The sequence below is a fragment of the Camellia sinensis genome, chromosome 6, assembly GCF_055761805.1.
Source record: "Camellia sinensis isolate YWXY chromosome 6, ASM5576180v1, whole genome shotgun sequence".
Lineage (NCBI taxonomy): Eukaryota > Viridiplantae > Streptophyta > Magnoliopsida > Ericales > Theaceae > Camellia > Camellia sinensis.
Window position 1 is genome coordinate 157,390,454 of NC_138966.1, and position 72,089 is coordinate 157,462,542.

Here is a 72,089-nt window from a genome sequence, read left to right on the forward strand (position 1 = left end):
TGCTCCTTGCTCTGACACCTCCCTTCCGCTTTCGCTCTCAACTTTAAACTCTTCTATAGGGTGCTCGCTCCCCATCCTCCATCCTGCCCCCACTCTCACTCCCAATCCCAATCCCAATCCTGCATCTTTTAGTAAAAGTCAGAGCTCCTTTCCAAAGATATTAAAGTTCAACATTAAAGTTCACATTGAAGAAAGTAACTAATGTATACAATCTGTAGTGCAACCAAAGATATTAAAGTTCAACATGAATCTCTTTTCCTGTATCACCCATTCATGATATTTAGATGTTTGTGAAGGAAATAGAGTAATAAATTTTAAAAAATAATCACACCAACTGATCCACATCACAAGTATGTGCAGACGAAAACAATTATTCATATTGGGGCAGATCAATGACATAGATTATAATGCTGGGTTTAGAAACCGTAGAAAAACATGATTAAACCAACTACAAATGTAAGTAAAGTGAAAAGCAACTAAACAGAACTCACAGGCCAACAATCTCAAGATCAAGAAAAGAAGGGCAGACTGACAATGATGCACAAAGTGATGCATTATCCATTCTTTCAATATTGTAAAGGTGTAACCTCCTCAAAAGAGCCCTAACAAGAAGAGAAAGAGATTCAAAATTAATAAATAAATAGAGACAATCTGTCTCTATCTGTAGTGTGTGCATGACTGTGCACATGAGATGATGAGACTATCACTGGAAATTGGCAGGCAACCCAATAAATAAATATATACACCAAATTCTACTTAGAACCATACCCAGGAGCACCACTGTCCCCACTCAAAAAACTCAAGCAGGACCTTGTGAGAATAGATGACTCCTTTCCTTGTCTCGATCTCTTATCATTCCAGGAAAAGCCTGATGCATCCGTAAAATTCCTGATGTTGTATACAAAAGGTTGAGAAGAACCAGGTGACACAATTGGTCCAGGTGCGATATCAAGCTTTAGAGACCTGCATTTAGAAAAAAATAGAAGTAACTATACATTAGAAGAAATAGGCAGAAAATTATGTGGGACACATTCCAACAAGTAATATACAAGAAATGACTGAGGAGCATATCAATCACAAGAATTTAAAAGTAATCTTCCCTCCAATTTGCGGTGGCTTGATTGCAAGTTTGTTCAATACTTGTGTATTTACATCTAAAGCTTTAGCACAAGTTAACAATTTCCAGCCTAATAGAGTTAATTGGCTAGCTGGAATTTTTACAGCCCTACCTTATTAAGACTGTCCAGGGATTAAGCATGATAGAGTTCAGAGTCCCAGCCACAAATTGGAATGAATCATGGTCAGCAGCACTATTTAGTTCAAGCCTAGTTGCCACTTGTTAGGCCTACATATGATTCCTTACCACTAAGCATGTAAGGGTGCAAATCAGGTGGGTTAGGTAGAGCTAAACACCTGCCCAGGCCCAACCCAAGTTTTTTTTTTTTTTTTGGTAAAAGGGCCAACCCAAGTTGTGCTGAGAGCAGCCCGTAGCCCAAGGTCTTCAATCAAGGTGGAATACAAGCCAATTCATGTATAAAAAAATAATTAATTGTATATCTACAAACATTCAATTCACTCTCTCTTGAACATTTTATCAAGCATAACATGTGCAATATTGGTATACCCAGTACAAAACACCAAAAACACAAACACAAACACACATCAAAGGGAAATGAACATACAGGTGTGTTGCCAACAGCAACACCATACTTAGTGGCAGCATTGACATCAACATTGTTGTATCCAACAGCCATGTTACTGAAAGCCTTGCCACCTGCTCTGCTCAATGCAGAGAACAATGTCTCCCCCCACCAGCAGCACCTAGTAGTGATAAGGGAGTGAATTAATATTTGGTGATTTACAAAAAGCATGCCCTTCATTGAAAACTTATTTCAAAACAAGTTTCTGGGAAATATGATTTGAAAAAATTTGACTTTAGTAGACAACTCTTCATACAAGTATTTTGAGTAAGAACTTGGAAGTGATTTTGAATCGATTTTAATTGCAATTATACTAATTATTTTTTAGCTTTTACAGAATGCCTATTGGGGGAAAAAGAACAAAAAATCACATTGGATTTGGAATTTTCTTTTCCTTTGTTCATTTTCTCAACAACCAAACACAACAGTGAAAGCAAATTAACTAATATGAACGAGAAAATCTAGGGCAAGAGGCCGAGAACAGACCTATAATTAGGAGGAAAGTGAGGCCAGCGATAGGGATTCCGGCGAGAAACAGGCGAGGTATGATGATCGAAGTAATCTGTCTATTCCAACACTGTATCATTGGATGAAACCAACATACGACTTCCATAGCCTTCAGAAGCAAACGACGTGGAATTGCAAGAGTACCTGATCTTCTCAGCCATTGGACACTCCTCGAAGAAGAATACACCAACTCTCCTCATCTCGTTCAGCAATTGGATCGGAAGACCATGGTTCATCACGTGAAACGCACCCCAATCTTTGCAGGCTCGATCCAGCTCCGCTTGAATGTCGGCCCTGGTGGTGCTGAGGTCAATTGCCGGAATGCAAGATCGAGAGAGAGAGCAAGAAACAATTAGTCTGTGAAGGGCTAGGAAAGATACAAGGAAAAAGGGAAAAATAAATCAAAGAAAATAACGAACAACGACTAAATTTTTGTTTAGTAGCCAAAACATTAATTAACGGCGACTAAATATTTTTTTAGTCGCTAAAGGTGCTGGAGAGAGAGAGAGACAGGTGCTGGTTTGTTGTTTGGAAACCAAGTAAATATATATTACACCATTAGCGACTAAAATTTAGCCGCCAATTAATTTATAAAACCCTCCAAAATTTGAAAAATCCCTCCAAATATTTTATTTTTTGGCGACTAAAATTTATTTTTGTCCCTGAAAGTAAGTTTTTGGCGACCAAGTTTTTGGTCGCCAAAGATAAAAAAATATTTTTTTTATTTCTATTCGGTCACTAAATAATTTTAGTAGCAAAAATCAATATACAGCGACTAAAATAATTTTTTGTCGCTGAAAGTAAGTTTTTGGCGACTAAAACTTTAGTCGCCAAAGAGAAAAAATAATTTTTTTATTTTCCATTCGGCGACTAAATATTTTAGTAGCCAAAAGTCAATATACAGCGACTAATTTTTTTTTAGTCGCCAATTCTTGAATTTTAAGTGACTAAAATTTTTTTTAGTCGCCAATAATGAATATACCCTGACTAAATAAAATTAGTAGCTAAATATTTTACTTTTGGTGACTAAAAAAAAATGTTAGTCGCCAATTACATAACTTTTGGCGACTAAATTTTTTTTAGTCACCAATTTTGGTCGCCAAAGGTGCATTTTGTTGTAGTGGAGTCTCCATCCAAACCTGTATATGTTTCCACTGCAAGTTCAAGCCCTGAATAGTCCGCAATGACCAATAATGATTGACATTCACAGACTGATTCGCTTCCTTGTTTCCTTTATGCTGTGTTTGGTTGGGGGATTTGAGGATGGATTTGGAAAAAGAAATGGAAAAGGTATGTGAAATGTAAAAAAAATATACTTATTTTTCACATAGTTTCACACACCTTTTCCCTTTCTCTTTCCAAATCCCTCCTCAAATCCTCCAACCAAACATAGCGTTAATGACATTCTCTAGAAGTCTGTGAGAAAGATCTGTATTTGACTCCCAGCTAAAACCATCATGATTCATGCCTAGATTTATGGACACACTAACTTTGGTGCAATTGACCTCGATTTCAGCCTCAACTAGGGGGTCTACCATCGAAGAACTAGGGGCGTGCCTTATCTACCATGCTTTCGTGCCATTCCCCTCCCTGCCAAGGGATGACAAAAGCATAGCCACCGCCCAAGAACCATATGTGAGAGTTGTAATATTATTTTCGGCCAAATCACACTAACAATCTTTATAGTTTGGGGTTTGTGTCACTTTAGTACTTAACTTTTCAATTGTAATACATTTGATCCTGAATTTTGAATCTTGTTCCAAACAAAGACAATCAAATATGTTTCCTTTGCAAACGGTCCATTCAAGGGTAAAGTTGTCATACAAACTTATTTTGTGTTGGTTAACTTATATATTGTTTGAAATGCAATGGTATTTTTTTTAATGAATAATGTTGGAACTTTCTTAGTTATAAAGTTTTGTTTTGTTTTGTTTTGTTTGGTTTTCAGAATTTCTTTTAAGAAACAAAAAATTAAATTGGTGAAAAAAAAAAATTAAAAACACATCATTTTTATATAATTTTATTTTTTGAGAGTGTAAATAATTTTTTTTATATTTATTTTTGTTAAATTAGTTTATATTTTTTTCAAAAGTCAAAAATAGTGACAACTTTGATGTTATTATGTTTAATCCATTAAATAAAAAATTTCAAAACTAAAAATATTTATATATTAACATATAGATTACACAGTAAAAGACTACTAACCATCCATTATATGATAACTATCCAAAAATATCTGTTAACAAAAAATACAATCATCTATTACATCATAACCATCCAAAAATATCAACAAAAACAACCACCTATTACATGATCATCATCTAAACACATACTAAAAACTAATTTGGTAAAAAAATAAAAATGCAAAAAATGGATCATTTTTATATAATTTTATTTTTGGTGGGTAGAAATAGTTTTTAAAAATTCAAAAACAATTTTGAACATTTATTTTTGTCAAACTAATTTATATTTTATCAAATTGACCACTTTGCCCTTGAAATGGAGCAATAGTGTCTTCAATTGTCTTTATTTGGAACGAGATTCAAAATTCAAGATCAAATGTATCACAATTAAAAGGTTAAGGACCAAAGTGACATAAGCTCCAAACTACAGAGACCGTTTGTGTAATTCATCCTATTAATTTTAGTATAAGGGTAGATCAATATAATTAATCTTTGTTTCATAATTAGGATTATTAGTTATTTGTGTATATATATATATATATATAGGGTAATTCTATTTGCACACTTCAAAAAATCTCGGTACACAATATTTATGTCGTTCGGATATAAATTTCAAAACAATGATCAAATGTTCAGACATAAACTTATAAATAAGAAGCAGTTGTTCGGATATAAACAGTTGAGTGAAATATATATTTGAACAATTCATTTTTATTCATAAATTTATGTTCGAACATTTGACTTTTTCTTTGAAAGTTTGTATCTAAAATACACAAATAGTGTGTGGTAAAATTTCCTGTGGTATGCGAATAGAATTTCTAGTATATTGACCTTTATACTCAAAATAATATTACAACTCTCACACCATTATCATCATCTACCCCATGAGTTAGGCGATCCTCCTCCACGCTCCTCGAGGAATCAATTGTCACTTCGAACTTGTTCTTCTCCGAGACTGAATCCCTCACCTAATAGCTTTCACCACCACACCCCTCCCTCATCATACTGGAAATCCTCAACCACAACTGTAAATCTTGTAACTCCACCCCCTTACCGACATCCAACCAACCAGAACATTCCTTAAAGTTGAAAGTACGCCCAAAATGCCACTATAATAGCAAAAGTCAGTAGCCTCTCATACTTAAAGGATACCCAAATAAACACACCCTTCACTAATAAAAGCTTTTAACCCCCACCCTAACGCCTTTGAATCATCAACAATTGCACAAAGACGAATAAATCTCCATCAATACATTGCATCCTCACCTACATTAATATCTTCAAAATGTCCAATATGATCGTTAATCAGCTTCGCCACCTCCCTCGTCATACTTGAACACAAAATGATGCCCAGTCTAAGATGATCTCCAACAGTTGGTAGCAACTAAACCTCATTAAAAGGCCTAGAGCCCACGACCTAACTTGGCCCTAAAATATATAGGTTGGGCGAAGGGTGGGGCCTGCAAAGAGGATTTAGTTCGCATTGATCCAAATCCATTTGAGGTCCCCCAGATGAGTATATCTCTACTATTCCCCTTGAGCTTATTCCTTCTTCTTCTCCTACCACCCCTCTTGTTGAGTCCCTTCCTACTAAACCCCATGAGTTTGTTCCCTCTTCTCCTCCTGCACCCCCTCCTGCTCTTTCATCTCCTCCAATGTTAGTCTATTCTCGTCGCAAGGCTCTCCCTCTACCAATTGTCTCTATCCTTGCTGCTGATCCCCCTATTTCTGACGACTCTGATCTTGCCCATCGTAAGTATCCCTTTCACAACCATAAATAGGTAGTCAAACTTGATTTTGCTAAAACATGTTTTTCTCCTTCATATTGTACCTTTTTGTCTGCTATTCACTCTTTTTCAGAATCTTAGTCTTACAAGGAGGCCTATCAGGATCCTAATTGGATTCGAGCTATAAAGAATGAGTTATTTGCATTGCAAAAAATACTATTTGGGAGCTAGTTTCTTTGCTTGCTGGTAAGAATTTGATTGGTTGCAAATGGGTCTATAAAGTCCAGACTCATTCTGATAGTTCTCTCGAGCACTACAAAGCTCGCCTAGTTACTAAAGGTTTCTCTCCTAGGAGTATGGTATTGATTATGAGAAGACTTTTGCCCCTATTGCCAAGATGACTACTGTCCACACTTTGATCTCTGTCGCTGCTGTTTGTCATTAGCCTCTTTATTAGATGGATGTTAAGAATGCTTTTCTTAATGGCCATCTCATTAAGTAGGTTTACATGCATCCTCCCCCTGGCCTTCCTCATTCCTCTGGACAAGTTTGTCGACTTCGACGTGCTCTGTATGGTTTGAATCAATCTCCTTGTGCTTGGTATAATCGCTTTCAGACAGCTGTTACTGAGTTTGAATTTCATCCTTGTGCCCAAGACTTTGCCTTGTTTCTCCTCCACACCTCTACTGGTTTTGTTGTCCTCTTACTGTACGTGGATGATATGATCATCACTGGTTCTGACTCTTCTGCTATCTCTTCTGTCAAGTAGCATCTCTTCTACACCTTTGAAATGAAGGATTTGGGTTCATTATCGTATTTTCTTGGTATTGAGGTAGCTTATTCTCCCAAGGGTTACTTTTCGTCTCAGGCCAAACATACCAACAAGGTTATTCATCGTGTCGGTCTTACTGACACTAAGCTTTCGGATACCCCCACTAAGCTTAATGTGAAGCTCAACACTATTGATGGTGTTCCTCTGAAAGATCCTACTTTATATTGAGATCTTGTAGGTTGCTTAGTCTATTTGACAGTTACTCGCCCTGATCTTACCTATGTTGTCCATGTGGTTAGTTAATCTGTTTCTGTTCCTCACTCTATACATTGGGCTGCTTTGATTCAAATTCTTCGCTATTTTTGCAATACTATCTTTCAAGACTTGCTCTTATCTTCTACTTCTTCCTTGGACTTGGTGACTTATGCTGATGCTGATTGGGATGATAATGTTAATGATCGCAAGTCCACTTCTGGTTTCTGTATGTTTCTTGAGGATTATCTGATTTCTTGAAAAAGCAAGAAACAAACTGCTGTTACCTGTTCTACTGCCGAAGCTGAGTATTATGCTATGACTCATGCTACTGCTAAAATTATCTGGCTTCATAGTCTCTTATTTTACTTGGGCGTCCCGTAGTCTTCTCTGACTTCTCTGTATTGTGACAACCGAAGTACTATTCAGACTGTCCATAACACTGTCTTTCATCAACGGACAAAGCTCATTGAGATTGATTGTTACTTTGTCTGTCAGCATCTACAGTCTGGCTCTATCTTGCTTCCATTTCTCACTTCGACTCTGCAACTTGCTGACTTCTTTACTAAGACTCACATCACCGCTTGGTTTCGGTTTCTTCTTGACAAACTCTCAGTATTTTCTGCTAAAACACCTTGAGTTTGAGCGGGGGTGTGAGAATATATTTGTCTATATTGTCTATATTTTAAGGAATTATTATATTTTAGGATTTTGGAATGGTTGTGATTATGTAAATATTCTGTGTAATTCATATTTCCTTTTTAGGCTTAGGGATTAGAGTTCTATATTAATTGATGTCCTCTTTATATCAATCATTCAGTCGAATATATAGAAATAATCAGAAACTTGCAGTATCTTACAATCAAACACATGATAATTTGTAGAAATACACAGTAATTTTTCCTTTTCTAAGTCCTACTAAATATTGGGGAAAAGATGGCAAACAACATAAAACTCAATCAAGTTTTAGCATTTTACAGGCACTTGAATATAACCTAGATATAGTGAAAAGATGGAAACATTAAGGCAATGTAGCTTATTTAAAATAATAATAAAAAATTGAGGAAGAAGATAAGCTTAGACAGATTGGTTACATTGGACGGGGTGGAGGAGGAAGATAAGCTTTCCTCTATTGGTTTGTCCCCTCCCCACACCATCAATCTTTCCAGATATTAACGCTAGAGCCATCACCAATGGACCATTTTACACCTTTTCTTAAGATGTATCGAGTTTTCAAAATGCCTTTCCACACAAGAGAGGCTCTCATATTTTTCTTCCAATCAAGGAAGTTGGTGCTTCTAAGGTATATGGATTTTAGCACTTCTGCCCACATGTTGTCCTCATTGCTCAAAATTTTCCAACCAAGTTTAGAAAGCAAGGCCATATTCTAGTCTCTAGGATTTTTAATGCCCAAACCACCATATTTCTTCCTTTTGCACACCTCATTCCACTTAACAAGATGAATTTTCTTTTTCCCCAGGGTATCTGGTTGACTCAACCCAATATCTAACTACGAGCTTTTTAATTGCAACAACTTAAATATATGCTACTGGAGCTAGAATTACCACGGCTACTGGCCTATTTGTCTCTCGCCACCTTGTGGTGCTAGGTGAATCTCAAAGTATCTCGTGTTCCATGTTGTCCTCACGTTGCTGTGTTGGGAGCATGGCCCACCTCGTGGTACTAGGTGAACCCCAAAGTATCTCTTGTGTTCCATGTTGTCCTCACGTAGCTGTGTCAGAAGCATGGCTCCCTTCGAAGTTTCCCTTGAGATAACTGGAGCCCGGGTGCGAGTTCTATCAGGTAAAGTCAATGATTAGAGGCATCAGGGCTATCACCCCGAAGAAACTTTCTGTTAATACGGTCAATATCATAGCACACTCTCTTCGGGATCTCTACGGTTTGCATAGTGTACATATGAATGGCAGATGCAATGGATTGTATTAGTGTAGCCTTATCTTCTATAGAGAGAACACTCATTTTCTACCCAGCCAATCTATTTTGCATCTTTTCTAAGACGTAATTAAAATAGCTACGGTTCACCTTCTTGTGTAAGAGAGGGACACCCAAGTATTTTCCCAGGTCAGATGTTAAAGGGATATCACATCGCAAGCTGAGATCCTTGGCCATTCTACGATCCAGATTAGGTGACACAGAGTTTCAATATCTGGATTTTTTTTTTTTGATAAATATTTCTGGAAGTTAATTTTAAGTCCAGAGATGAAATTGGGCTCATTCATAACTTCAATAATGGTCTCACAATTCTTAGTGTCAGCCCTAGCAAACAAAATTAAGTCATCCGCAAAGAAAAGGTGTGTAATACAAGGGTCGCCTCTATTGATAGTCATGCCTTTCCATTTCATCTCTTCAACCTTGAGGCTGATCATATTTGACAGTCTTTCCATGCAAAGCACAAACAAGTAACAGGACAAAAGGTCACCTTGTCATAACCCTTTTAAAGGCCTAAATTCCTCAAGGGCTTCCCCATTCCCAAGAATAGAGGATTGTACTGAAGTAACACAGCCCATAATTAGCTCAATCCACTTCTCATTAAATTTAAACTGAAGTACGGTTTCTTTTAAGAAATGCCACGAAATATCATCATAAGCTTTCTCTAGATCAATTTTCATAATCATATTGCCAAGCTTGCCTTTTTGATATCTCATAGAGTGGATGGCTTAGTGTGTTATGATGATATTGTCGCTGGTATTCCTACCAGGGACAAAGCTACTCTGGTTAGGTCTCACAATCTCATCCAAGAAAGGTCTAATTCTGTCCACTAGGATTTTAGTGATGACTTTATAAGTCACATTGCAAAGGCTAATAGGCCTAAATCACCTAACCCTCTCAGGGTTAGCAGCTTTAGGAATGAGGGCAATGAGAGTTCTATTTATTTCCTCAGAGATGAAGTTACTGAGAAAATAATTTTTGACAAAGGAACAAACATCAGAGCCAACAATATCCTAATATTTGTGATAAAAAAATAGTCTGAAAACCATCTTTCCCACGGGCGTTGAACCCTTTGATGTTTTTCATGCCTTTTTTCACTTCCTCATCGGTGATACTTTTGGAAGTTGACTATTATCCTCAAAAGAGAATCTGCAAGTGACCCTGTTAGAACAATGGTCCAGCTTGTTTGTAGTAGTAGTACCAAACAGATTTTTAAAATATGTGACTACCAAATTCTTGAGGTCGTGTGGGTCATCGACCCAAATCTCATCCTCATTCTTAAGGACTTCAATTATGAGTTTCCTTCTTTTGACCAGCGTAAAAATGTGGAAAATTTTTGTATTCCGGTCCCCTTGAATTATCCAATTAGATCTAGATTTCTGGGACCAAAGTAGTTCCTCTTGACAGAGGATTTGATTATATTGTTCAACAAGCTCTTTTTCCAGGAGATGGAGACTGTGGGTGTACACCCTAGAGCCTAGACATTTCTGAATGAGTTAGGAAGTGAAACATTATATGTTATGTGCATATTACATACCTACAAAATTTGTTTGATCTGTAGAAATTGGAGCCTCGTCCTTGCCCTGGATGAAACAGAAACAGAAGAAAAACGTAGCATTATTTTATGTATTATTTCTTTTAGTTTCTTGCAATGCACTTTATTCTTCACTGCTAGTCGTACCAATTTTGTTTTACATTCTTTCTTACGTTAAGAAAAATGCCATTAACTAGCACCCCTGCACTTTATCCCAAATTCTACATTGATTTCTTATGATTTAATTGTAATAATTAGCCATACTTTTACAATCAAATTACAATGTCAACCTTATGTGAATTGTTCACATGGGATGAATAAAAATGTTCATGTGGCTGGCACAATTTGGATCTGCCAACCTCTTTCATGCTCATGTCACGTCAAGGTACAGCAAAAGAAAAATTGCGAAATCTGATCCAATTTATCGTAATCGATTAGTTAATATATTGGTTAACTGTATTCTGAAACATGGAAAAAAATCATTAGTTTATCAAATTATCTATCAAGCCATGAAAAAGATTCAACAAAAGACAAAAACAAGTCCACTATTTGTTTTACATCAAAGCAATACGTGGAGTAACTCCCAATATAACAGTAAGAAAGACGTGTAGGTGGATCGACTTATCAAGTTCCCATTGAAAGAGGATCCACACAAGGAAAAGCAATTGCCATTCGTTGGTTATATCATCAGCCCATATAACAGAAACTCATAAAAGATCGACATTGGCACTTGAGGGGCAGACTATTCCAATTAAAAAGTTAGACCAACGTAAAATTGGAGGTAAACAACAGAAGCGAGTAGTGTATGTAACCTAATTTTTATGTCCAATTATCACGTGTAATTTGTTCAGTTCAATAACTACTATGTTTCTTAATTATAAATTTTTATTTTGAGCAGTTATCAATCAGGAGTTCTATATTTTCCAATGATTTCATCTAATCTTTTTACGGCAGCAAATGCAAACTGTGTGATCAAAATTTGCGTTATTATAGTTTTCATGTTGGGATGGAGGATACTCCATGTTGGGCTCTTTATGTTCTGTTGGCGGATAAGCATTTTGATTATGTACTTTTCTTTTTCTTGAGTTATTGTTACGGTATTTCCCAATAATAATAATAATAATTTGACTTACGTCAGAGGACATTAGTCTTGATAGATGACTACTTTCACTTTCTTCTGCTAGGCTAGCATCCGGCACAACGACATTAACCTGCAGACAGGCAGGACACACTTAGGCACAACCTTTTAATTCATGTAAGTTTTTAGAAACAAAAAACGTAAGAGAACATTATTCTGATTTATGAGCAACATATTTCCATCTAATTGGAATTAAATTGAACGTGTTACAATTTCAAAGTGGGACTTGAAAATGCATTTAGTTTTATATGTAAAAGTACAGTAACACCTGTCAAAAGGAATTAAGATATTTTTGTTCTATATTTATCCACCCAAATCAAATGCAGTTATCCAAATTTTGAAAAAGTTATGTTCATACAAGGAATTCTAATATTTTACAACAATTCAATTGGAAAATATATATATATTTCTATTTTCTTTTCTTCCCTTTTTCCCCCCGAACTGTACAAGTCCATGTGCCAAACATCATTGACACCGTATCATCTCCACATTATTTCCCTCACAACCTTGGTCACTCGTTGACACCGTATCATCTCCACATTATTTCCCTCACAACCTTAGTCCCTCGTGTCAATCTCATGTGATGACACATGACCAATGGGAAGTCGCCATCTATTAGTTCTCTCTCCATGATAAAGTAATGTTGACTGAGGCTAACATAAGCAAAAGTACCTTATTCTCAAGGAGGCAATTTTGAAAAAGGCTCCTGGGCATGGTCCGCCTCTGTCCCTTGCTCGTGCGAAAACTCCACCTGAAGGTGCCTTCTCCATAGGTGTCCAAAACAAGCCGAGACCTCCTTTGATCTAGTTGAGATGTCCTCCATTGAAATTTACTGTGTATGATCTACAGGTAGTTCTCAGTCTTACATTATTATACCTAACCCAAATTTTATATAACCTCAAACAAGACAAATCCATATGGCCAAAAAAAAAAAAAAAATATTGACAAATATAATTAAGGAACATAAAATACTAAACCTTAAAATCATTTCTGGATCGAATTTTTATATGCATCAAATGTAGACAATGTGAATAAAAACATATAATTACCTTCGAAAACAAGTCCAAAAACAAAAAGGTAGCTTACATGTCGCTCAGTCATTTCATAGAACGTAAATGGTCTGGTAGTTCTTGGTGGTTTTCTGTTTTTTGGTCTGAATCTAGTAGTTCTTGGTTTAGCCATGGTTGACCTAGCATTGCTTGGTCTAGCAGTTGTCAGCTTATTAGCCGTTCTTTCAACTTTACTTCTTTTGGGCTCGGCCAGCCCAATACTATCTTCCTTTTCTACTTTTTTCATTTCCAATTGGTCAATTAAGGGATCTGCATCATGGAGATTAACCTGCAATATGTAGGAAACATTTGCAAAACTCAATTAGGCCATTTTTGTTTATATAAGCTTTTTATACAACCCAACCCATATATGAAAATGAACCAGAATTTTTCCATCAAATTTAAATTTCAATACCAGAAGATATTTAAATAGAAACACCAAAACAGCACAAAAGAAAAGCCTATCAAAAGTTAAAATCTAAACTAAACTTGTTATAGTTAAATTCATCAGCAAAAGTATTAAAATAACAGAAACCTGAGAAGAAGAATCTTCACTGAATTTAGCAGTAACCTTTAAAAAAATGGTTTCCATTATTTCTAGTCCAAGATGCTGAGATAATCAACAAATATTGGATTACAACACTAAAGACTGAAGAGCGAGACCTGACCCAGAGCAAAAATTGGGAGCTGGGATTGAGAAACTAAAGAATAGGATGAATGGCAGAATATATATTATATGCTTCTTCATTGGAATGGAAAAATAAAAGATTTTGTAATTTTAATTTTTTTTTCTAGTTTGAAGTTTCTGAGAAGTGTGGCTGATCAAATAATGAGACATTGATTTCCAGGAAAGAAGTCTCTCGTCGTGACTCAGGGTCTTTTGGGAGAAAAAAAAAAAAAAAAAAAGTCAGCTTTTACTTTTTGGCAGTGGCTTTGGTCCAGTCCAAGATCGGACTGGACCGTGCTGTTGAGCCCGTGAGAGTCCATCACGGATCCCGTTTTGATAATCCGAACCGTCAATGTGTAGAACTTGTCGAGTATTATATACCTATAAAAAATCACATTGATCGGATATCGATAGTTATGTGATCAAAACAGTTTTTTTTCAACCGTTAATTTTTTCACCGTTCATTTTTTTTATACAAAACTGATTTGATCATATAGCTATTGATATCCGATCGACCTGATTTTTAATGAACCTATAGTATTCAACGAGTTCTACATATTAACGGTTCGAATTATCAAAATAGGCCCAAAAAATGGTCCCCATGGGCCGGACTGAACGGATCCAATCTTGATCTCAACTTGAGACAAGCTGAACCCTAATTTTTTACCCTCACATTACTTTTCATATTTTTTATTTATAAAAAGGCAAAATAAATTAAAAAAATAAAAAATTTAACTTTTTTACTAACTTTTCAAATCAGCTCTCACTCAACATGACTGTAATGCCCAAATATGCAAGCGAATCCAAAAAATAAATTAAAAGTTGATTTTTAATTTTTTTTTTAAAAAAGATGTAAAAATATACAAAAAAAAAAATTAACTCAAAATATTAAAAAATTTGCTTCAGAAATGATACATTTATCTAATTTTAGAAGTCTAATCACTTTGTAATAAAATAAAAAACACAAGATACCATCATCACATTATAGAAAATTATTCACTACTCTCAGATCACCACGCCTCTATACTCCAAGCTAATCACTAATTACTTAATCTCATGTTATTCTCCCATTCTCAACATAAATCGTGAACCCTTACATCTCCCTACCAATCAAAATATTATGAAGCGCCACATATTCATACTTTGAGAGAGTATTGAATAATCACCCTCAAATTATTATGAAATCCGCACCCTATTAGAGCTCCACAATTCAAGCTGTCAATTTTTTACCATTTACTGTAAGGCCCAAATACCTCGGATCGGATCAGTTGGTGAATCCACTCACTTCACTGCGTTTTTTATCCAGCCAGGCCCAGTCCAGCAGTTTGCACGGGATGATGACGCGTGGCAGGAAAGCGATCCGGTGGGCCGCATGACGCCACGTTGCGGAGTGAACAAAGTGGGAGCAAAAATGCCCTAGAAAGCTCTCCCCTCCGATCATCTAAGTATACGAAGAAGAATAGGAGATGCACCGCCACCGTCGCCACTGTGGAAAGAGAACGTTGGGAATTCGTGTTGTGTCCAAGCAATAGGAAGTTGCGTAAGACATATATGAAACTCAAAATAAAAAATTGCGGTGAAATGAGATAATCATTTGATGAATAGAATAAGGTTTCGGATTCCTTTTTATCTAAATTTTAAACTAGAGGGCGTTAGTTAGATTGGTAAAATTTATTACGGTTTCGTTTTAATAATTTAAGTGGTTTGTTTATGTTAGGTATTTTATTTATTTTATTCACATAAAAAATTAAATTAATTTAATAATTATAGTTTATTTAATTTATTATATTTATCAATAAAAATATATATGATTTTTTAAAAAAAATATATAATTATTGTTTATTTTTTAATGATAAATTAAATAAGTTATAATCATTAAATTAATTTAATTTTTTTTAAATAAAATATACAAAGTGACTAATAAAATGAGGATTCAAATCATTAAAACAGAATCAACCTTGCCATTCCAAATAACACCTTCTAATTTAAAATATGGATCGCAAAGGATCCTTCTGAATAATTTCTCGCGAAGGATGGAGTCAATCTGTGTGAGTGAACTGTCATCCCACAACAACGGTCCAAAACGGCGCCGTTCGCCCCATCATTTTTCTCTCCACGATGTGGGGTGATTTAGACCATTGGATGGTCTTCCCGCCACACGTCACCATTCCATGCAAATTGATGGACTAAGCTGAACCAAAAACGCACGACTGGATAGAAGCAGCTTGTGTAGGGATGACAATTTGAACTTGGCCCGACGGGGACCCGATCTCCCGACTCCGAATTGAGTGATTTTTTCCCGAAAAATACCCCTGACGGGCCGGAGATGGTATTTAAAAATAAATCCCCAATGATATTTGGGCCGGGGATGGGGATATATTTTCCAACCCCGGCTCCAGCCCCGACCCCATCCCTTTTAGCCCCCGATCCAATATATATATATATATATGATATATTTGTGCTCTGTGTGTAACAGTGTTTAGTGTTTGGTTGATTAACAACATATGGCCTCCCTCTCTCTCACTCTCTCTCTCTCTCTCTCTCTCTCTCTCTCTCTCTCTCTCTCACTTACACAAACACAACACCCAAGCCCCCTTCTCTCTCTCACACACGATCGTCGACCGTCTCTCTCACCGTCGATTTTCAAAGGATCCTCTCTCTCTCTCTCTCTCCCTCACCAGTTTGGTCAGTGGTGGCTCCTCATCTCTTTTTCACCGGTGTCACTTCTCCCTCATGGCGTCACGGTGGCAACTCCTCCTTCTCTCTTTCACTAGTGGTGGCTTTTCCTCTCCCTCTCACGGTATCTCCTTTTCTATAGTCTCTCTCTCTTCCCCCCCTCTCTCTCTCTCTCTCTCTTTGTTTTTTCTTTTTTTCTTCAGATCTAGAAAATGATGAAGATGAAGATATTGTTGATGAAGATCTGCTGTTGATAAAAATGACGATGTTTTTTGATTTGTTAGATCTGTTAGAGCTCAGAATTTGTTTAATTTGTTAGATGTTTTTTGAGCTCAGATCTATTAGATCTGTTGAAAATGTTGTTGTTGATGATGTTGATGAATTATGTATTTTCTGAAACTTTTTTTTTTTTTTTTGGACAGGGAATTTTCGGGGTCGGGGAAACCCGATCCCCGTTAGGGGGTAGGGGCGAGGGTGGTAATAGGTTCCCCGTCGGGGATCGGTGTAGGAGCTAGGGCCGGGGTCGAGGACGTGGAGTGTGATCCCCTGCCCTGGCCCCGGCCCGACCCGTTGCCATTTCTAAGCTTGTGTCCAGTCCGAGATCGGACTGGACGATGCTGTTAGACTTGTGGGGGTTCACTACAGATCTCGTTTTGATAATTCGAACCGTTCAATGTGTAAAACTCGTCGAGTACTATATGCTTGTAAAAAATCACGTTGATCGGAAATCGATAGCTATGTGATCAAACCCGTTTTTTGTTAACCGTTAATTTGTTCACCATCTATTTTTTTTTATACAAAACTGATTTGATCACATAGCTATCGATATCCGATCAACTTGATTTTTCATAGGCATATAGTAATCGACGAGTTTTACACATTCAAATTATTAAAATGGGACCCGTGGTGAGCCTCCACAGGCCCAACAGCACCGTCTAGTCCGATCTCGGACTGGACACAAGCTGAACCCGAGTGGATCCACCTCAACCTTGTTTGGATTATGGAACTTGCTCTCATTTGATAATATCACTTTTTAATTCAAAAGTCAAGATATTATATTCAAAAAGTCAATAATTTATATAAAAAACATAAAGATTTTTTTTTGGTTCACTTTGTGCATATCTTTTCGTAAAAAATTAAAAAATCATCCTAAATATACTAATTTTTTTACATCATATTTTAGTTAAAAAGTTACTAAAAAATCTGTTCCCGAACGAAGCCTAAACTATTTTCTTTGATTGTATGGAAAAATTACATTTTGCATACTCACTTTGGATCAAACTTTATTTTAGTGTATTTTTATTTTTATTTTATTATTTCCTCCATCTCAAAATATTAGTCCTTTATTTCATATTTTTTATTGTCCCAAAATATTAGTTTCTTTTCAAAAATTAAGAACTAAAATAATATTAATTTTCTATTTTGTCCTTTTTTTAAATTCATTAACAATACAAAAAATATAAGTATGCCAATTGATATTCTCCAAAAAACATACTATCAAAGGGTAATTTTGAAAAATTAATTTTTTTAAAGTGCAATAATTATATTACCAAAAAAAAGTTAAATTTCCTAAAAGAGACTATTATTTTAAGACATAGGAAGTATAACTGTTTTTTTATAATTTTTAAAAATTTTATTTTAGTTTCTACCTATGAAATTATGACTCAATTTCTTACAAATATTTATGTTAAGTCCTGTGGAAAGTTTGTTCCCATAAGTCCTATGGAAAGTTTGGTCATACTAAAAAACTTATGTTTCCATAAGTCTTGTGGAAAGTTTGTTGACACATTTACCCTCAATATTAGTTGTTAGTATCATAATAATGGAAAAACCATATATAAGAAATTAAACGTTACCATAGATCATATCTATATGAATGTGAATTTGAATTTCAAAATACACATTTACCCTCAATATTAGTTGTTAATATCATAAATAATGGCAAAACCATATAGCGGAAATTGAATAGTACCATAGATCATATCTATATGAATGTGAATTTGAATTTCAAAATACACGAACAAGCAACATTTTCACATTCAATTTAAAAAATCAAAAACCTAGTAAGTTTGCGAAATGTAACATGACACGTACATAAACATTGAATACAACAACGTCACAACACAATTTCAAAGAAAAAATACAACCGAACGTAACACACACAAAATATGACAACATTATAGATGTGGGTTAACATTACAATCTAAATGTAACATCATTGGAGGCTAATGAAAGTGTGCCAATACATGAATGTATCATTTTTCATAAACCAGTAACATTTTCACATTGAATTAAAAAAAATTAAAAACCCATTAAGTTTGCGAAATGTAACGTGACACGTGCATAAACACTTAACACAACAACGTCACAACACAAATTCAAAGACAAATACAACCGAACGTAACACACAAAAAACATGATAACATTGCAGATGTGAGTTAACATTACAACCTAAATGTAACGTCATTGGAGACTAATGAAAGTGTGTCAACGTATGGATGTACTATTTTTCATAAACCAGCAACATTTTTACATTTTAATTAAAAAAATTAAAAACCCATTAAGTTTGTGAAACGTAACGTGACACTAACATAAACGTAACGTAACGTGACTATATCAGATGCGACATTCAGATACAATGCAAAAAAACACATTCGCATTATAAAATGGTACATCCATACATTGGCACACTTTCATGAACCTCCAATGACGTTACATTTAGGTTGTAATGTTAACATACATCTGTAATGTTGTCATGCTTTGTGCGTGTTACGTTCGGTTGTATTTTTTCTTTGAATTTGTGTTGTGACGTTGTTGTATTCAGTGTTTATGTATGTGTGACGTTACGTTTTGCAAACTTACTAAGTTTTTGATTTTTTAAATTGAATGTGAAAATGTTGCTTGTTCGTGTATTTTGAAATTCAAATTCACATTCATACAGATATGATCTATGGTAACATTCAATTTCCTATATATGGTTTTGCCATTATAGGGTATAATAATATATTAATACCATTTATTCACAACTCATAGAATCTTGTGGAATACATTCCTATCTAAATAGGACTTGAAACTCTATAAAAAATTACACAGGATTTCACATAGCATAAGCTCTCCTAATAGGACTTATAAATAATTTTCCCTTAATAAAATTCAGTTATGTGACTACAAAAATAACGACAAGAGAAGAAAATTATCTTCGTTTCTAACCAATACATATTTTATCCCCTATGATAACCATGTGAAAGTTATAATATATATATATATATATATATATATATGTTCATTTGTTGAACATAGAGACAAAAATATAATAAAATACAATTTTTAAAATAAAAAATGTAGTAAGGAAATCGAAGAAAAATGAAGGATTAGACAAAAGATTGTGTTATTATGGAAAAATAGAGTTTGACAATTTTAATTTCTGCAAAACTCTAATTCATCTCATTAAAATCATTCAAAATTTGCATTTTGTTATAACCAAATAGAGTCATAATTTGATGTAAATTTTGAGATAAAACATATATAGGCGAAAAATGAGATGATTTCCTCCTTCACCCTTATTTTGTAGTCATGGTGTTTGGTTAGTGTTTTGAGATAAATTTAAAAAATAAAAAATAAAATTGGGAGAGAGTTTAGAAATTTTTGTTTGTTTGTTTGATTGTATATTTTGAAGATAGTTTTGTAGTTTGAGAGTTTGGGATGATTTGATATTTTATTGTAATTGAGTAGATGTGTGTGAGAGAGAAAAAGTGATTGAGAAAGAAACAGGAGAAAGAAAAAATGATTAATTGATGTGTAATAGAGAGAGAAGTAATTTTGCAATTTTTTTTTAAGAAAATTTGTAACCAAACATGTTTTTGGAAATTTTCTTCCAAAAACATGTTTCAAAACACAAACCAAACGCACCCTCATACTGTGTTTAATTAGGGAATTTGGGAAGGGATTTGAAAATGGAGAGGGAAAATGTAGGTGAAATATGAATAAAATATACTTACATTTTACCTAATTTTACATCCCTTTTCTAAATTCCTTCCCAAATCTCCCAACCAAACACAGCGTTAGTATTTGTTTGGAACAAGATACTGCACTCGATGTGTTTTCTTTATACTGTGTTTGGTTGAGGGATTTGGAAAAAGATTTGGAAAGGGAGAGGGAAAAGGGGTGTGAAATTAGGTGAAATATAGATATATTTTATTTACGTTTTACCTACCTTTTCTTTTTTCCTTTTTAAATCTCTTCTCAAATCTCCTAACCAAACACAGCGTTAAAGTAAACATGCAACCAAGGAGCTAGAATTTTGAAATAGTTTCATATTATATGAGATGTTAACCTCTCTCTCCTCTCATGATGCAATCCAATGGTGGACCAGATTGTGTTTCTGTTAGTATTTGTTAGAGGCTTTCTCATCTCTCTTCTTCACCATCAGAGCGTTGTATATTTAGAATACATGAAGAACTTCGGGGAGTAAACGAGAAGGCCTATGACACAGACATTGTTGCAATAGGTCCTTATCACCCTGGTAAAGATCGCCTGCAGATGATGGAGGAGCACAAGTTGCAATATTTGCAATTACTTCTTAAACGAAAAAATGAGACTGATCTACAAAGATATGTGTAGACACCCAATTTTTGACCGACCTTAAGACTCAGACGTCATCGATTGAGCACTCCGTGATGGTGCATGTTGTGCTCGTTTAGAGGTTTCAGAGTTTTAGCTGAGAGCCTTGCCTTCGAGCCTCTGAACTCTTTTGTGCTTCAGCTCGGTCTGAGGACCGAACTCTGTTTCTCTTCCCAGAGGGAGGGAGAGGTCTTGTAGACCATCTCTTTGTGGTCGTAGACCACTTTTCGTGGTTGTAGACTGCTTTTCCCGTTTGGAGACTAGTTTCTGATTTTTGGAGCCTTTGGCCGTGCGCCTTGTCTCGAGACCGCTTAATGTTCTCCGTTTGGCGCGGTTTTTGAACCACACCTTGTTTCCTCTATCGAGAAGGACACTGTGATTCGGGAGACCACTTTTGTGGTCGTATACCACTTTTGGTGCTAAACAGCTAGTTTTCGAGGCTCCCGGCTGTGCGCTTTGCCTCCTGACTCTCGTTTTGCATCCGTGTTGGTTTGTTTTTGGTACAAACCTTGTTTTCCTTGTTTGGAAGGTGGTACGAGGGTGGGAGACCAGTTTTTCCCTTGGAGACCACTTTCCTTCCCGCCAGGCGATTTTCTGGTCGGGACACTGGTTTTCTTGGTCTTTGGGCCACCTTTTCTGGTCTCCCACCCCACCATTGGCTTGCTTTCAGTGTGGAGGCCACCAATTCCCCCTGCCGACCACTTTTTTTCTGGGAGACCACTTGAAGTGGTCGGCCGACCACTGCAAGTAGCAGGCCGACCACTTTAAGTGGTCGGTAGCTCTCTCCATGTTTTAGCAGACTGTGTGGATGCCAGCTGAAGGGCACAGACTGTATCCTCCATACACGAGCATCCAAGTTTTAGCTTCTCCAAGAAGCTTGAACCTTTGTTTTTCTATAAGAGAGGCTCTCCCTCTCCATGGGAGAGGTTCTGAAATTTCCCTAAGGCATAAGTATATATCTCCCTCTATATATCTATATTTGGTGCCTAAAGAGTGTGTTGTTCTTCACTTTTGCACTACAACTCTTAACCATACACCCCCATCATTAAATTGAGGCTTTTGGAGGACATTTTGGAGGTTAAAAAGCTGGTTCTTGACTAAGAAATTTGCTGGTATTGCAGTGTTTTAAGGGTAACCTCTTTTCTCCCTTTTAAGCTTTGTTTTGATTACTCTCTTAGCCATATTTGCATGCTTCTCTTGGCTTAACATTGAACTACAAAAAGCTCTATTTTTCAGTCCTTAGCATGTTTGTTTAAGGCCCTTTTGGTGTTGAGGGCCTTCTACCCTCTTGCATGCCTTGTTTAGTCTTGTTTTGTGTCATGGTTTAGGGCCTTTGAGCTAGTCCTTGATTGGCCTTCTAGCCACTGAAATCCAGTGGATTTTTAGTGGTAGGCATGTGGTTTTGAGGCCTCAAATCAGAGGGGGGGTGATCCCCTCTCTTCTTATTTTGTTTGCTTGCATTTTTGGCCTATCAAAGGAGCATGCATCTTCATACTTTTAAGGCTTGGTTCAGGCACTTTTTCATGACTTTTAGGGCCTGGCTTAGCTCTGTCTATGGCTGGTTTGGCCACCTTGTGTTTGTTTTTTGTATGTGTAGTGTATTCCCATTTGTGGCTCATCAATATAGCATGTCTTTCTAGCATGTATGGGCTCCATTTCAGCATGTTTTTGGTCATTATTTAGCATGTCATGACTCTGTCTAAAGTTGGTTTGATGGCCCCTTGCATGCTCCATGCACTTGTAGTGCAATTCCATGAAATAGCCTAGTGTGTATCATGCTTTAACATGTCATTTTAGCATGATTTTGGCTTAACTTCATAAAGCTTTTGTCCATGTTTTAACATGCTTTAGCTCTGATTTGTGTTTTTTGGACCATGCATGACTTGCTTTGTATAGCCATGGTTCAATCTAGCTTGTTAGCTTTGTGTGTCAAGTCCACTAGCATGCTTTACTTGGACTATTTGAATGATTTGGAATCATTTATTATGTGATTTCAGTCCATGTTTCATGCTCATGCACTTGCATTTATCATCCATTCAATGCGTTGGAGGGTTTGCCCCTTTATGCTTTAACATGAAACATTGCGTATGTCTTCATGCCCTTGCTTGCGAGCCATCATTTAATGTATTTTTAGGGTTATTATGCCATGATATAACTCTGATTTTTATTGCTTAAGTCATACCATGCTTGGTCCTAATAGGTGTAGTATAATCCACCTTATTTGCCTTGTATGCATCATGCCTTATGCCCCTCATGCTAGCATATTTTGGCCTACTTCCATGCATGTTTTAGACTCATTTTAACATGTTCTAGGACTTTTTTATGTTGCCTTAACCATATGCTTCATGTTTTGTATAGCTATAGTACAAATGCTCTTGCTTGCTTCAAGCTTTGAGCATCATAGCATGCTTCATTTGTGTTGTGTACATGATTTGGCATCATCTAACATGGCATTTTAGAGCATATAGACTTGCCATGTTCTCACTTCATTCACTCTTTAAGTGTCTTTGAGTGTTGCGCATTGTTTCCTTACTTGTAGCCTAGCTTGTATGCTTGCATGCCTAGGCCTTCGAGCCCTTATCTCAGCATGTTTTGGTCCTTATTTTGACCTACTTGAGCTCTGTCCACGCTTGGTTCATGCATTTGTGCCTTGTATTGCATGCCTCTTTTGTAGTCCTCTTTGATAGCTTCATACTTTAAGGACCCTAGCATGCCATGCTTGCTTTGTCTGAGTGGTTTGGCACCATTTCTTACCTCATTTCAGTGCCCTTAGTGTTGTCACACTTGCACTTTTATCACTCTTTGAGCACTCTTGAGAGTTGTGCTCTTAGGCCTCTTTGATGGGCCATTGCATTGTGCATGCTTGTATGTGCTTTATGTGCCTTAATTTCATCCTAATGGCCACTGATTTGGACATGGCTGAGGCCTATCCATTTTGGTTTAAGTCCATTGTGCATTGAGTAGGCCATGTGGTTCATAGCATTGAGAATACCATGTTGTTGCATGATTGATTATTGCATTTGTGCATGCCATGTCCATTGCCTAGCGTATGCTAGTTACCATGTGCATTGTGTATACTAGTTGTCATGAGCATTGTGTATGCCATGTGTAGACACCCCATTTTTGACCGTCCTCAAGACTTGGACGTCATCGTTTGAACACTTGATGATCATCCATGTTTGTGTTCATTTTGAGTTCTCAGAAGTCTCGTTTGCGCACCTTGCCTCAAGATCTCTCAACTTGTTTGTTTTGTGCTTGGTTGTGGACCAAACACTTGTGTTTTGGCTTCTGGGGGTAGGAAGTGGCCTGCTAGCCATCCCCTCAACCCACCGGCCATGGCCTGAGGCCACCGGCCTTGTTTTCTTGCCACCGGCCAAATGTATTGGTCGATCGACAATGTATTTGGTCAGCCGACTATTGTTTTGGTCGATCAGCCACATTTTCTGGCCGAGGCATTTTATTTGCCTTTTTCAGGCATTGTGCATGCCAGCTGTGACAGCTGGTGAGCACAGACTCTGCCCTCCATACATGTGTATAGAGGGATTTCATCCCTACACTTAGCTTCTCTTGGAAGCTTGGAATTGGATTTCCTATAAGAGGAGAGTCTCCCCTCCCTTTCCAGAGGTTCAGCCAACTGATATAGAATATATATATCACTCTCTCTCTATATAGTTGTGTGTGTAATAGTGTTCTAAAGGGTGTTTTGTTCATATTTTTTCACTAAGGCACCTAGTGTTACACTTTCCTTTAGTTACTAAGGTGCTAAGGAGTTAATTTCAACGTTTTTGAGTTGGTTTTGATCAAAAGGAGGTGCTGGAGTTGGTGTTCTTGAAGTGTTCTTCAAGGGTGAGAAACTACTCTTTTATTTTCCATTTTTACTTAAGCTTTTAGCAATACTTGCATACTGTTTTAAGCTTAGTGTCTGACTAATAAAAGTTCTATTTTTACATGCTTTTGATCTTTGTTTAAGATCACTTTTGTGTTTGGGGTTGTTTACCCCCTCTTAGGCCTTGTTTGGCCTCATTTTTGTGCCTTTTTTGTGAGCTCTGGGACCACCTTGTATTGGACTTCTCACCACTGAAATCCAAGGGGATTTCAGTGGTGGGGATGGTGTTTTGAGGTCCTAAGAAGGAGAGGGCCATCCCCTCTCCTTGTTGTCTTCAATACTTGTCATATTTGCCTCATATGTGAGCACCTTCGTTAAGTTCATGTTGGCCATGTCTTAGCTGGTATTTGTGGTTATTTTGCTGTGATATACCACAGTTTTTTCCTATCTTGGTCATTCCATTCATGGTCTATACACTTGTAGTGTAAATTTTGCAAACTAGTCTTGTATGCTTCATGTTTGACCATGTCTTTCTAGCCTATGTTGACCTCATTTCAATGTGTTTTTGGTCTTGTTCTAACATGGCATAACTCTGATTTGGTTGCTTAAATCATGCCATGTTTGGTTTTTGATAGGTGTCATGTAACGCCTCTTTTATGGCCTTGAATGCCTCTTGTTTTTGGCATTGTGTTCTAGTTTGTGTTGGCTAGCTTCGAGCTTGCTTTTGGTCTTGTTTAGACCTGCCTTGGGACTGTTTTAGGTCACCTTAGCCCTTTGAGGCTTGCCTCATGTGGTCATGGTTTGAACCCCTTGGCTAGTCTCAAGTTTTGGGCTTCATTGCACGCCTTACTTGCATGGTTTATTTGTTTTGGCATCATCCCTTACATGTTTTCAGAGCTTAACATGTTGATCTAATGCCTATGTTTGTCTTCTTTTAAGTGTTCTTGAAAGTTGCCTTTTATGCCTTAGTCTTTAGGCCAATTGGCATGCATGCTTGTATGTGCATTTATCCTCATTTTCATTGCATCTTGGCCACTGATTTGGGCATGGCTGAGGCCAGTCCATTTTTAGTTTAAGTCCATTGAGTATGTGGTTTGCATGTTGTTGCATGCTTGTTATATGACCTCATATTTGCATGCTTGTGTTGCTTTGTTAAGTTAATCATGCATGCATTACATTGGTCTAATATGCTTGTCTTTGCATGTTGTTGTATGCTAGTTGCATTGCATGAAATTGTTGTTGGCATACTCATGTTGCATTAGCCTTGCTTGCATGCTTAGGTTGCATCGCATTGAGTTGGCATGCCATTAGTTTTGATAAGTCAATCATGTTGTATTGCATGGCATTTTGCATGCTTGCTGCATTGCATGGTGTGTGCATGCCTTACCTCTTGATCAAACATGATAGAGGTTTAGGTCCCTTATGTGTTTTGGTGTGCATTTCATTTGATATTAATTACACATTCGGCTCCTTTGGCCATCATGCATTGAAATGCGTGATTGATGGCCCGAGGGTCGAGAGCCATACTTCCTTGAGTTCATGACATGATAGGAAGGGTGGTTGTGCATACATTGCTTTGAAAATGCATTGTCATGCTCTGTTTGTCCTCTGCTGCAGCAAATAGCATTCTGCAGGAAGAGATGACCGGTCGGCCATCTTCAGTGCCGGTCGGCTATGCATTGTTGGCCGAGAGCTTCATTCATGGTCGATGACAAATTTCCCTTGGCCGATGGCCTCATGTCTTGGTCGATGACCTCCCACAGTGCTCAGGGAGTGGTTTAGGAGCATCCTTGAGACTTGTGCAGTTTTCAGAGGTGCAGAGCAGTGTAAACAAAGGCAGCATGAGCATGGCGATGGATTTCCGAGCAAAGCCGTCCGAGCATGCATGCATCCCTCTTCTCGAGACCTCTTTACTGCTTTTGTAGCTTAATTAATTTGGTTAATTAGTTAAGTGTTTTGTAATAATTAATTAGTAAGTTAATTAGTTAATTTGTATTATTCTTTCGGTCCCTCCGTTGAGAGGGCGCAATTATGTAATAAGCGTGCATGTGTGTGATGCATGTCTTCCAACCCCACTTCTTTCTCCCTTTTATTTAACCGCTTACGATGGTTAGATTTAGGGCATATTTCCATTAGCATACATTATGCTATGCATGTTTGCATCATTCATCTGTATTGCATGCACCGAGCTCGGCGCATCATACTAACTGCATTGTATTTCAAATTCCAATTTGAATACATGTATCAAATGTAGCATTCACATGACATCTTAGAATAGCCGAGCCTATTTCTAGTTGCATTTTGCATGTGTTGCATTAGCCATCTTAACATGGACTTGGATCATACATTTGATTACTAACATGTTCTTTGTTTCGGCTCGGAGTACACTATGAGTGTTTATGCTTTGGCATCTTGCATGTATGTGAGTGTTAACATGACAGCATGCTTGCCATGAGGCTAAGTGCTTATATGATATAACTGCCTGAATGCCTGTGGGTGAAGGTTGGATTGCTTGAATCGGGACAATTCATTGAAATCCGTGTTTTAGCCTACTTGGGAGTAGCAAATTTTAAACCATTTTCAAACAAATATGAGATGTTTTGTTCTAACTTAGGCGATCTAGTCTGTACTTGTGTATTGTGCGCATCACATAGTAATTCTAGCTAATAACCGGTATAAGAACGCATATGTTTTCAAAAACAAGATATCATGTTTAGTAGTGGCCGATCTTTGATCGGGCGAGCGGAGGTGCTCATTAGGAACGGCAACGGGGCGGGACGGGGCCGGGGATCACCCTCCCCGTCCCCGATCCCCGATGGCAGAACTTCCCCCCGTCCCCGTCCCCGTCCCCGACGGGGAACCCACTACCGCCCCCACCCCCGCCCCTGAAAACTCCCCGAGCTTCAACACTAGAACAACAAATCAGATCTAAATTTAAATTTATAGATTTAAATTTAAAAAAACAAATTACAGATCTAAATGTACAGAGAGAACAACGAGAGAGAGATCTAAATTTACAGATCTGAATTTACAAAAAAAATTACAGATCTAAATAATAATCACAGATCTAAATGAACAACGAGAGAACAACGAGAGACAGATATAAATTTACAAAAAAAATTACAGATCTAAATAATAATCACATATCAGATCACACATACACACACAGACAAATCTAACAGAGAGATAGCGGTGGTGGTGATGTCGCCGTCGATGAGAGAGACCAGCGGTGGTGGTGATGTCGCCGTCGGTGAGAGAGAGGGGGGGTCGGGGCTAGCGGTGGTGGTGATGTCGCCGTCGGTGAGAGAGAGGGGGGTCGGGGCCAGAGAGAACAACGCGAGAGAGAGAGTTGAAACGAGAGAGTGAGAGATGAGAGTGAGAGAGATATATATCAGAGTTAGAGATAGAGAGTGAGTGTGAGAGATATATCAGAGTTGAATACAGATTTGGTTTATTAAATATACGGTTTGGTTTTGTTTATATATATAAGGGGTATAAAAGTAATTTCACTTCAGGGAAATTCGGGGATGGGGCCGGGGCCGGGGATCGGGCCGGGCCAGGGCTTAAACACTGATCACCGTCCCCGGCCTGAAACAAATCGGGGATTAATTTTTGGATACCGTCTTCTCCCCGCCGGGGGTATTTTTCGGGAAAAAACTGCTTAAATCGAGGTCGGGATCGGGGATCCCCGTCGGGCCGGTTTCAAATTGCCATCCCTAGTGCTCATAGATGACCTTCCCCAATCGTATTCAAGTTCCCGAGCCGAGGCAACTTTGGTGATGACGGATACGTGGCCTTAGGCAACGAGTCAGGGTTTCCTGAATTTTTCCAAAATAAAATATTTAGGTGGTGACTCTGTATCTGGCAAAGCAGTCCATGTTTGGCATTTCTTTCTAAAAAATCAGTTTTCCAAAACAATTTGCCGGATTTGGACTCTTTGGTGATTTATCAATCTCACATCGCACATTGTAGGATCAGATTAAGAATTGTGGCATTTGAGTCCGAACTGTAGTAGCATGGGCCCCCCGGGGCGTGTCTACAGTTTCTGGCAACTCTGCTGGGGATTTAGAGAACTTGACTCGAATTCATGATATCTTGTTTTGATTACACTTATGTGTTTCTTTGCATTGCATGTGTATTAGTGCGCCTACGACACCGTGTTTGCCGTATGCTATTCCTGAACAGTTTGCCAGAGGCATGCTTTGAGAAACGTGCCATAAGGCTGACCGGTTACGGGCTCTGCCACGACGGGAACACAAACTCCGGTTTTACCAGGGCACCCTTTTTGACCATTCGACCTAGTGCATATTCGGAATCCGTAGTGACCATTCCAAGCTAGGACAGGTTGCTTACCCGATTGTAGGTTATTTGAAACCGCTGTGTGCGTAGTGAAACCCTAGCTCCTGACAAAATAGGACAGGGAAATCCTACCCCAACGTAGGGGTGCTTTGGCTCTTACTTACATGATATTTGCTGTCAGAGTATGTCTCTACAGGGTTGTATGTATCAGTTTGCAAGTCTGGGTATCAGGCCTGCGGGCATCAGTATTTGGGGAATCAAGTTTTACCCGAGGGTATCAGTTTATAGGCAGAATTTTGGGCAAAATTCAGTAAAGAGTATAGTTATTCAGCTATGGTTATATCTGTTCTAGTGAAATCGGGCTGAGATGCTGCCTATTTTCTCTTTTGCTAGGTGGTCTTGGAACTGTAGCTTCAGAAGGCTCCAATATCCCCCCAGTATACCGGACTTGTGTTGATAGACTTTGTCAGGTCAGAGATTCAATTCAAGGGCAACCAGTGTTTCCCTCGCCAGTGGTAAGGCAAAGAAAGGCCAGCCAGGCACAGATCGCCAGTTCAACAGTCCTCAGATCAGCAGTCATTATCCATCTCACTTGTGCGCAGTTGGGTTGAGATATCTGCTTTTACCTCAGGGAGATATACCGGTTGTTCAGTTAGATCAGCACCTTATGGCAGACATGGAAGAGATGATGCGTCAGCTCCAGGAAACTATGCAAGCCATGCAGTAGGATGCTGCCCGCCAGGCAGAAGTGGCTGCACGTCAAGCAAAAGTAGTGACCCAACAGGCAGAGTTAATAGCCAGGCTACAACAGCAAACCGGAGCATCTGCTTCGCACCGACCTTCTCCCCCACCTAGAGTTCCAATACTCGGGGAGACAGCAAACGTCCACGAAAATACAAACGTTCCAACAGGGCCAGCTCCGCCCCCGATCCTACCACAGATGTCCAAAGCGCCCACTAACCTAGTGGATTCACCCTTTGAGTTCGAAGTGGATCCAACGGCGCTAAAAGTGAGCAAGCTTGAAAAGCTGTTCAAGAAGGCTCAAGGCGTGAAATCCATTCCGGACATAAAGGATGGATACACCGACTCGGTTGTGACTTTGCCGGACCGGTTCAAGATGCCACATATCGACCGCTTTGATGGCTCTAGAGACCCAATGGTGCACCTCCACCTGTTTTCTAATATACTGAGGCCAATGGGCTTGACCACAGCCCAAAAGTTGTCACTATTCGGTCAAACCATGTTTGGGATAGCCGTAATCTGGTATGCAAAATTGGAGAACTCTGTGAAACAGAACTAGGAAGAGATGGCTGAGGCCTTCACTGCTCAATACTCCTACAACACACAGATTGAGGTCACAACTCGTGATCTTGAAGTCACTCGCCAAGAGCCAAATGAGGGTTTTTCCGAGTTTGTGACGAGATGGAGAGCAAAGGCCTCGATGGTGACTATAAGGCCTTCCGACAAAGACCAGATAAGGATGGTTGTGCGCAACCTCCAACCCAGGCTGATGCAAAAAATGATCGTCTTACCCCTTCCCACCTTCATGGACCAACATGAGATCAGGGTGCAGATCGAGGATGCCATGAAACAAGGTCGGATTGACCATGAAAGAGAGTCACCCAAGAAGGGTTATACACGCAGTTCGAATGCGACCACCAGTGGTGACGCAGCTGCAAGATCTTCTGAAGTTGGAATGGCCACCATCACTTCAAAAATAGCCACCCCCTTTGTTGGTACATCCAATCCAAACCCCCGAACCTCGGACTATCTACCTCGAGGTAAGAGGGTTTTCACCCCACTTTATATGCCCTTGTCTAAAGCTCTAGGGGTCCTACTCAGGAAAGGACATCTGAAACCGTTAGAACAACGGCCTCTACCCGATCCTCTCCCTCCAAAGCATGACCCGGCTAAGTATTGTGCTTTCCATCAACAAACCGGTCATGACACTGATAGCTGCGTCGGCTTTCGCCACGAGATACAAAATTTGATTGACGACAAGGTCATCGCCGCACCAGTCTTGCAAAGTCTATCGGCACTGGATCAGTGAACTTGGGGGATAATGTGATGTGATTGGGGGATCAACCACCTGCGGGCGGCACTCAATTTACTCCAGATGTAGCGTATGGCACGCACTATTTTGAGCACTTTGCGAATGCTAGCTTTTGTGCTTTCTGACTTGGGTATTGGGTCAGTCTTGTTGTTTTGTATTGAGTCAGTCTTTTCATACTGAGTCAGTCGGATCTGTCTTGTTGTATCGAGTCAGTCATGTTTTGTTAAGAGCCGGGTGATTTCGGGGGTGTTACTTTGGACATCACTATTTTGTTTTGTGTTTGTCTTTTGCTTTCTTTTGAGTCTATTTCTGCCTTGGAGCCAGTTGTGCCAATAGATCTGAATGAAACAACAGTAATTTTCACTCTTGTGTTTACTTCTGCCTTGCGCCAGTTGTGCCAAAAGTTTGAATGGAACGACAGTGCTTTTCACTTACTTTTCCGTGCCTCGAAATCATTACATTGACCTAAGTTTTTCAAAACTTTTCGAACATTGTGACGAAAACGAAGAGGAAGGAATTCCTCGGGATTTGCAAAAATTTGATCAATTGAGAAAGAGAGGCATGCTAAGCCCTTAATGAATGAGATCATGTTTGTTAATGTGAGTATTGAGAAGGATCCTGGCTTGATCCAAATTGGTTCTACATTGTCTTCAGCATGAGCGATTAGTTGCTTTCTTAAATGATTTCAAAAAAATATTTTGCGCCGTCCTGCGAAGACCTGTGTGGAATCGCTCTTAAGATTGTGCAACTTAGGATCGCTCTCAGCCTTGAGACTCGACCCCCTTACTTTCAGACCTTGAACTTAGATTCAGAATGTTCAACGGTTAACCACGATGTGAGGCCTGTGTGGCCAAATTTGAAGCAGCCCGTGAACTAGGGGCAAGAAAAGTCAGATAAAGAAGGCCAAATATGATCAAAAGAAAGCTTGCAAAGCTGGATCAGAAGCACCCCTCGAACTAGGGGCAAAAAAAAAAATGTCAGATGTGCTCGAAGAGTCAAAAATTGGGACATTGCTCAAGCTAACGAAGATCGGCAAGAATACCAAATCCCAGAAGGGAGAAAGGAAGAAAGCTTTGTTGAAGGACAACTGAGTTCCTATCCACAACACTAAGGGCAAATTCAGCCCCCATTGGATGGACTCCTACATCATCAGGGAACAATAACCACTCTCCTGGATTCAAATGGTTTCGAGATCTCAAAACCATTTGACATGGACAAAGCTACACTTTTACCCTTGAGAGGCTCGCTGGGCCGAAAACCCGGAAGGGCGACCCAGGCAAAAGTTAGAGCAAGAAAAAAGAAAAAGAAGAAGAAAAAAAAAGAAAAAGAAAAAAATGCAAAGATTGAAATAAAAGAAAAGAAGAAAAATGAAGAAAATGAAAAAAAAAAGAAAAAAAGAAAAGAAATGAAAAAAAAAGAAAAAAAACAAAGCTCACATGGTTGAAAACCCGGAAGGGCGACCTTGGCAAAAGTTAGAGCGCAAAAGGAGAGGTTAATACCTGAGTGTACCTTAAACCCCGAACTATGTAAGGCTTGATTCTCATGTTTGGGATACGTAGGCAACTTCATTCTGAAGTCCAGCCATAAACATTTCCAAATTGATTGTGTCCATGTAATGGTTCTGATCATCTTTGTCTTCTCTGTATCTGAGAATCCGGCAGTAATTGTCACTGTGAGGACTCGTTGCCATGTGCTGCGGCGCTATTCAGACTAGGGGCAACTTTCCGTTGTCGTGCAGTGCTGCGGTGCTGTTCAAACAAGAGGCAACTTTCCGTTGGCATTCAATGTGCTGCGGTCTAACAAGGGGCAATTTTCCATTGTTTTAGATCTGAGGTTGTGCATCTTGAGAGTAGATTCCGTGCTCGTTGAGCAGTGACCATTTGCAAAAATAGTTTTTGAGAATTTTTTTTACTGAGGTTGACTAATTCTCTCAAAAATTGTTCCATTTTTTCTAAAACTGGACCATTTCTTGGACCTAAAAAAGGAAAATTTCGCAGTGCTCATAGCCTAACTTGCATGATTTTAAATCAGAAAATTGAACAAGCATGTTAATCTAACTCTTATATTGATCAAAATTGTTTTAGTAGAAAACCAAAACAAAAAATGGTCAAAATGATGAACTAGGGGCACAGTTGAGTCAGGTGTTCTGTCTTTTCCCCATTGTCACCACACTTGCCAGAAAGGGCACTCTACTTGCCAGAAAGGGCACTCTACCTGCCAGAAAAGGGCACAATTGAAGCTAACAGCAAAATTCCGAAAGCTATCTCATCTTCCGAGCAACGACGTATCAAACCAAGTGCGAAGCACGAACAGGAATGGACCAAGATATTCCACTCCCTTGTCTAGGCACATCTGATTACGTCCAAACTCCCTAGCAGAGCATCGTCAACCGATGTCAGCTGCAGATTGGCTACACACCCAGTTGTAGCGCAACCCCTCTGTGGGAGAAGTTCACTGTTGTGAGCAGAAGAAAAAGAATCTAGCAGAATGCTAGGGGCAAGAGCCCGCAACTTCTTGTTTATCCATCAACCACCAGGGGGAGGGATTAAAAAATGAGAGATTGAAGAATAGAGAGATGTGCGCTGAGAGAAAAAGTGAGAAAAGGGCTTTTTCAGAAAAAAATAGAGCCTGAGGGCCGAGTGATGTGAGAATCACAAATGAGAAAGGGTGTGAAACAATACTCAGAGAAACAGGCTCCCTGTGCACGTCTGAGTGTCGTGTCTTTTGTTTTCTTTGTCTCGATTCTTGCTTTGAGTCATTTCGAGTGTTTCTCGATGTGTTTAGGTTGTTTACCTTTTGTTTTTCGTTGTTGAGTCATTTTGACTGTGGTCAGTTGTAGGCTCAATACCAGGTTTGGAACTCATTTCTCAACTTCAATTTCAGAATGAATCGTTTTGTGCTCAGAGTGCCGTGCCGTTCTCTACATTTGTGCAAAACAGATTTCATTCTTTCATAAAATTACAGGGTTCAACCCAAGTCATATAAGAATAGTAAAACTAGGACCTATCTGAAGCTATGTAGGTTCCGGGCTGCAAAGCAAAAGAAAAGAGGGAAAATTGAAGCATCTGAGTTTGTTTCAACTTTAGAAAATTCCAAGATTGTATTCCGGAGGTACCTTTTCAGGTCTTGTCAATGCACCGAAGTATGAGTGTGCCTCTACCTCAAGCGCAAGATCAAGCCTGCTTCAAAGCCAGAATGGCAATCAGAAATGCTCTCCCTGAGTAGCATTCCTCGCCAGAGGCATCTTGGCTGTGTTTGCAGTGAGTTCCTAGGAAAATTTGTGAATCTGGTCAGGAAAGAAAATGGCATTTGTGGTTTCTACATGCAGAAGTTACCCTTTGTCAGTGTTTCAGCACCTTTGTACTGTGAGTTGAAGGTAAGAGTTGGAAGAACACAAGGGGAGATCCCCGTCAGAGTAGAGCGGTTTACCGCCACTCACTCCATGAGGTGCATTCTAAAAACACCACTTTGTTTATTTATTGCATTCCCTAAACATCATACTCTACATTGCTTGTAACATGTTCTAACATGTATCGTATCATTGCACTTATTGCATATATTTGCATTCTTGTGTTGTCTTCTAATCATTTATCCTTTCACTCTATGCAGCGTTTAGAATCGTTGTCCTCTGAGGCTATCTGAGGACGCGTGAAACGCGGCCCTGGGCATGTTTTATCTCAGGTTTGCGTTGTGCGCGCACCTGGACGGTTGTTTTCAGTCCTCTTCTCACGATTTTAGTGTGGTTAGAGTGTTCCTTTCCTCACACGATTTCAGCGTGTTTGGAATTCATCTTAGGTTGCATTGTCATGCACACCTCTTCACTTGCGGTGCCACACACTTTCAACTTGCATTGTTATGCACGCACTTATTTGGAAACACCGGGATACGTCCCTATGTTTCTCCTTCTTTCCGAAACAACGGGATACGTCCTATGTTTCTCCCTCTTTCCGAAACACCGGGATACGTCCCTATGTTTCTCATTCTTTCCGAAACACCGGGATACGTCCCTACGTTTCTCTCTCTTTCCGAAACACCGGGATACGTCCCTATGTTTCTCCTTCTTTCCGAAACACCGGGATACGTCCCTATGTTTCTCTCTCTTTCCGAAACACCGAGATATGTCCCTATGTTTCTCATTCTTTCCGAAACACTGGGATACGTCCTTATGTTTCTCTCTCTTTCCAAAACACCGGGATACGTCCCTATATTTCTTCTTCTTTCCGAAACACCGGGATACGTCCCTATGTTTCTCTCTCTTTCCGAAACACTGGGATACGTCCCTATGTTTCTCCTTCTTTCCGAAACACCGGGGTACGTCCCTATGTTTCTCTCTCTTTCTGAAACACCGGGATACGTCCCTATGTTTCTCCTTCTTTTCGAAACACTAGGATACGTCCCTATGTTTCTCTCTCTTTCCGAAACACCGGGATACGTCCCTATGTTTCTCTCTCTTTCCGAAACACCGGGATACATCCCTATGTTTCTCCTTCTTTCCGAAACACCGGAATACGTCCTTATGTTTCTCTCTCTTTTCGAAACACCGGGATACGTCCCTATGTTTCTTCTTCTTTCTGAAACACCGGGATACGTCCCTATGTTTCTCCTTCTTTCCGAAAAACCAGGATACGTCCCTATATTTCTCCTTCTTTCCGAAACACCGGGATACGTCCCTATGTTTCTCTCTCTTTCCGAAACACGGGGATACGTCCCTATGTTTCTCCTCCTTTCCGAAACACCGGGATACGTCCCTATGTTTCTCCTTCTTTCGTTTAGAGTATTTGGAACATGTTCCAATGCTTATACCTTTCCGAAACACTGGGATATGCCCTTATGTTTCCCCTTCTTTCGTTTAGAGTATTTGGAACACGTTCCAATGCTTATACCTTTCCGAAACACCGGGATATGTCCCTATCTTTCTCCCTCTTTCGTTAAGAGCGTTGGGAACGTGTTCCATTGCTTATACCATTCTGAAAAACCAGGATATGTCCCTATGTTTCCCTTTTTTTTTTAAAGCATTTGGAACATGTTCTAATTCTTGTACCACTTTCTTTCCTTTCGCGTGCAATGCATCGGGATCTTGTTTGAGACCTCAGATGTCCCCAACGGTCGCTCTTAGTCTTCTCCGCGTGGAGACGCAGTGAGAATTGTATAATTTTCTTACATCCTTTCTGCATGAGATGTAGTTTGGTTCGTGTTTATTTGCTTGTATAGCATTCGCTTAAAATTTTACATTTATTTTACATAATTACTTCATCACAGCTCTCTTTGCATGATCATAAGTTATGCTCGGCATCTTACAAGTCATTTGCATCTTGCCCCTGCCTACGGGCGCATATCTTTGTTATCTTGAATGCTTGTCTGAGTCTTCGGCCTTGTCAAAAATGGGTCGTCTCTGGGCTTTGACATTCACTCCCGTCACTTTGTGACTTTCGAGTTCTGTCAAAGAGGGGTAACTGTAGACATCCCATTTTTGATCGTCCTCAAGACTTGGACGTCATTGTTTGAATACTAGATGATCATCCATGTTTGTGTTCATTTTGAGTTCTCGGAAGTCTCGGTTGCGCGCCTTGCCTCAAGATCTCTCAACTTGTTTGTTTTGTGCTTCGTTGTGGAGCAAACACTTGTGTTTTGGCTTCTGAGGGTAGGAAGTGGCCTGTTAGCCATCCCCTCAACCCACCGGCCATGGCTTGAGGCCACCGACCTTGTTTTCTTGCCACCGGCCAAATGTATTGGTCGATCGACACTGTATTTGGTCAGCCGACCATTGTTTTGGTCGATCAGCCACATTTTATGGCCGAGGTATTTTATTTGCCGTTTTCAGGTATTGTGCATGCCAGCTGTGCCAGCTGGTGAGCACAGACTCTGCCCTCCATAAATGTGTATGGAGGGATTTCATCCCTACACTTAGCTTCCCTTGGAAGCTTGGAATTGGATTTCCTATAAGAGGAGAGCCTCCCCTCCCTTTCCAGAGGTTCAGCCAACTGATATAGAATATATATATCACTCTCTCTATATATAATTGTGTGTGTAATAGTGTTCTAAAGGGTGTTTTGTTCATATTTTTACACTAAGGCACCTAGTGTTACACTTTCCTTTAGTTACTGAGGCTAAGGAGTTAATTTCAAAGTTTTTGAGTTGGTTTTGATCAAAAGGAGGTGCTGGAGTTGGTGTTCTTGAAGTGTTCTTCAAGGGTGAGAAACTACTCTTTTATTCCCCATTTTTGCTTAAGCTTTTAGCAATACTTGCATACTGTTTTAAGCTTAGTGTCCAACTAATAAAAGTTCTATTTTTACATTCTTTTGATCTTTGTTTAAGATTACTTTTGTGTTTGGGGTTGTTTACCCCCTCTTAGGCCTTGTTTGGCCTCATTTTTGTGCCTTTTTTGTGAGCTCTGGGACCACCTTGTATTGGCCTTCTCACCACTGAAATCCAGGGGGATTTCAGTGGTGGAGATGGTGTTTTGAGGTCCTAAGAAGGAGAGGGCCATCCCCTCTCCTTGTTGTCTTCAATACTTGTCGTATTTGCCTCATATGTGAACACCATCGTTAAGTTCATGTTGGCCATGTCTTAGCTGGTATTTGTGGTTATTTTGCTGTGATATACCACTGTTTTTTCCTATCTTGGTCATTCCATGCATGGTCTATACACTTGTAGCGTAAATTTTGCAAACTAGTCTTGTATGCTTCATGTTTGAGCATGTCTTTCTAGCCTATGTTGACCTCATTTCAATGTGTTTTTGGTTTTGTTCTAACATGCCATAACTCTGATTTTGGTTGCTTAAATCATGCCATGTTTGGTTTTTGGTAGGTGTTATGTAACGCCTCTTTTGTGGCCTTGCATGCGTCTTGTTTTTGGCATTGTGTTCTAGCTTGTGTTGGCTAGCTTCGAGCTTGCTTTTGGTCTTGTTTAGACCTGCCTTGGGACTGTTTTAGGTCCCCTTGGCCCTTTGAGGCTTGCCTCATGTGGTCATGGTTTGAACCCCTTGGTTAGTCTCAAGTTTTGGGCTTCATTGCACGCCTTACTTGCATGGTTTATTTGTTTTGGCATCATCCCTTACATGTTTTCAGAGCTTAACATGTTGATCTAATGCCTATGTTTGTCTTCTTTTAAGTGTTCTTGAAAGTTGCCTTTTATGCCTTAGTTTTTAGGCCAATTGGCATGCATGCTTGTATGTGCATTTATCCTCATTTTCATTGCATCTTGGCCACTGATTTGGGCATGGCTGAGGCCAGTCCATTTTTAGTTTAAGTCCATTGAGTATGTGGTTTGCATGTTGTTGCATGCATATTGCATTGCATGTTGTTGCATGCTTGTTATATGACCTCATATTTGCATGCTTGTGTTGCTTTGTTAAGTTAATCATGCATGCATTACATTGGTCTAATATGCTTGTCTTTGCATGTTGTTGTATGCTAGTTGCATTGCATGAAATTGTTGTTGGCATACTCATGTTGCATTAGCCTTGCTTGCATGCTTAGGTTGCATCGCATTGAGTTGGCATGCCATTAGTTTTGATAAGTCAATCATGTTGTATTGCATGGCATTTTGCATGCTTGCTGCATTGCATTGTGTGTGCATGCCTTACCTCTTGATCAAACATGATAGAGGTTTAGGTCCCTTATGTGTTTTGGTGTGCATTTCATTTGATATTAATTACACATTCGGCTCCTTTGGCCATCATGCATTGAAATGCGTGATTGATGGCCCGAGGGTCGAGAGCCATACTTCCTTGAGTTCATGACATGATAGGAAGGGTGGTTGTGCATACATTGCTTTGAAAATGCATTGTCATGCTCTGTTTGTCCTCTACTGCAGCAAAAAGCATTCTGCAGGAAGAGATGACCGGCCGGCCATCTTCAGTGCCGGTCGGCTATGCATTGTTGGCCGAGAGCTTCATTCATGGTCGATGACAAATTTCCCTTGGCCGATGGCCTCATGTCTTGGTCGATGACCTCCCACAGTGCTCAGGGAGTGGTTTAGGAGCATCCTTGAGACTTGTGCAGTTTTCAGAGGTGCAGAGCAGTGTAAACAAAGGTAGCATGAGCATGGCGATGGATTTCCGAGCAAAGCCGTCTGAGCATGCATGCATCCCTCTTCTCGAGGCCACTTTACTGTTTTTGTAGCTTAATTAATTTTGTTAATTAGTTAAGTGTTTTGTAATAATTAATTAGTTAGTTAATTAGTTATTTTGTATTATTCTTTCGGTCCCTCCGTCGAGAGGGCGCAATTATGTAATAAGCGTGCGTGTGTGTGATGCATGTCTTCCAACCCCACTTCTTTCTCCCTTTTATTTAACCGCTTACGATGGTTAGATTTAGGGCATATTTCCATTAGCATACATTATGCTATGCATGTTTGCATCATTTATCTGTATTACATGCACCGAGCTCGGCGCATCATACTAACTGCATTGTATTTCAAATTCCAATTTGAATACATGTATCAAATGTAGCATTCACATAACATCTTAGAATAGTCGAGCCTATTTCTAGTTGCATTTTGCATGTTTTGCATTAGCCATCTTAACATGGACTTGGATCATACATTTGATTACTAACATGTTCTTTGTTTTGGCTCGGAGTACACTGTGAGTGTTTATGCTTTACCATCTTGCGTGTATGTGAGTGTTAACATGACAGCATGCTTGCCATGAGGCTAAGTGCTTATATGATATAACTACCTGAATGTCTGTGGGTGAAGGTTGGATTGTTTGAATCGGGACAATTCATTGAAATCCGTGTTTTAGCCTACTTGCGAGTAGCAAATTTTAAACCATTTTCAAACAAACATGAGATGTTTTGTTCCAACTTAGGCGATCTAGTCTGTACTTGTGTATTGTGCACATCACATAGTTATTCTAGATAATAACCGGTATAAGAATGCATATATTTTCAAAAACAAGATATCATGTTTAGTAGTGGCCGATCTTTGATCGGGCGAGCGGGGGTGCTCATAGATGACCTTCCCCAATCGTACCCAAGTTCCCGAGCAGAGACAACTTTGGTAATGACGGACACGTGGCCTTAGGCAACGAGTCAGGGTTTCCTAAATTTTTCCAAAATAAAATATATAGGTGTCGACTCTGTATCTGGCAAAGCAGTCCATGTTTGGCACTTCTTTCTAAAAAATCAGTTTTCCAAAACAATTTGCCGGATTTGGACTCTTTGGTGATTTATCAATCTCATATCGCACATTGTGGGATCAGATTAAGAACCGTGGCATTTGAGTCTGAACTGTAGTAGCATGGGCCCCCCGAGGCGCGTCTACACCATGTAATTCATAGCATTGTGTATGCTAGTATGTTAGTTACATGTTTTCATGCTTGTCCCTTGCATCGTATTCATATGCTTGTTTCATTGCATTGAATGTTTACATGCTTGAGCCGCATTGTGTATGCCATGCCATGTTATTTATTGCATTGTGTTTGGAATAGGAGTTAGTCTAAACACGGGAAACGAGGGACGTTTCATACTCGAAGTGACGAAACGTGCCTCAATTCTCGGTCACCAACACTCTTGACTATACATGATGGAGTTTTAGGCTTTATGTGTTCGCGTGTGCATTCATTTCATATTGAGTTGTGCAATTTGGCTCCTTGGCCATCATGCATCGAGATGTGTGATTTGGCCCGAGGGTCGAGATCCACACCCTCTTAAGCTTATGTAATGAGAGGGAGGGTGGTTGTGCATACATGTGTTGCAAATACTTTGCCATGCCCCTTTCTTGCTCTCTGTCACAGGAAACTGAAGTCTGGTAGTAGAAACTGGCCGGCCGACCAGATAAAGTGGCTAGCCGACCACTTTTTCTGGTTTTCAGCACAGAAAGTGGTCGGCAGGTGGTCTCCAATGCCAACAACTAGTCGGCAGCCCTCCTACAGATTCCTATGATGGAGTTTCAACCTTCTGGAGCTTTTTGCAGTGTTCTGAGACCAGTTGCAAATAGAGGCAAATCGGGGCATCGCGATGGATTTTCGCACAAGGTGACCGGGCACGCATCCTTCATCATCCAAGGCAGAGTTGAGGCAGTCTATTTCATATAGTTTACATGCTTATTCAATTGCTAACTTAGTTAATTTGTTAATTAGTTAGAGTTGTGTAATAATTAGCTGTAGCTTGTTATTCATTCTGTTGTATAATAACTAGTTTAATTAGATTAGCTTAGATTAGCTAGTTGGTTCTGTATTATTCATTCGGACCCTCCGTGGAGAGGGCACAACTGTTGTAATAAGTGTGCGTGTGTGTGATGCATGTCTTCCAACCCCCATTTCTTTCTCCCTTTTATTTACCAGCTTACGATGGTTAGTTTTAGGGCATGTTTCAATTAGCATCCTTATGCTTCGCATGTTTACATTCATTCATCTGTCTTGCATGCACCGGGCTCGGCGCATCATACTAACTGCATTGTATTTCAATACCAAGTTGAATACATGTATCAACTGTTGTATTTCACATGCCATTTTAGAATAGCCGAGCCTATCTTAGTTGCATTCTTGCATGTGTTGCATTAGCCATCTTAACATGAACTAGGATCATGCATTGATTACTAACTAGTTTCTGTTTTGGCTCGGAGTACTCGGTAAGTATTTATGCTTTAGCATCCATGCATGAGTGTGAGTGTTGCCATGATAGCATGCTTGCTATGAGGCTATGTGCTTATGTGATATAACTTCTTGGATGCCTGTGGGTGAAGGTTGGATTATTTGAATTGGAACAATTCATTGATTGCGAGTTTTAAGCCCACTTGAGAGTGGCAAATCACCATGTTTTCTAAGCCCATTTGAGGGTGGCAAAATCCGTATTTTAGCCTACTTGCAAGTAGCAAACCGCTTTCAAAAACAAACATGAGATGTTTTGTTCCAACTTAAGCGATCCAGTCTATACTTGTATGTTATGCGCATCACATAGTAATTCTAGGTTAATGACCGAAATAAGAGCACATGTGTTTTCAAAAACAAGATATCATGTTAGTAAAGGCCGATCTTTGATCGGGCGAGCGGGGGTGCTCATTGCATGACCTTCCCCTCTCGTACCCAAGTTCCCGAGCCGAGGCAACTTTGGTGATGACGGACACGTGGCCTTAGGCACGAGTCAGGGTTTCCTAAATTTCCCAAAAATAAAATATTTAGGTGGCGACTCTGTATCTGGCAAAGCAGTCCATGTTTAGCACTTCTTTCTAAAAATTAGATTTTCAAAACGATTTGCCGGATTTGGACTCTTTGGTGATTTATCAATCTCGCATTGCACTTTGCAAAATCAGATTAAGAACCGTGACATTGAGTCCGAACTGTAGTGAGCCCAATGAACAAAACGGGATTTTTCCAGGACGTTCGGGCGCGTCTACAATATATAGCCGCTATTAGATCGCTAGAACAAGAAGCACGTAGATGTTATGATGAACCAATAAGCCTTAGTCCAGATGAAATGATTGAAATGTTGATATTGGACGGTTGCTTTATCATTGAATTGATGCAGAGCTTTGAGACTCCATGCCTTAGAGATGGGAATGATCTTATTTTTAAAATGGACTGGATCATTAATAGCTTACAACACGATTTAATGTTATTTGAAGACTAACTGCCCTTCTCTATACTCTGCAAGTTATTTGATTTGATCGAGGTTCCAAACAAACATAACAAGTTCATTCATCTTGCCTTATGTTTTTTCAGCGATCTTTTACCAGATCGAGGTCATTCAAACCTTGTTATGGGTATTTCACGCAAAAAGCATTTGCTTGGGTTGATAACACAATAACTGGCTCCATTTAGATCCTAATGAAGATGGCTTAAATAAAAAAGGGAATTGGCATTTCATTCCTAATACCATAAAGCTGCAAGAAGCCAGAGTCAAACTAGTGAAGGTGGGAGGTAAGTTATTTAATATCAAGTTCAAAAGTGGGGTAATTCAGATTCCAACTTTAACCACTGAGGACAGGACTGAGTCATTCTTTAGAAACCTCATTGCGTACGAGCAATATTGTCCTGATATTTAATTCAGCTGTCACTGATTATGTGAAATTTTTGGATTGCCTTATTGAGACTCCAAAAGATGTCAAAATACTTTGTCGTCGTGGAATCATTGATAATTGGCAAGGTGATGATGAAGTGGTGCCAGGATATTTACAAGATTAGTGACGGTGTCACAGGGCTAGGTGAACATTTTCGATACGCTAATGTGTTCAACAAGGTAAACACACATTGCAACAAACGCACGAATCAGTGAATAGCAAACTTAAATCGAAACTATTTGAATAGCCCTTGGGCATTCATTTCAATTCTAGCTGCCTTGCTATTACTTCTACTCACTTTGACACAAACGGCATTTACTGTTTTTTCTATCAAACGTCAATTGTGGCAGCAAAACATATAAACAGTCTCTTCTTTTTACTGGAGAGTTTTCAACCCTTCCTCATCCCTATTACTGTTAGAGAGGACCAAACCAACAACATATAAACAGTTTCTCCTTACCATGTGCACTCTTAGAAAAGTTATGATTTTTGTGGTGAAAGATACACTACAAGAAAAGGAGGTAAAAAACACGGAACCTTTTGCGATGGCGCGTTCCTCGTCACAAAAAATGACCTTTTGCGACGGCAGATTAACTCGTCGCGAATAAAGATCTTTAGCGACGGCAGTTGTACTGTTGGCAATAAAACTATACCGGGAATGTCATAATACAGGAGTATTAGCGACGGCATTTTTCATCGTCACAAAAAATAAATTTTTTGAGACGGCAGAAGGTTGTTGTCACAAATAGTGGGCAATTTGCGACAGCAATGTCCGTCGCAAAAAACCATTATCAAAATGGCGCCGGTTTTAGCAATATTTATTTACCATTTGCGACGGTTTAAAATTTACCGTCACAAAAAAGTAATAACAAAAGTGCCCTGCTCTCCCCAATTTTTGGCGCTCGATCATTTCGATAGAAATCTCTAAATCTTTGAATCATTTGGATCGAAATCCCTAAATCTTCGACATTGCTCAAAACCCATTCGCCTATCAGCCACCGCCAGCCATCTTCGACCCAGCTTTCACAGCTTCTTCTCCGGCGACGTTCTTCAGCTCTGGCGACCCCTCCAATCGAACCTCTCTCTACATGCTCAAAACCCATTCTTGGAAGCTTCGAAACAATGCCAATCGCAGCAATGGTGCTTCTGCTAACTCTTCTCTAAGGACTCAACTTCAACTTCAACTTCAACTTCATTCAGGTATCTGTTCACATTCTCAAAATGGGTAAATGTTCTACACCTTTCGTTAATTTAGATAGAAAAAATAACCATTTCAGTTTAATTCAAAATTATAAGAAAGTTTTTATCTATATTTAACCAATAAAGGCGTAAAGTGTTCTGACCTTAAACTACAAAATAATAAAAATAAATTTTGCTATTTATAAAACAATGGAGACTTTTTTTTGTTATTGTGCATACTTCCAAAATGGTGTATGTGTTTCAGTTTGGTTTTGAGAAATTTATTTTAGAAATTTGTTTTAAAAAATTATAAATTAATTTTGTAAAAAAAAATTAAAAATACTTATCATTTTTATAAAATTTTATCGTTTTGAAAAAAAAAATTATAAATTCAAAAATATAATTCTCTTTGTTGACCATAAAAACAAGATGCAAGGTCATTTGGCATTCCAATTCCTAAGCAAATAATCACAGTAAAGAGCTATGATTAATCTTGTAATAACCTGAATTTAGGTGTTTAGAGTTGGCTTTTTTTTGGTATTTTTTTCGTCTTTAGTTAATTTTTTTTTAAAAAATTATTCTACAACCAACCACCAATTAAACCACATTGATTAACAACAACAGGGATATTCACATCCTAGCTAGCAAGCAATTGTTTTACCTCAATACAATTCAAAGACCTTTTTAATTATTTTCTTTGATGCCTAAGTAACTATCTTGATAGAGGACAAAATAGGTGTGAATAATAATGTAAATAGGCAAAGGAGACCAAGCAGCTGGCTAACAACTACCAAGAGTGGGTAGATTTTGGTGATCGATATTGTTGGACCAAATAGCTAGCCCCCAAAATTGGAATTTTCATTTAGCATTTTGTGACAAATATAAAATAAATAGCATGTTATAATTGCCTTATTCGGGAAGTTGACTATTTTAGTTGATTATTTGAGTTTTTTACTATTTTAACCTGGCTAAAATAATTGGGTTTGAGAAGTTGGTTGACTTTTTTTTATAATTGATTTGATGGTTGCGAGTGAAAAAATGAAATGATTATGAGTTAAATGTGACATTTTATTTTATTAACTGTTTTAATCTATTTTGTCTTTTAATGGATTATTTTAGTCCAACCTTCTTCCCAAATACTCCCATTAAAAAAGAATTATCAAATTATAGCATTTGGCACTGTAATAAGACAAAATTTGACTTTAATGAAAAGTAATGAAAAATACATTGTGAATAAAATCATCATTTACCAATTGTAAGCAAATGATCATTCCATAGGAGAGCTTACGGAATTGAGCATAATTCTAAATGATCTTTTAATTCTATATTGCAAGTTATATTGTTAAATTGTGATTTTGTGTATTTGTAATTTGTTTATTTTAGAAAATAGAGAAAAACGCTAGAAATATATAAATAAAAAAAATTAGGATTTTAGTTTTTTTTTTTTTTTTTATAACAATTATTGATATGTAATATGACAAAGTGATGAAATTATTGAGGAATAGGATGGAGTACATCATTTTGCATGACTTTTGTTGGTTTTATGGCAAATGTCTATTAATTGATCTTCTACTGTCAAGGTAGTGCTCAAAACATATCTTAAAGTCAAGGTAGTGCTCTTTTTGGTCATATATGTATTCTCCTCGTGAAGACAACAAGGACCAAAGTTTAATAATTAAAAATAGTAGCAATTTCAATAACAAATAGTAGTTTAATAATTAAAAATAGTAGCAATTTCAATAACAAATAGTGTTAAAATTAGAGAACCAAGTGCTTGCCTACAAGGCTCTAGTATGATAGAATAACATGGTGCTTGCACTATGTTTTGAACTAAGTGTCGTTTTTTTTAGAACTAAAGTGTCTTAGTCATGTCAAAACTTGTCGTATGTTTTAGAACTAAGTGTCTTACTCAAAAGTTTTTTAAACTTAAGGAGTCTAAATGAATATGATCTTCATATTCCGTCTCAAATCAATTCATTTTAGATCCTTAAAATTTAATGGATATTCATTGCTATGGAATGGAAGTGTACTACTTATTTTGAGAGATGAGGGTGTAATACGTAGGTATTATATTGAGTTACTTTGATGAGATATTTTTGTGGATGTGTACAGATGATGGATAAGAGTTGGATTGATTTGCCAAATAGGATGTCGAGCGAATACATTAATGAGATTGATGAATTCCTTGTGTTTGCCTACACCAATAGGGTTGAAGGTTCGATGATCAGTTGTCCGTGTAGGAAGTGTGAGAATCGATACCATCTTGTACGAGAGAGTGTACAGGAGCATCTGATTTTGAATGGTTTTTAAAAAAAAATACAAACACTGGATTAATCATGGAGAATCTTACGTATCTCTGCATGGTAATCGAGATAATGAAACATTAGCTAATTTAGACATTGGGGATGATATGATTGGAATGATACAAGGGGCTATGGGAAATCCACATGCTGGTACAAGTGTTGAGGGTAATGAACCACAAGGGCCTGATCCCCATACATCTGAACCTCAGCTCGGTCCAAATGCAGAGACTGCAAAGTATTTCAAACTTCTTCAAGATGCACAAACTGAATTGTATCTAGGTTGTCAAAAGTTCACATCTTTGTCATTCATTGTTCGACTTCTACATTTGAAGGTGCTTAATCAGTGGACAGACAAGTCTGTTGACATAGAATTTCTAGTATAGTAGGAAACAATCAATAAGGAAACTACATCGTGTTGGTTGAAGCATAGTAGGAAACAATCATACTTGGGTCATCGCAGATTTTTACCTACTGGCTATAAATTTCGGATGGATAAAGTATCATTTGATGGTAGTCGGGAAGTCAGACTCAAACCAAAATTGTTGTCTGGAACTGAGATGTTGCTACAATTAGAATCTGAGGGTATTTTAACCCAATACAAGAGGGATGACCTTAAGGAGAGGCATAGGAGACAGGTAGAGAATGAGAAAGCTAGACATCGCACCCATAGCTGGAAGAAAAAGAGTATCTTTTATGAACTGCCATATTGGGAGCACAATCTAATAAGACACAACCTCGATGTGATGCATATAGAGAAGAATGCTTGTGACAATGTGTTGTGGACAATATTAGGGGTTGCAGGAAAATCGAAGGATGGTGTTAATGCTCGGCGTGATTTAGAAGATATGAATATTAGAAAACCCCTACATTTGCAGTTAAGAGGGTCGAATAAAGCCTATTTACCACCAGCACAATTCACGATGACCAAGGATGAGAAAGACTTGTTCTTGAAAGTGTTGAAGGAAGTAAGAGTTCCCGACGGGTATTCATCCAATATATCACGTCGTGTGCGCTCACATGATAGAAGTATTGAGGGTCTTAAGAGCCACGATAGTCATATTCTAATGCAACAACTTATTCCATTGGCTATTCGAAGATCGTTACCAAAGAATGTAATTGAACCCTTGATTGAATTGAGCGATTTCTTTAGATAATTGTGTTCCAAAGTGAATCGTGCGACGGATTTGCAATATATTCAAGATCGTATCGCTGTAACACTTTGTCATCTAGAGAAAATATTTCCTCCGAGTTTTTTTGATATAATGGAGCACTTGCCTATACATCTAGCTGATGAAGCATTATTGGGTGGAGTGATTCAGTTTCGATGGATGTATCCAATTGAGAGGTATCTTCTTACTTTGAAGCAATACGTACGTAATACAGCTCATCCTGAAAGATCAATTGCTAAAGGATATCTTAAGGAAGAATGCATGAATTTTTGTGCACAATATTTCAATGATGTGGAAACCAAATCCACTCGACCCGTAAGGAATTGTAGTGGTGTTGATAATCTGGGTCATGCTATTGGTGAAAACACAAGCTTTTATCTTGATAATACTTCTTAGGTACAAGCTCATTGGTACATCTTATTCAATACAAGCGCGGTTCAACCATTCATAAAGTAGGTTAAGTCACTCACTCAATATTTTATTATGTTTTATTGAATTTTCAACCAAATTTTTTGTATTGATAAATTTTCAATCTACACAGCAAACACCTTGAAGTACTTAAGCTCAAAATGCCTCGTGTCGACGATCATCAGCTTCGGCGTGAACATTTTGAAAATTTTCACATTTGGTTCAAGGAACATGCATGTATTTAAGTCTATAAGTCGAACTACATTTTAATATTTTACATTTTCACTTTAAATAGGTCCAAACTTTGCGAAGGACTACTGATTTCATATTTTCTGAAGAGATTATTCTATTAGCAAATGGTTCTCATAACCTGGCAAGGAGGTTCAACGGGTATATACTGAATGGGTTTCGGTATCGAGTAAAGGCCATGGATGATCGTCGAGCCACACAAAATTGTGGTGTAGCTTTGAAGGCAGACACTATAAGTTATGCTAGTCGGAAAGACAAGAATCCTCATGTGGGGTCTATGTACTATTATGGACAATTGACAGATATTGTTGAGATTCGATATTCCAATGAGAAGAAACATGTGTTGTTTAAGTGTGATTGGCTTGACAACATTCACGGAAAGAAAGAAGATGTCTTCAATTTCACGTTGGTGAACTTCAATCATTTGTTGTACCGAGATGATCGAATTACCAATGAACCTTTCATCTTGGCGTCCCAAGCAGAGCAAGTTTGGTATGTTGCAGACTCGTTACAACTAGACTGGCAAGTGGTGGTAAAGATGTCTCAAAGAGGTTTATTTGATATGAGTTCGACTGATCCACAAATTGAGCCATATATGAGCCAACAATTGGAAGAAAATATAATGCTTCGTGATGAAGAAAGTTGGTTGGGTGAGGGAAGCCGCAGAAAGGGAAACAGTTGATGTTCAAATAGATTGATATTTAATCAACATCAGTAATTCAATTAAGGCCAAGGTTGTAGTTAATCATCAGTTTCTTAATTTACTTTGTCTTTGTAATTGTATTAGTTCAATTAATGTCATATTATAGTTGATGACAAACCATTGTCTATGTTTCTAATGTCAATTAATGTTATATTGCTTGCAGATTATTATGGAAAGGAAGAGGAAGCCTGATCATCCCCGGCCCATGATGTCTGATGTGCTACATAACAGGACATCAGTAGCACCACCATCAGAGGAGGCATCACATTGGCCACCATCGGAGCGGCCATTAGTGCCACCACTATCTGACCAGCCATCGCAGCGACCACTATTACTGGCACCACCATTAGAGGAGGCATCCCAGTGACCACCATCAGAGGGGCCATTAGTACCACCGCATCGACCACCATCAGTGGCACCATAGCAGCTACCATGTACTCAGCCTCCACGCCTACCATCGGTGCGTCCACCATCAGTGGCACCACAGCAGCTATCATCCCGACTAGAGTCATCAGCTTATGAGCCATCCGCAGGTATATAAATTTGCTTTGATTTGTATGAAAATTATTTAAACATACATTTATGTATTTTCATTATATATAACTTGTTTATTCTCATTGTATTTTGCAGACCTTTCGACTTCTTTACAGCCCACCTCAGGTATAAGAATTCGATTTGCATTCACATTATTTAAATTTGCATTTGTTTATTATCATTGCATATTGTTTATTGTTATTGTATCTCGCAGGTCATGTTAGTTCTTCATCAATCTCGACTAGGCGTGGTAGAGGATGTGCCAAAGGCATTAGGGAGTGGGGTATTGGTACAAAGCTGGACATACAACTTGATGAAAATTACTGCCCAATAGGGGATAACGTGGCTAAGTTAACTACTTAACTTGGCATTATTGTGCGGAATGGTAACATTGTTCCTCTTACTTTTCTTGACTGGAACAATGTGCCTGATGATATTGTTGATGCTATCTGGAAGGATGTGAAGGTAAAAGTATATTTTTGTCCAAAAATTCAAATTCCAAAATTGTGTTATTATTATTTAAACTTTGAAATTGTGTTTTATAGGACAATTTGAATATATGTCCAGAGGAATACAAGCCAATCTGCATGAAAAACTGCAACAGCATATGGAAAGATCACAAGAATAAGATTAAGGCTAAGTATTTCAAGCCTAGAAGTTCTGATCCTAATCTGAAGGATGATGTTCCTTTACACATTGTGCCAAGCCAGTGGGAAGAACTTGTGGAGTATTGGCGTACTTCCGATGCTGAGGTATACAAATAAGTTATATGTATGATATGTAAACATACAAATCATATTTATATACTTACATTTGTCGAACCTGTTATAGAAAATTGAAACTAGGAACGCTAAAAATCGGAGAGCTCACGACATAGCTCATACCACAGGGCGTACTACTTTCGCTTAGATACAAAATGAGGTTTATATTTTATTGTTTTATTTTTGTGTATAAATAAACATTGTATATTTGCAAATTATTTGGATTCTAATTTTTATATTTCTAAAAAAATGTAGATGACCAATAAGGGGGAGTCTACTGATAAGATGAATGTTTGGCTTATGACACATAGAGTAGATGACCCAGAGATTATCCAGACCTTGGTAGTTTCCAAACACCTTTGATTGTATTTAAAGTTTATTTTTTATTTTTTGTGTGTCAACCATCTTAATTTGGCATATACTTGTATGTCTCATTCAATACAGGATGAGTTTAATCGGCAACTCTCTATGCTACTTGAGGATTGTCGGACTTTGGAGGCTAGGAATGCCATTTTCCATGAGTTGAGGGAGGAGCTGCGAGCAGAGTTCTCTACACATTTACAGCAGATGAGAGCTGAGATGATGGCCTTAGTGTCACAGGGGGCGAGTGTGGATCCTAACAGACAGGTTCGATATAAATTACATTGTTTGATAGTTCAATTTTCACACAACATTATGTATAAAATTCAAATATGATTAACACATTATGCATTGACTATCATAGGTTCCTGATGCATCGAGTGGCCACCGGGCATTTAGGGAATCTGCAGAAGACGAGAATCCATATACACCACCACCAGAAGATCAGGTGTAAAATGTATCTTTGCATTCTAAGCTAAAATGTATCTTTGCATTCTTTACATTCTAAGTTAAGAGACTTTTGTGGGAGAAGACGGGACTCAAATCAGGTTCCCAAATTGGGAGTTAGAGCCGGATTTAGCACGAAACTTGGCACACACGACCGCCTAGGCACGAGTGACTTGTGGGAGAAGACGGGACTCCAATCGGGTTCCCGGTTTGGGAGTTAGAGCCAGATTTCACTTTAGACAAACTAGTTCCTTAAGAAACTTGAATTCGAGGTGTTAACGCCCCAAAATCACCCAACGGCGTCAGTTTAGCACAAAACTTGGCACACACGACCGCCTAGGCACGAGAGACTTGTGAGAGAAGATGGGACTGCAATCGGGTTCCCGATTTGGGAGTTAGAGCCGGATTTCACTTTAGGCAAACTAGTTCCTTAAAAAACTTGAATTCGAGGTGTTAACGCCCCAAAATTACCAAATGGCGTCGGTTTAGCATGAAACTTGGCACACACGACCGCCTAGGCATGAGAGACTCGTGGGAGAAGATGGGGCTCGAATCGGCTTCCCAATTTAGGAGTTAGAGTCGGATTTCGGTCTAGGCAAACTAGTTCCTTAAGAAACTTGAATTCGAGGTGTTGACGCCCCAAAATCACCAAACGGCGTCGGTTTAGTACGAAACTTGGCACACACGACCGCCTAGGCACGAGAGAGTTTTGTGGGAGAAGACGGGGCTCGAATCGGGTTCTCGGTTTGGGAGTTAGAGTCGAATTTCGGTCTAGGCAAGCTAGTTCCTTAAAAAACTTGAATTCGAGGTGTTGACCCCCCAAAATCACCAAACGACGTCGGTTTAGCACGAAACTTGGCACGCACGACCGCTTAGGCACGAGAGACTTGTGGGAGAAGACGGGACTCCAATCGGGTTTCCGGTTTGAGAGTTAGGGCCGGATTTCTGTCTAGCCAAAATTATTTACTAAACTATCTTTGTAATTATACAGTAGTTAATTTTTTATGTTTTTCTGTAATTAAAATATTAACACCATTATATTGTCATTAATTATTTTTATTTTGTTATTTTTAGATATTTTCTGAATAGCAGTTTGCTTCTTGTGGAATGCAGGCGTGTAAAGATTATGACCAACTTTTGTTTTTGTAACCCACAGAAGAATCAAGACGAAAACTTTTGGTTTTGATTTACGTTATTTAGATTTGTGAACAACAATATGTATGTATTATGCGACATTATATAGTGGGATAATTTTTATTGTTATGAATTTTTATTTATGTATTGTTATGAATGGAACAACATTATGAATTTTCATTATGTGCCAACTTTTGTTTATGTATGTATTTATATTATTATGCAATTATCGGTTTTTTTTAAAGTTATTTTTCATTTAATATAGGTTATTTTCATATTTTTAATAATTTTAATACAGTTTTTTTTTTTTTGAGACGGCAGCACACACCGTTTCAAAAAAAAAAATGAACCAGGGTTTTTTGCAACGGCCCTTTACTGTCACAAAAGATAGGGAATTGGTTGAAACGTAACGCCTTTAGCAACGGTTTTATTACCGTCGCCAATAGTCCTTTAGCGACGGCTCAGGTGCTGTCTCAAATAAACCTTTAGCGACGGTATTTTGTGCCGTCGCAAAAGACCTTTTTAGTGACGGCAACACAATGCCGTCTCAAAAAAACTCAGATTTTCACGCATTATTTGCGACAGAATTTTTCCGTCGCCAAAAAGGCATTTTGCCCTCGCAAAAAAAAGGCGACGGCGTTATGCCGTCGCTAAAGCCCTTTTGTAACCCCCTTTGTCGCCGCCCCCCACTTGCCGTCGCAAAAAACCACTTATCGTTGCAAAAAACCTTTTGAGACGGCGTTTGGGGTATTTGCGACGACGTTTTTCCGTCGCAAAAAATCAATTTTTTTGTAGTGATATGAATGTTTATAGTGTGTTTTATGTCACTTTATGATAAAAGTTACGAATAAAGAAGTTATGACGTACACTTTACAAATAACAAAGTCATGCCACAATTTACCTCATTTTTTTTTTTTGGGTACATCGGAAAGAAAAACAATAAGAGGCCTACACCCGCTCTCTAGAGATTCCTGTCATGTTTGCTACCAGCAAGCTCCTAATTTCAGCTGATGGGTTGTTCAGCTCTCAACTTTGCCAATGTATCTGCACATAAGTTTCCCTTCTTCAAGACATGTTGCACAATGAATTTGCCGCCCCTAAGAATGATCTTTGCATCTTCGACTAGACCTTCGAATGGGAACTTGTCCCTTGGGTCTTCTTCCATCGGCTGCACCATTTGCGCTGTATCAATAATCACATAACTAACCAACACCACAATGGCCATGTTGGCCAAGTTTGAAAACTGAAATATAAGTTGAGTAAAATTATAATTTATGTTGGGATTAACTGATGGGATTATTATTATGATGGTATCAGACTGGAGATGTAATACTGAATATGGATTTATCTCAAGTTGATCCATTTCGGTAATTTGAACTGTTCATTTTGTAAGACGTTCTATGTATATCTCAAAAAAAAAAAAAAAAAAAAAATTGATTCATCCACACAATTTTCTCCCCCTAAACCCCTAGAATATGATTCATGATTGGGCTAAAATGAGACAAAATAAACAATTAAAAATAATAAATGCTAAATTGTTTCCTCTCTTTTTGGTATTGTCTAGGACAAGGCTACAACTGCATGCAAATCTGTGTCTGGGCAAAGTTTTTGTATGGTGAGAGATAGAGCTTCTATGTCACAAACAAATCCCGAAGGTACATGATATGTGTAGCATCTAATGTTTCACTTTCTATCTTGTTATAATCATTCTTTTAATTTGAAACTATATAATTTTGGTACCTTGAAAATTAAAGCATAGAATTTATGGTGATGAAAAGATTGCTAAAGAGGAAGCAGTTTGTAAAGTTTGTTTCGATGTATTCAAGAAGAAAATGCACTAAAAACATGTAAATGCAAATATTCCCTCATGCATAAAAATGTGAAGCAAATTGGCCAAGAGAATAGGGTAACAATAACTGTGATTATTGTGGAGAAGAGATTCAAAACAAACCTGTTACTTTGGTTCGAGAGGATGGTTCTACTGAGAGTGAAGAAAGAAGAGTGTGTAAAAAAATGAAATGGTTTTCATGGTTCACAAGGTAATGGACTCCACATGTTATTGTCTTTTCGATCAAATTGACAACAAAAATGCTAAAAGCCAAATGTTCTTATTAGGTCCCTTGTGCTATCAATTCCGTGAACAAACACGCTTGGATTGTACTGATGAGCCTTGTTTTGTTCTTGGATCGCTTGACGATTAATTGTTGGCTCGAGCGAAGAAAAGTCCCATTCAGTAGTTCAAACTTATTCTAAAAATACTGAGAGGATTCATTCTTTGCTCGAGCGAACTTTCTACGTCTCAAGCGAAGGCATTTTTGTTCCATCGCCTCTTAAACACACTGCTCGAGTGAACTTTGATGCGCTCGAGCGATTTCTGTGACCCTGTTTGTTTAAAACCTTATCAGATGTATTCTTTTAGGGTTACGACTTCTAGGTTTGAGACTTGGGATTTGAGAACTTTTGGGTATTCTTTTCGAGAGCCTTGCTATTGCTTTCCTCTGAGTTTGTCACCTCACATGGATTGGATTGTACGTATTCTGATTCAACTTTTCTAGAGCGCTCATCATTGGATTCCGAAGGGTTTGAGCTTTGAGGCTTTGAAGCTTTGAAGTAGTTCGAAGCGCTTGTTGTCATGGATTCGACTTGCGTATTGTGGATTCAATACTGGGCTAATCAATTTCGAGACGAAGATGTTGATGGAAGAGTCACAAAGAGTGGAAGTCGATTCTTGAGTGTTCGGTAATTCCTTGTACTCCTGTGTAATTTTATTATCTTGATAGTGGATTGTTTAGTAGCTTTTAGCCCATGATTTTTTCTCACAATTGGAGGTGCTCCAATTGTTATTTTTTTCACATTAAATCTTTTGTGTTGATTTATCAATTGTGAAACAACAAACTAAATCACTTTTGTACGTGCTAAATGATTTAGATTGTTTATTTTGTGTGTTTGGGATTTGTAATAATTGAATATATTTCAAATCACGAATCATATAACTGCAAGGTTTTTCAGTTCTATTATGATGAAGACTTTTAAACATAGGAATGGCAACGGGGCGGGGCGGGGCCGGGGATCACACTCCCCGTCCCCGATCCTCGATGGTGAAAATCTCCCCGTCCCCGGCCTCGATCCCCGATGGGGACCCTATCACCATCCCCGCCCCCGCCCCCTAATAGGGATCGGGTTTCCCTGACCCCGCAAATTCCCCGGCCAAAAAAAAAGTCAATTTCATCTCATCATCATCAACATCAACAAAAAAATTTAAGAGTTCAGAAAATTTTAAATAAAAAATTATATGTACATATATTACGTTTAAAATCAGAACAAAATTTAGAACCAGAAAATTTCATCCCAACTGTTGCTGATCATCATCATCATAGATCTGTAGAACATTTAAAATCAGAACAAAAAAAATTATGTTTCAACATTAAAAAATATGTTTCATCAACATTAAAAAATATGTACAGTACACACATGCGAAATCCAAACCCAGTTGTGTTGCTGTGCTCTTCTTCATCTCCATTTGCTCTGTCGACTCTTTGCAATCGACTTCAAATCGAAGAAAGAAGATGGTGGTGCGATCATCGCAGAGAGCCAAGCCATGATGGTGGTGCGATCACCGCGGTGATCAGATCTGGGGTAGAGTTGCTGCTCAGATCTGGGGAGGCGAAACTCTTCTAACCAGCAGCGGCGAGGGAGGGAGGGAGGGAGGGAGGATCGGCGCCGTCAAACTGAGAGGATCGGCGCGAGGGAGGGAGGATTGGGAGAGAGAGGAAGCGAAACCCTAGAGATAGAGAGAGAGCAGAGAGAGCGGCTACCACACTCACACACAACACACACACGCATATGTTATATATAAGCAGGGGCAAAGTAATAAATTTACATCGGGGCAACCGGGCTGGGGATCGGGGCCGGGTCTGGGACTGAAACATGTATCCCCATCCCCAGCCCGATTATCACCAGGGATTTAATTTTCAATACCATCCCCGGTCCGTCGGGGGTATTTTTCGAGGAATAACCACTCAATTCGGGGTCAGGGGATCGGGTCCCCGTCGGGCCGGGTTCCGATTGCCATCTCTATTTAAACATCACAATTTTCAATTTGTACATCATTCAATCTAGCTAGACTCAATAGTATTTGAACTTTTGATAAAAACCAATGTTCAATTCGTCATAGTTCAATTTTGTTTACTCACCCGACAAGTATGAGAACAAAACCCCTTCTCTGATTGGTTCTTTTACTAAGGTCCGCAAATATGAAATAGCCAATCAAAAAAGGGGTTGGGATTTTGTTCACCCAATTGTTAGGTGGGTGAATAAAATTGTTTTTCCAAATTATCATACCTCAACTAAAAGACATTAACCCACCTCAACTCATGCTTGTTTATCTAGAATTAATTAAGAAATTTGGTTCTCTGCAGTAATTCGACAAGAAGCACATAAATCATTGTAGGTAATTGCTCTAGGATTTGAATTCTTTTCATTTTGTCCCATAGCGCGTTTTTGTTCCATATTGTGATACATTTACATGTTTGGCAGGGGATGGCAGATTGGTTATTGAATTATGCAATGTCTTACTTCACATCTTTGAAGAAGGACCTAATTTGAGAGAAGCTAAATAACTATTTACTTTGCTAGACTTATAATTTGTTTCTTTTTTTTGTATTGAGTTTTGTTTGACTTGTCTTCTCCCTGCAACTTTGGTTAGATGTGTTTTAAGCATTAATACCCTTTATTTCTAATAACAAATTACTTTGCTTTGCGTGGGATCAATTATTTGGTGATTTTTTTTTTTTTTTTTGATTGATTTGAGGGTGAAATTCAGACAAGTATAGCTATGTTAGTAGGTTATCTAATCTCAGTCCGAATTGTATTAAAAGTTGTTTAAACCCCACCTTCCATCTGAGTTTGTTTGCGCAAGCCTAATTCTAATCTTTAGCCGTAATAAAATAAATTCAGCTCCTAAATCGTTCAAAAATTCAAATTAAAATTTTTTTGTTTAATTTTTTTTTTTTAAAAAAAATTGGATATATAACATTTTTTGTGCAGCAAAATAACAATAAACTTTTTTACCAAGACATTCTAACATGAAAACAAATATTACTGTACCAATATACAGAATATATGCATAGGTATGTATGTTCCATTAATCTAATGATTTAAGGATTACTTTACCATAAAATGTCAATTACTTTGTATAGAGTAGCTTTGCTTATCTGCACCGCAGAGTACCTTTGCTTTTGTATTGGTGGTGTGATGATTGGCGATACCTCATTTTATTGCAGGTTGAGATGCTACGGTTTGTGAAGAAGACAGTGGATCTGATGCGAGACGAGATGCTTTTCTCTTGGCAAGGTGGTTCGATCATTATGTTGCAGGTTTTAGAGAATAATTCTTAACTTACACATTGGAGTTGGATGGGGGAGACGGTCGTTGTGGCGGTGGTCGGGATTGGGGTTTAGGGTTTGTAGAGGCATGGTGGCTGTGGGAAAGCAGCATGAGGAGGTCGCGAAGGATGACGGAGCGTGGGGAATGTCCGGGTGGGGCTGCCAATGGCTAGACAAGAAGGATGAGTGGCTGGCGGCTGGACAGAAAGGAGGAGCCTAGGCGGCCATCAGCCCGCTAGCCCGCCTTATCCGTTCAGTCCAGCCCAATACTTTTAGATCGAGCTAGATAAAATTTTAAATCTATTTAATTTAATTTTTAAACTGAGTTTAAAATAAGAAATATTTATTAATAAATCTTATTTCACAAATAAATATCTCAATTAGTTTTAAGTTTTTTTTATTAAGCTGTTAAGTCTTATTGGTAGAGAGTTTCTTTCTGTGTGATTCTATTTTCGATTTTGATAGTATTTTAGTAGACGACTATACCCTTTTATTAATGTGATACTTTAATGTGGTGAGTATGATGTGACACTCCAAAAAATTTAAATTTCTTAATTTATTTTTTTTCAAATATAATAACGTGACGGGTATAATGTAACACTCCAAACCTTTTACTAAAAAAAAAACTAAAAACTCATTAGTGTACTTTTTCTAAACGTGACGAGTATGATATGACATTAAATAAAAAATTCAAAATTCCTTAGTGTATTTTTTTTTTCCAAACATAACAACGTGATGGGTGTTATGTGACACTCCCAAAAAATTAAAAACTCGTTTATATACTTTATTTCAAATATGACAATATAGTCGGTATTATGTGACACTCCATAAAAACTAAAAACTCCTTAGTGTACTTTTTCTAAACGTAATAATGTGGCGGATATGATGTGACATTCTAAAAAAAAATTAAAACTCCTTAGTGTATTTTTATGAAACGTGACATGTGACACTCTAACGTAACGGGTATGATACGACACTCCAAAAAATTAAAAACTTCTTAATATACTTTTTCTAAATGTGATACTCCAATGTGACGAGTATGATGTGACACTAAAAAACTCCTTGGTGTATTTTTCCAAATACGTCATTCCAATATAGTAGACAAATGAGTCATTACACATCCAGAAGAACTAAATGAATTATAAGAAAAAAAAATGAGACTATATGGATTACAAGTTCAAAATATGGGACTTATTGGTTAATCTCCCTTAAAATAAAGGGTGAAACATTAATAAATCTCAAAATGTGATTTTGTGAACTGTTTAGTTATCCTTTTTTTTCTTATGAACTCAAAAGTCCTATTAAAGTGAAATTACAAAAAATGTAATCACTTAGATTTAATTTTTGAAGGATAAAAGTGGTTTCTCGAAATGTAAAATTACACATTTGGATAATCCATAATATAGAGGTTTTAGATTTTCCTTCATTTTAGCACAAATTTCATACTATGAATAAGAACGTAACACCCCAATGTAATACTCTAATAATATAACACTCTAAAAAAAAATTAGTATATTTTTTTCAAATGTAACAATGTAATATTTTAAAAAACTTCTTAATGTACTTTTTTCAAACGTAACAATGTAACACTCGAAAACAACATTTCAATGTAACACACTCTAATATAACACACAAAAAAACTTCATAGTGTAATTTTTCCAAGCGTAACAATCCAATGTAACACATTCCAAAACTCCTTAGTGTATTTTTTTCTAAACATAACACATTTTATGTAACACACAAAAAAACTCCATAGTATAATTTTTCCAAACGTTTACACACACAAAAACACTAAAAACTTCTTAGTATATTTTTTTCAAATACAACACTCACGGTTTGAAATTATGCATTTGTCCAAAACTTATTAAAAATTTTTAGTATTTCTTTTGAAATGGCTTAAAGGATCTCTCATTTTTTTTAGTGTTACATTAGTATGTTACGTTTGAAAAAAATATATTAAACAGTTTTTTTGTGTGTTACATTGAGTGTTATGTTAAGAAATTTTTTTTTGGTGTTATATTGGAGTGTTACGTTTGGAAAAACTACATTAAATATTTATTTATTTATTTATTTTTGCGTTACATTGGAATATTGCACTAAGAAGTTTTTTTTTTAGTATTACACTAAAAATTTTTTTGGAGTATTACGTTTGGGAAAAGTATAGTAAGAAATTTTTTTATACTCAGTTTGGAATGTTCACATGTTAAGTTTTTCCAACTAAAAAAAGATTCACATATAAAAATTCATCACAAATTCGATTATCATAACTAATGTATCTTACCTTTATAGCACAAAATTAAAAAAATTAAAAAAAAAATTGAAATAAGGGCATAATCGTAAACTCAATTTTCAAATAATATATTAAATTTACATTTTCAAAATAAATGAGATTAATTGGTCTATAAAAAAATTCTTAAAATAGATCACCATTTCTCAAGATGAAATTTATAAGAAAATTTTCCTAAAATAAAAAGTTTTAGCTTGGCCAGGCCGGTCTGTCTATTTAAAAAAAATATTTATTTTATATTTTATATTATTCAATTACAAAATAATTAGAAAGAAAAAAAAACATATATGTACACTTTTTTCTATAGTTTAAACTAAAATATTTAAATAATTTAATAACCCTTCAAGATGTAAATAAATAAAATAAAATAATAGTTCATATTTATTGAATTAAGTGGACGGATTTGAGATTTAGACGTTCTTTTAGAATCGAATTTGGAATGGCTAGGTTAGACCCGATATCAAGTTGGTCTAGACTGAGTTTTGAATGACACACATACACATACTATATAGTGACAACCCAATCCAACCTGATGTTTGTCCACCCTTAGAAGAAAGCGAGAGAAAACATGGTTAGGGCGAAATTAGAGAGACAAATTAATTAATTTAAATTCTTTTCATTTTACCACAATTTTTCCATTATTATTCTACATTGTATATGTCAAAACATATTTTGAAAAATTTTATGGTACATAACCTAAATGCACTTTTAGGCCAAGTTTGGCAATTGCAAAATAATCTATCTTTTTATCTTTTTATCTTTTTTCTATCACATCACCTCTCTACTTTTCTACACATCTTTTCATAAAAAGACAAAAAGTACACTTATTTAAGTCATCCCAGACAACCCCTTAGTTATGGTTTGTAGATTTATTGTAATGTTGGTTACAACATATTTTGGTTACGATGTAATTTTTTTTTAATTATACTTTATATGGTATTTAGTTATAATATATATTTTTTTTTATAATTATGATTACTATAGGATTGAATTATGACATTTAAACTCAGAAATATCATAATTTGTATATGATATGCATATTTTGATGATTCAATTATGACTTTCATAATTTAACTAAAATATCTTATTTGATATAGACTATCGTATCAACTTTCTACTTTTTTATATATATTTTATAAAAAATTAAAAAATTTCTAAATAAACAAACCCAAACCACCACTAAACATTACTTCGAAAACGTTTCTTCTATTCGGTGCATCACATCACAGGGGTCAATCTCTAATATATACAAGTGCATGCGCAACACCATCTTTAAAGATTGTTTTCGTTAAATTATATCATTAGTTTTAAAAGTTTAAGTGAAGTGTTATTTCAATTTTAATAGTTTTACTTTAGATAATTTAATTTTTAAATATTTAATTTTGTTATGGTCCCTATAATTTATTTTGAATTCCACTTAACTTCCTCTAGTTTTTTTTTTTTTTTTTTTGGTTCAAAATGTTCACAATACATGACAGAAGGGCTACTTTGTAATAAAATTGAAAGTATGAGGATCAAATTATTCAAATTAAAAACTACAAGGATCAAAGTAAAATTTTAATTAACCCAAATTTCTTTATAGATTTATTTTAACTATATAAAACACATGCCTTGTAACTAAAGATGAAACTTTATCTCTATCTAAAAAAAAAATATCAAATTTTATCAAGCTTTTTTCCCTTTTTCAAAATCCCCATAGAATTGGGGTTAAATAGTTGTATTTTAATAAGGTAGTGTTTGATTCATTGAAACGAAATATAATGTATTCAATCAAAATGTCCATTTCTATATTTGGTTAACTAAAAAAATAATGAAAAAATACATTACAAGTAGAATCATTATTCACAATTTCAAGAAAATGGTCATTCTATTTCATTTTAGTGAATCAATTTAAGCATAAAACCTTCACGATTGTCAAATTTAACCCATTGTTCTTGATTCATCAAATCACTCAAAAAGTTTAGACATAAAATTTCAGATGCATTGTGTTTGCACCTATTTGTAATATAAATATATATTTTAGTGTCCTTGAAGAAAATTTATTGTTACGAAATTGAGGAGAACATAAGACATGTCAAAGAAAAATGCATAGAGGACAGTCTAAGAAATCTCAAAAGAAACTAGAAATCAAATTACATCATTCGCCAATGGCTCTTTCTCTAACAGGATCGCGCTCACGGGAAAGACATAAGTTATTGCAAAATTCGAGAACCACACTGTCATGGTCTGCCAAGCATGAAAAAATATGTGATCAAAATTTGAAGCAAAATTTGGTGAAACGAGCTATGCAAAGAAAAATGAAAATAAATAAATAAATGCAAATCCACAAACAACTATCATTGAAGGAAAAAACAAAACGAACAGTGAAGATAAGGTTGTCAATTGCAGTCATTAAGATATGCTTCTCGTCAAATTGTAGCAGAGACCCAAATTTTTCGATTAATTTTTTTATGGGCAAATTAAGATAGTAGTCATGTATTTTTGTCCTTGTATCATTTTAATTTCTATAATTTCAATTGGTTCGATTTTGATATGAATTTATAATTTTGTTTTAATTTGGTCAAATTGATTATAATTTCTTTTTTTTTTTTTGGGGGGGGGTGAAATATACACATATAAGCGGACTAAATTGAGAGCAGAATTTTAAATTTACTTAACTGAGTGTATTAATCGCAACCAATTAGTGATTATTTTTCATCAAAAACACTAATAACATTATCAATTGGACTAAATTGATATAAAATTTAAAATTAAGAATCAAAATTAAACCAATTAAAAGTATAGGAATTAAAATGACATAATAAACAAAAATATAGAGGACACTAGTTTAATTTACCTTTTTTATATTTAACTTGCATGAGTTGAGGTGGATTGATGCGTCTTTTGAGGTATGAAGAATTGAGGAGATTTTGGGAGTGTTTGGAAGCTACTTTTTAATTTTTTTTTTTATAGTTAAAATTGTATTAAAAGATAAAATAGATTAAAATAATTAATAAGATGAAATGTCACATAAAATTTATAATTATTTTAATTTTTTCTCACAAATATTATATTTAACTATAAAAAAAAAATCTATAATCTTCTTCCCAAACAAAACTATTTTAATCTACTAACATAACTAAAAATTAAAATAATCAAAACTAAAACAACTAGGGTGTGTTTAGTTTGGTTTTGGTAGATAAATTTTTAAAAAAAAATCTTGGAGAAAAAGTTTAGAAATTTTTTTGATTTGTTTGGTTGTATATTTTTGTTGGCTTTTTGACTTTCGAAGATTATTTTTGTAATTACGAGCGTGCCAGTAAGGATCAATAAGTCCTTACAGAATGTTAATTGACAACCAATTATCAGACGATTGTGTTTTAGTTCTTTCAGCCTCAATGAAGAGGACTTTTACTGGTGGCTTTGTTTAGGAGAATTAAACAAACAATGATTAAATGAAGAACAGTTGTAGCATTTCATTAAGTAAAAATGAAAGACTTATAATGATCCAATTCAGCCTCATAGAGGTTTGCAGCAACAATCTACTTGAAACTACTCCTATGAACGAAGTGCAGTGCAGGAATTTTAAAGTACAGAAATGTAAAGAACAGAAAATGTAAAAACTGAAAAAGAAATAAAGTTGATAAAACTGGTTTTTTTGATCTGAGTCTGGGGTGATGGTGGGTGGGTGGGTGGGTGACGGTGGGTGATGGTTGCGGGTGGTGGGTAGTGGTGGTGGTGGTGGTGGCGGTGGGTGGTGGTGGCGAGTGGTGGTGGCAGGTGGGTGGCGGATGGCTGGTGGTGGTGGGTGGTGGCGGGTAGATGGATGATGGTGGTGGTGGTGGTGGTTGGGTGGATGACGATGGCGGGTGGTGGGTGGTAGCGAGTGGGTGGTGGTGGTGGCAGGTGGGTGGCGGGTGGGTGGTGGGTAATGGTGGTGGTGGCGGATGGTGGGTGGTGGGTGGTGAGTGGTGGTGGCAGGTGGATGGTAGGTGGTGGTGGGGGGTGGTGGCCGAAGACGGTGGTGGAAAATGATGGCGGGTGGTGGATAGTGCTGGGTGGTAAAAAAAAAAAAAACTCAAAACTCAAAACGGAAACACATTTTTTGAGTTTATATTTTTTGGCCAAATTTATAAACTGAGACCACTGATTTATAAATCAAAAATTTACCAAACAAGTTTTTATTTAAATTTTTTAAATTTTAATAAATATAAATAGAAAATTAAAAACGTAAGTGTTACCAAACGACACTTCAATGTCTATAGCAAAGTTGGATATCACTGATTTTGATGCAATGCTATTATCATTTGTGGCCAATTTGAAGTCCATTACCTTGTCAATCATGAAAGTGATTTTCATTTCAACAATGATTCATCCCATTAAAAATATCACCACTAATAATACTAATGTATTAAAAAAGTAAAAAAAAAAAAATACAACTCCAAGACTAAAACATCACATCATTAATGACGAGACCCACTGCCACCTATTTAGTGAGAGCACTAATTAATGCTCCCAAACATTTTTCTTTTCATTTCTGTCAAGCAGAACTCGTCACTTCACTGGAGTCAAATCAACACGTATGTTCTGAATCTTACCCTTACAATAACCACGTAGAACTCGTCACTTCACTAGAGTCAAATCAACACGTATGTTCTGAATCTTACCCTTACAATAACCACGTAGAACTCGTCACTTCACTAGAGTCAAATCAACACGTATGTTCTGAATCTTACCCTTACAATAACCACAGATGTGACCTTGCTGTCTACTTGACCACGTAGGTGCACATTTTTCATGGGCGAAGGCATTTTTTGTGCACGTGCATTCTGACTTGACGGCTCTTCCTACCTCTAATCCCTTTGGCCATATTTGATTGAAGATTTGGGAGGGTGGATTGGATTAGTAATATGTAGAACTCATCAAATTTTTGTTTAGATGCAATACAATGTGATAGGATTAGTAGTGAAGGGGGCTTAGTAATCCCTCTATGTAGGGGGATTAGCTTGGGTGAATTTTAGGTAAAATTAAAAAAATAGTGAGGAATTGAGTCTATTTTATATAAAAATTTTATTATTTTAATTTAATTTTTTTTTACCAAGGGTTCCTATTTGTTTTAATATTTGTTTTAATTTTTTTTAATATAGAAATAATTTATTTATTTATTTTATATAAAAATAATTTAACAATCTCATCACTAATCATCTCCCACACTATCATCCACTACAAAAAAAATTATTTTTTTGCAACGGTAAAATGCCGTCGTAAATACCCAAAACGCCGTCTCAAAAGGTTTTTTGCGACGGTAACTGGCCTTTTGCGACGGCAAGTGGGGGGTCGCAACAAAGGGGATTGCAAAAGGGTTTTAGCGACGGTATAACGCCGTCGCAAAAAAAAAGGCGACGGCAAAAATGCCTTTTTTGCGACGAAAAAATGCTGTCGCCATTAACGCATGAAAATCTAAGTTTTTTTGAGACGATACTGCATTGCCGTCGCTAAAAGGGTTATATGCGACGACACAAATACCGTTGCTAAAGGTTTATTTAAGACAGCACTTGATGCTGTCGCTAAACGGAAGTGATTGAGGGCCCTAAATTTCGGGGCTCGAATGCCCCGAAATTCCACTTTAAGTAAAAAAAAAAAAAAAAAAAAAAGGAAAAAAGAAAGAAAAAAAGAAACAGTTTCCAAAAATGAAAATTAGGGGTATTAGGGGCAAATTTTTTAGGGCCACCAATCATTTTCCGTCGCTAAAGTACTATTGGCGACAGCATCTAACACCGTCGCTAAAAATCTTCCTTTTCAACCAAATCCCCTATCTTTTGCGACAGCATTACTGTCACCGCAAAAAAACCTGGTTCTATTTTTCTTTTTGAAACGGTGTGTGCTGCCGTCTCAAAAAAAAAAAAAAAAAAGTGATAAAAATATTAAAAATATGAAAATGACCTATATTAAATGAAAAATAACTTCAAAAAAAATCAATAATTACATAATAATATAAAAAGTCCACTATATAAATAAAAATTCATCCATAATTAAAATATTCTTCCATTCATACCAATACATCAGCAAAATTATCCCAATACATAATGTTACATAATACATACATAATGTTGTTCACAAATCTAAATAACGTAAATTAAAAACAAAAGTTTTCGTCATGATTCTTCCGTGGATTAATATTTTAATCTTTACACGCCTGCATTCCACAAGAAGCAAACTGCTACTCCGAAAATATTTGAAAATAACAAAATAAAATTAATTAATGACAATATAATTGTGTTAATATTTTAATTACAGAAAAACATAAAAAATTAACTACTATATATATATAATTGGCAGAATAAGGATTCATACTTTTGTTGCAGCCAAAGGTTCTAGGAATATTTATTTTTTTATTTTTGACTCACGACTCTGATAGCATTAAAACTGATTGCTTTGAGGAAAAAACATTATGTCCTTACATGTCACAGTTTACAACAATTTCTTTTAACAATGTGAGATATGGGTTGGCAAAAATTAGATCATGAATAGAATCAAGCCTCACAATCTTCACCAACACTCCTAATATTAACAGTCTGAATTTCATTGTGCTTAGCCCATATGATTTTTCCACTATTGTCCATACTAGCTACAGGTTCCTCTCGACCAATTTTTACCATAATGGTTCCTTCATCATAACCAATTACAACCCTATCCAGAGAATACAACGGCAATAGAAAACGAAGTTGCAGAAAGAGAAGTGTTAAACACATTCAAGGATACATTCAACAAATTTAGCAAGAGTAGTTAAATTTTCTTCCTTGAAATTGCAATATTCTATTCAATGAAAGCAATAACTCAATTCAACCACAACTACTTCCAACTTTAATTATTGGTTAATTAGACAATTTAAGCATGACTTCTTTCTATCCCTTCATGCCTTAAATCCCAGACTTTGACATCCAAAGGATAACCACATTAAAGTTGTGAACAAAACAAGCTCACGAATCTACTAGTAAGGAATCTGAATATGTCCCTAGAACTCCAAAACCTATACAAAAGAGATCATCCCCACCAACCTCCCCCACCCACCAAACTAAATAAATACATAACTCGCCGGCGTGAACCTTTCATATATCCAATAGCCCACACTCTTTCAAGACCATAATTCAGCGTGTTCTCAAGGCTGCAAATCAATGAAAACAGTACGGAAAGTTTAGAAAGACTAGCACAACCAAAAACTCAAATTTATTATATTTTCAACAATGTAAACATAAAAACTAAAAAAATATTGTGTGAAGTAAAATGAAATAAACTCAAATTTAGTTTGCTGGTGTATTTTTTATAATTTTACTTCCAAAAATTCAAACCAATTGAACACTATTCTATAAAAACTTCATCTTTACAAATAAGCTACAAAGGAATTTGCACCTTGCAAAGTGTCGCTACCAAGATAAAAAAAATTAACATTGCAATTGAAATTTATAAGATTGGTAATTATCTGGCTATATTTAGCAAGCAAAGTTGGTGGCAATGTGGCATATACGAACAGTACCATCCTCATAACCAGTAATTATAATGGGAAGTTCAGAGTGAAAACGAATAGCTGAAACGTTGTGGGTGTGCTCGTCTAGTGTCTGGACACAACTTTTGGTTTTGGTTTGATAGTCGCACACCTATTTTCATAGAATATAGCCAAAAATATTTTCACATTGTACATGTACATGAACCCAACAAGGAAGAAGAAGAAAAAGGAAAACAGGCAGCAAACCTTTGCATTATGATCATCAAAACCAGTTATAAGATAAGGCTTATCACCACCTGTGAAGTAATCAACACAATTTACCCCTTTCAAATGGGCATCCAATGTAAAATTTGGGTCAGGAGAGCCAAGATTCCAAATCTGAAAAAAGAAAAAAGGGAAAACAAAAACAAATTTATCAATGTGTGCATGTGCTTTATACCAAATTATATGAAATTGTAGTTAACAAGTTAGTAATAGACAATCCAATTCATACCTTTATAGTGCGATCAAGAGATGCACTTGCAAATGTGTTGGTGTCTTTCAGATTAAATGTCACTTGCATAACATAATGAGAATGACCCTCAAAAATTTGAGTACACACCCAGCCCTTCTCCCAATCCCAAAGCTTTACAAGCATGTCATCAGACGATGACAGCACATATGGAAGCGTAGGATGAACAACCACACACCTAATATTACCCTCTAGTTGGCACTGATTTTCTCTGCTTAGCCTTCTCAAGTTCTTCCTTTAGAGAAGCTTCCAAATTGGCTCAACACCACAAAGCAATGCATTTATATTCAAATTTTCAACGGTCATATAGAGAAAAATATAGCTTCATTAGATTTATTATCATCATCTCAAAACTAAATCAATAAAAAGAGGTAACAAAAATTAAAGCCATTAAAATACAATGTTCATTTGCTTGACATGTACAAGTTGATAAAAAAAATACAAACCTTTGTCCGAAGCATATCAAGACTTTCAGGGACCCCATCTATCAGTTTATCCCCTTTCCATATAACTCCTGTAAAATATAAACAGAAACTAGATAATCTCTTCTCAATAGACATATATAAAGATGTAGAACGATCTTACCAAACACCTCCCCAACCAAAAAAAAACAAGGACAAAAAAAATCTAATTTCTTGTGTTTGTGAATTTTTAGTACAAATTTCACAATATTATTAATTGTCACGATTCAAGTTCTTAACATTACATTTTTTATGCCACTTTTGCATTTCAATGCTTCAAAATAGTCTCAGCCATTGCATATAACTATCGTATATGGTATATAATTCTTACCGTAAAACACTTGAACAATAAAACTAATTAGAATAGTGAACAATAACAATGTCTTGACCTTAGTACCCTACTATTTACTATCTTATGGTGAGTATTTCATCGAGTAGATAACAACTACACAGACAAGTGTATAAAATTAAATTAGTATTATTAATCAACACTTGTCCCTTCAAAAACTATGTTTGGAAGACCACAAATAACACACCTCTGTGTGGAAAGAGCATTCAGCAGAATAGAGATACAGTGACAGATACACAATGCAGAATAGAGAGCATATGGTAAAAGCAACAATAAAGGTATTAGGAAGCATACATATATACCATCGCAATCGAAGATAAAAGTCTCGACGGAATCGATGAGTTGGTCAGCATTCTTGAGGGGTTGGGCGGAGGCACGGGCAACGAAATTCGAAGAGGACTCCATTCTGCGAGTATTAGAATTCTTCTTCTTCTTCTTCTTCTTCTTCTTCTTCTTCTTCTTCAGGAAGCCATACAATGGGTTTGAAACCAAGGATTTGCTGATACTACTACTCTTCTTGCTGTTGAGCACGCACAGAAATTGAGAGGGATTATGAGGGGGATTAAAGAGAGATGCAGAGACTGTTACAGCTACTTATGCCCTAGGAGGGATCGCAACACTCATCAGAGTCCTTGTGATCTTTGTCGCTTGCCTCCTAGGCCTCTGGTTGGTTCGTGATTCACCCTAGGTCATCTGACTCTGCTTCGTGACTCTGCTTCGCTGCTCCCTCGCTGCTAGCCGTCGTTGATCACCGTTGTCGTCCGTCACCGTCGTTGAATTTTGGCTCAAGGACTTTGGGCATTTTGCTTCAAAATGGATTTGGGGATTTTTTTTTTTTATCAGATGGTTTTACGGATTTTGGTTTTAGAGATTTTAGGGAATTTGGGGTTGGTTCAGAAAGGTTTGGGGATTTTGGGGAAACACATGACCGTGAATAGGCTAAAATGAGCGGGATTGCAAAAATGTCATTACTTTTTGCGACGGGGTACTTAAACCGTCACAAATGATGAATCCTATCAAACAAAACGACGCCGTTTTAACAAGGCTTTTGCGACAGTAAATGTTCCCGTCTCAAAAAAAATATTTTGCGACGGTACATCAGGCGTCGCAAATGCTTTATGTTTTTTTTTTGTGATATATTCATTAGCGACGGGGTCACCACCGTCGCAAAAGACCATTTTTTTAGACGGTTTGAAAATGCCGTCGCAAAAGACCATTTTTTGAGACGGTTTGAAAACGCCGTCGCAAAAGACCATTTTTTGCGACAGTACCTATACCGTCGCAAAAAGTTTCGTGTTATTTGGGCTGTTTTCTTGTAGTGATCAAAACAAACACACTTTTACTTAATCCCCTCACTAACAATCCACACATTAACAATCTCTTTACTAACAATCCTCTCACTAATAATCCTATCCAACCTAATCCGCTAAACAAACGTGGCCTTAAGGCAAACTTTACAAACTGCTTCCACCTTAGCAATCACTAATATGCAGAGAACCAAAATCAGATGAAAACAAATTAGAAAGATGATTATTACGAGAACACTAGACATAAACAACCATGTAACGTTTAGTAAAAAATTTTAAATATGATTTGAGAATAAAATTATATTTTAATTTTGTAAATTTTGAAATTATGATTTGAGTGTGAAAAATTTATTTGATTATGAGTTTTGAAAAGAGTTTTAAATTGAGTTTGAAATGAATGATGTGACATGTGATATTTAATTCAAAAAATTTATAACTCATAACCAAACACTCAACTCAAAATCCTATTTAAAACTCATAAAAAATTTTAAAAAAATTCTGAAAATATTTTTTATTTAAAATATAAAATTAACATGTATCAAAAAAAAAAAAAAAAAAATTGAACACTGTTCTGGTCAACCGGCCGTATGTCCCTGGGGACATCCGGGAAGACGATCGGGTTAGCCAAATTTTCTCGTCTGAAAAGGAGTTTTCAAAAGTGGGTGTGGAACTATAATTTGAAAACTCAAAACAAATACCACACTCAAATCAATGGGTGGAACGTGTTTGGAGAGTTTCTCCAAATATAGTTGAAATTTTTCTGAGTCTAAGTGAAATTTCTCTGAATTTGGTGAAATTTTTCTAAATCAATTTTTTTTTGTAAAAATGTTGAGTGATTTTAACTACTATGAAAATATTATATGTCCTTTATTTTATAAAATTTTAATATCAGCAATCATAAAAAAATTCCCAATTTGTTGACTATTTATCTTATTAATTTTCAACATTTTCTTAAGAAACTATTCAGAATTACTTTTACCTTTTTAAGGAGGGAAGAAAACTCCCGTTGCTTTACCATTTTAATTCGATAACGGGATTCAGCTGACAAGAGGAAGAGCCGATCGACCAGTCACCCTCATCCTGTTCAACTTCCTTAACAAAAACCTTTCTACTCTCAAATTTATATCTTATTTCTTCAATCTCTATATTTTAAACATGCATAAAATCTATATTTTGAATTTGCACAAAATTCACGTTATGCACATTTAAATAATAACTTAAAGTTTTATTTTGAAATTAAATAGAAATAATTTATCTTTATTTTTTATTTTAAAAAAAGACTTTTAGTTCAAGAAAGTTTTAACTATTTTTATCTAGTTACACTTTAAAAAAAAAAAATTAACTAACTTTTTGTTCTAAGTTTTTTTTATATTTATTTTTTATCATTTTAAGGGATGGTACACGCAAAGCGCCTTTTCATGTTAATTGGGCAAAGCCCATAGACAATAGACATTGGACATTGCCCAAGGAGTTAATGGGAGTACATTTGCAAGGGAGTTGAACTCGAAATCCCATGGGCATTGCCCAAGGACTTAATGGGAGTACACTCCCAAGGGAGTTGAACTCGAAATTTGGAGGGAGCACCCGAGAGAATTTTTTTTAAAGTTTTTAATATTAAGATTTTATAAGATAAAGAATGTATAATATTTTTATAATAGTTAAAATTCCTTAACATTTCTATAGAGAATATTCGACTCAGAAAAATTTTGCTCGACTCCAAGAAATTTCGTCCCGACTCAGACAAATTTTAATTTTTACAGTGAAATTTTGAAATTTTTCTGTGATTATACCAGAGAAATTTCGAAATTTCTCTAAGTTGGGGCCAAAATTTCTCTAAGTCAAACAAAATTTCTTTCAGTCAAATTTTCTCTGTGAAAATGTTGAAGGATCTTAGCTAATAATAAAAAATATCTTAGATCTCTCCTACTACGCAAAGTTGGAGATGAATGTTTTACTAATTTTTCCCAGCAAATTGCTCCCACCCAGTTAAAACACAAGTATTTTTTTTCATAAATTATAAATACACCCCATAAGGTTTATCTAAAATACAGATTATCCCTCATTGTTATAGAAAATACATCTCACCCCTTCAAGTTTCTAATTG

At 37.1% G+C, this 72,089-nt stretch overlaps 1 protein-coding gene, 1 long non-coding RNA gene and 1 pseudogene across 4 annotated transcripts; 1 reads left to right on the forward strand and 2 right to left on the reverse strand.

Moving 5' to 3' along the window:
* Positions 1-350: 350 nt before the first annotated feature.
* Positions 351-13,488, reverse strand: LOC114310112 (uncharacterized). 3 transcript variants are annotated; one of them, XM_082875131.1, is made up of 7 exons: positions 13,348-13,488; positions 12,850-13,101; positions 12,436-12,606; positions 11,759-11,836; positions 10,629-10,674; positions 769-963; positions 351-602 (listed from the first exon to the last, which is right to left on the reverse strand). In XM_082875131.1, exons 1-6 carry the CDS (start codon positions 13,402-13,404, stop codon positions 956-958), a joined length of 612 nt encoding a protein of 203 aa, XP_082731257.1. In that variant the 5' UTR covers positions 13,405-13,488; the 3' UTR covers positions 351-602; positions 769-955. The 3 variants fall into 3 exon arrangements, 1 of the variants encoding a protein (XP_082731257.1); XR_014333372.1 differs by lacking the exons at positions 10,629-10,674; positions 11,759-11,836; positions 12,436-12,606; positions 12,850-13,101; positions 13,348-13,488 and adding an exon at positions 2,187-2,612; XR_014333371.1 differs by lacking the exons at positions 351-602; positions 769-963; positions 10,629-10,674; ... (2 more) ...; positions 12,850-13,101; positions 13,348-13,488 and adding exons at positions 980-1,821; positions 2,187-2,751.
* Positions 13,489-20,505: 7,017 nt separating this feature from the next.
* Positions 20,506-43,318, forward strand: LOC145793726 (UPF0481 protein At3g47200-like; annotated as a pseudogene).
* A 23,079-nt stretch (positions 43,319-66,397) lies between these two features.
* LOC145792981 (uncharacterized) lies at positions 66,398-69,595 on the reverse strand. Its single transcript, XR_014333373.1, has 3 exons — positions 68,981-69,595; positions 67,604-68,382; positions 66,398-67,018 (listed from the first exon to the last, which is right to left on the reverse strand). It is a non-coding gene; the product is annotated as an uncharacterized LOC145792981 (long non-coding RNA).
* Positions 69,596-72,089: the final 2,494 nt, after the last annotated feature.

Coding starts and splice junctions, on each gene's coding strand:
- LOC114310112 (XM_082875131.1), bottom strand. CDS start 13,404: ATGGAAACCATTTTTTTAAAGGTTACTGCTAAATTCAGTGAAGATTCT. Junction 13,102..13,347: donor GTGAAGATTCTTCTTCTCAG/GTTTCTGTTATT, acceptor TACATATTGCAG/GTTAATCTCCATGATGCAGA. Junction 10,675..11,758: donor CAAGACTAATGTCCTCTGAC/GTAAGTCAAATT, acceptor TGTTTCATCCAG/GGCAAGGACGAGGCTCCAAT.